This window comes from Ornithodoros turicata, chromosome 1 (assembly GCF_037126465.1).
Source record: "Ornithodoros turicata isolate Travis chromosome 1, ASM3712646v1, whole genome shotgun sequence".
NCBI classification, from domain to species: domain Eukaryota; kingdom Metazoa; phylum Arthropoda; class Arachnida; order Ixodida; family Argasidae; genus Ornithodoros; species Ornithodoros turicata.
In genome coordinates, this window is record NC_088201.1 from 61282724 (window position 1) to 61354812 (window position 72089).

At 45.8% G+C, this 72089-nt stretch overlaps 4 protein-coding genes and 1 long non-coding RNA gene across 6 annotated transcripts in view; 2 read left to right on the top strand and 3 right to left on the bottom strand.

Annotated features, from left to right (window-relative positions):
• Positions 1-3581, bottom strand: part of LOC135378289 (putative ATP-dependent RNA helicase TDRD12) — a 206405-nt gene extending 202824 nt beyond the window's left edge. Inside the window, exon 1 of the mRNA XM_064611282.1 lies at positions 3460-3581. The gene's annotated coding sequence lies outside the window, so the exon portion shown is untranslated. The remainder of the gene's footprint in view (positions 1-3459) is intronic.
• A 184-nt stretch (positions 3582-3765) lies between these two features.
• Positions 3766-6723, top strand: LOC135399307 (M-phase phosphoprotein 6-like). Of its 2 annotated transcripts, XM_064631168.1 has the most exons (6): positions 3766-3982; positions 4054-4154; positions 4637-4727; positions 4790-4869; positions 6206-6374; positions 6619-6723. In XM_064631168.1, the coding sequence occupies exons 1-5, from the start codon at positions 3929-3931 to the stop codon at positions 6342-6344; spliced, it is 465 nt and encodes a 154-aa protein (XP_064487238.1). In that variant the 5' UTR covers positions 3766-3928; the 3' UTR covers positions 6345-6374; positions 6619-6723. The 2 variants fall into 2 exon arrangements, with proteins under 2 accessions (XP_064487238.1, XP_064487229.1); XM_064631159.1 differs by lacking the exon at positions 6619-6723 and having other exon boundaries at positions 6206-6491.
• Positions 6724-15006: 8283 nt separating this feature from the next.
• Positions 15007-43762, bottom strand: LOC135378291 (transmembrane protein 64-like). Its single transcript, XM_064611283.1, has 3 exons — positions 42920-43762; positions 18137-18298; positions 15007-16607 (listed from the first exon to the last, which is right to left on the bottom strand). The coding sequence occupies exons 1-3, from the start codon at positions 43535-43537 to the stop codon at positions 16428-16430; spliced, it is 960 nt and encodes a 319-aa protein (XP_064467353.1). The 5' UTR covers positions 43538-43762; the 3' UTR covers positions 15007-16427.
• Positions 43763-64150: 20388 nt separating this feature from the next.
• LOC135378292 (uncharacterized) lies at positions 64151-66534 on the top strand. The gene is made up of 3 exons (XR_010418320.1): positions 64151-64603; positions 64826-64992; positions 65258-66534. It is a non-coding gene; the product is annotated as an uncharacterized LOC135378292 (long non-coding RNA).
• A 4065-nt stretch (positions 66535-70599) lies between these two features.
• Positions 70600-72089, bottom strand: part of LOC135378293 (nucleoporin SEH1-like) — a 15291-nt gene continuing 13801 nt past the window's right edge. The window contains exons 7-8 of the mRNA XM_064611284.1: positions 71343-71421; positions 70600-70893 (exon numbers count right to left, since the gene is read on the bottom strand). Coding sequence (XP_064467354.1) covers positions 70730-70893; positions 71343-71421 — 243 coding nt within the window. The 3' untranslated portion in view covers positions 70600-70729. The remainder of the gene's footprint in view (positions 70894-71342; positions 71422-72089) is intronic.

Sequence of the window (72089 nt, forward strand, 5' to 3'; positions counted from 1 at the left end):
GTTTTGAAAATGCTAGGTAGTTGGAGTAGATTTACACATATGGTGTGTCAGCCTATTTGTGTGGCGATATGCTGTACGCGCCGCATGGTAGGACTGCGGATAATTTCGACCACCTGAGCTCCTTTTGAAGTGTGTAGGAAATCTCAAGACACAGTGCAGGAAGCAACATTTCCCTCCCCACACTACTACTGTCGTCGGCCAGAATTGAACCCGTGATCTTGAGCTCAGCAAGCCAACAGGTTACAGACTGAGCTACCAAAGCCAGCATCCTCTGCGCTGATAGGCTGGATATCGTAGGTTCACTGCAATTGGCTCATCAATGCAGACACATCACAGTCACCATCGACTGAATCGCAAAGTTTGTTGAAGCAAAGGCAGTCACTTACCATTGACAGAACCACTAACAGAACTGCCTTATATGCTGCTGCTTCTTTTTGTGCAGCTGTGCAAAAGTTCTGGCCTTTATGATAAAGGAACGGGGAAGGGGGGAATAAGAATGTGCCTTGCCTTTGATGATGTCATATTCAGCTATGGAGCAAACGTACTTACAAGCAGGGAAGGGTAACGGTAATGGTAACGGAAACAGAAACGGTATATTACCGAAATTGGAGTTGGTAACGACAACGGAAACGCATACCATGGTCCTCCATTACCGGAAACAGAAACAGAAACGAAAATTATCGTCCGGTATTGAATTCGGGTAATGGCTATTCCTGTTGTGCGATGACATTTGAACGACTTTTCATTTTAGTTTAGTATTATGATGATTCCATCCCGGTAATGATCTAAATACTACACACGAGAGCATGGAAACAAAGCGCAACATTGGATCTGGAGGGTGCATCCCTCGCTTACCTCGTCCCAGTCCTCAAAACAACAACAACTTTATTTCAGGATGATGGGTGGGGAGCTTCATCGCCGGGGGCGATACTCTACCCCATTGCTGGAGGTGAAGCACCCAGCCCAGTCCTCATAAGTCCATGACATCAACACATGACTATACTCCACCATAGCACGAGGATGACAGCATACAATTTCTAGTTGTTTATTTTTTACTTTTTTTCATTTTACCGTGGCTATGACAGTATTATTTACTATTGAGTGTCCGCTTATGAATGCGACACTGGATGAAGGTCACGCCCATCTTGAGTTGCTGGACTCAAAGTGAGTGAAGACTGAAGACATGTCCCTACTTCTTTTTTTTTATCTTGCAAGATGTGCGCATCCCAACGACGTAAAATTACTTGTGCAGTGTGTACGTGTCACACCAAAGCAGCACTTGGGCAAAACAGGGGGCTGAATATAGTCCAATTGCCGGGAGTAGACATCTTTACTAGTTTGAACCGCACCGGCTTTCAACAAACATAACAAAATACAGTTAACGTTTCGGGTCCCATTCGGGTCCCATCATCAGAATGATGCTGTCCTGGTCGTCACCGGGTATTTACGTAGAAGAGGAGCGTAGCATTCTGGGAGGGGGCCTGGTTGTCGATTGATAGCTTCTTTTGTTTTCTTTATGTGCCATGACTCCAGTTGTCTCCTCACCCCCTATTTGTTCTTTTTCGCCAGAATGCATGGGTTGTCAAGGTCTAACACGTGTCCTGTTTTGCGCGCGTGTTCACACAGTTCTGTTGGGTTTGTTGCTGATTTCTCGATATCTTTCTTGTGTTCCTTCATTCTTGTTCGTGTTTTCCTTCCTGTTTCTCCGATGTACACGGCAGGGCAATCTTGACAAGATACCTTGTATACAACGCCTCGTTCTTCTTCCGGTGGTGAGCCCATTTAAGCCCACGACAACACTGAGGAACGTACTAAGCCACCCCAAGGACAGAACACCACCGGAAGAAGAACGAGGCGTTGTATACAAGGTATCTTGTCAAGATTGCCCTGCCGTGTACATCGGAGAAACAGGAAGGAAAACACGAACAAGAATGAAGGAACACAAGAAAGATATCGAGAAATCAGCAACAAACCCAACAGAACTGTGTGAACACATGCGCAAAACAGGACACGTGTTAGACCTTGACAACCCATGCATTCTGGCGAAAAAGAACAAATGGGGGGTGAGGAGACAACTGGAGTCATGGCACATAAAGAAAACAAAAGAAGCTATCAATTGACAACCAGGCCCCCTCCCAGAATGCTACGCTCCTCTTCTACGTAAATACCCGGTGACGACCAGGACAGCGTCATTCTGATGATGGGACCCGAATGGGACCCGAAACGTTAACTGTATTTTGTTATGTTTGTTGAAAGCCGGTGCGGTTCAAACTAGTAAAAAACAGGGGGCTGACAGAGCCGGACTGGCTGTCCTCCAACAGCTCTGTAACAGCCGTTCCGTTTACGGAAACAGTAACGGAAACGAAATTGAAAGGCTGGTATCAGAAACGGTTAACGGAAACGAAAATATAGCAGTAACGAAAATATGTCCATTACGCTTCCCTGCTTACAAGAAAGACAAACTATGCAGTTGTGAGTTTCGCAGTTCATTCGGTGTGATGTTTGGAGTTTGGATCCAGTTTCTTGGTTTATCTGATTGCCTACATGTGGTTATTTCATTTTCATTTATCTGCCACTCTCTACGAGGGAACCACACAAGCAGTGTATGGAAAGGCTCATCATGAAATCGCTCAAAGCAGAAGCCTCAGACCAGGAACAGCCAATATTACGAACAGTGCAATACAAACTGGCAGTACAACAAAACCTGTTTAAAATATTGGTGGTGGCCAATCACAGGTTAATTCCCTGATCTATCGTCACTACTGGATTTTCTACTTTTTGTCACGAGCCAGCGGCACAGTTGATTGACAGACAGGATTTGTGTCTTTAGGAATTAAATGAAGACACACACACATCTGGCATTAAAGAAACTATGCTTGGAAGGAATGATTCATTGATGTGATGATATGAGGTTTCCAGAACTTGTTCTGTGATGTGGGAAAAAACGATTTGATAAAACACGATCCAGTGATACAGTTGACTGACCTACAGGTTTTTCTCTTCTTAAAAATTAAAAGAAGACACGCACATCTGGCATTACAGAAACTATGCGTGGAAGAAATGATTCATTGATCTGACAGTACGATGGTTAGATAACTTGTTCTGGGGGGTGTGGGAAAAAAACAATTGGATAAAACGGCCGTCACCAATTAGATGAAACAGCGTGCGATGAAATGTCCCAGAACCTAAGCGCACATGTGCACATGACAATGCCGTTAAGAAGAGGCACATAATAAATGAGTTATGCACGTACACTGCATTTGTGTTCAGTGAGTGCGACCTGAAATGCGGGGTGTCAACATTTTGAGTTCCTCACAAGTCGAGCGTTCACAATTTAGCGTCTCTAATCGCGAGCCCCAACCCCACTTATTGCCTCGCGATACATCTCTCCCAAAATGGAATATTGAAGTAGTTCGATATGTCGGCTCTTCTGAGATAAAACAATGAAAATACAAGTACCTTTATATCGAATTGTCCTGACTCTTTCTTCGTTACATTGTCATTCGCGCCAACCTAACGTTTGCCTTTACATTTCCATGCTTTCTGCCATGCGCATTCCGAAAGTGGCGCCGCGTGGGGTAAGTGCCGCCGCGACTGGACTGGCAAGAAAGGAAAACGCAAATACATTAATTCCGTTCACTATTAATATTTGAGAAATCTTTTATGCTGACAGTTTTAAAGAATTTAATATTTTACGATAAAGATTAGAGACAGGAAGAAATGCTGTTTTACTGTCGCTACGTGCTACGTCACGTGTGGCGTCAATAAGAAACGTAAACAAACGTGCACATTGCATCTCATCACGCTCGTCCCCGTTTTGTGTGCTCCCAAATACCATTCATTTCGGTATTTTGCCATTATTATTATTATACCATTCCAGAGTTTGTAAACATATTTCCGTGCATTTCGCGTCTACAAGACCCCCAAAATGACACGAGAAGGCTCAAAAACTAAGCTTTCGAGGCATCTTCTGGATATGAAGGTAAATGCTCGCATTTTGCTCTCATCCACTCGCGTTCAAGCTGTGTCTAACACGATATCACGTTACTTTAGTTTATGCAAAAGAGCAAAGAAAAAGCCGAAAAGGATGCAGAAGCAGAAGAAGAGCAAGCATTATTTAGCAGCCAAATAACAGACAAAATGAAAAAGAGCGGGTATGTTGATTTGTGAGTTGCTTATATCCCCCATCGTTTTTTCAAACAGCACCAGGAAGTAACAGGCAGCGCTCGACATACATGTCCCAAAGAAAACCGAAACTATGTGTTTCGGGTTTCCATTGGTGTTGTAATGACTCTTGTGGATCTATTGATCTTTGTACAAATACCTTGCACACAATGATCAGAGTCTCAATCGAGACTACATAAACATTTCTGGAATGCAACACACCAGCCAGAACTTCGAAGGGAGAAAATGCCCAAACAATGTTAAAGTATTCCATGCAGAACATGACCAGACTTCATTTGACATCACCCTTTATCTTAGTAAATACTGCTACAAAATCTGATATAGTTGAGCAAGAAGGCAGCTTAGCGTAAAAACTCACGCCGAATATATCCCACAGATTTTGGTTAGACCCCTTGAACAACCATATAAATTTCACGTGGGAAAAGTGTAATAAAAATTGTACCTCTTTCAGAATAGAATATGTCTTTGAAGAAAGCTACGTACCATGCGTAGGACTTCTTCAAGGGAGAATGTCTTTTAAAGGACGCAACCCAGAAATTGAGGTAGACATCTGTATTCGTGATATATGCTGCTGGTGTTGATCACAATGCACTTTTATTTGCAGCGGCTCATGCGAGAAAATGAAATTAATGACCCGGCGTATTCCAAGATGGGCGGAATCACAGACGAGGAAATGGCATCGAGGTTTGTCCATGTTTATTTAGGATGCGACACTTTGGGGCAGAAGCTTGCAGCACTGTAACTGTGTACGAACTTACAAAGTGATTTTGAATTCAATTGAGTATGTGATCTGAACATGGGGGTTTCCATTCTGCTGAACAACCTTTGTGCATGCTCTTACAACTGTTTGTACATTTGTGCAACCTTATAGTTGACGAACTTAATTGCTGTGCGTTGTAGTATAGAACTGTGCTATAGTCATTTTAATACCAAAACAAATACACAACATGAATAGTAACGTAAAAGAACCAAATACATATGCAGCATGCATTCAGATGTACCATGTGTGTTGGGATTCAACCCAGTAAAACTCGTTCTTCCCCACGATTTTTTATTATCGTCACTTCGGGTGAAACCCGAAAAAAAAACCTGGGAATCAAACTCGCCAAAGTGAGAAGTGTTCTCAAATGTGAGATTCTTTTTTTTTTTTTTTTTTTTTCGTGCAGAAGTTTGTCATATGATATCGCCTAAACTTACCGTTTCACAGCTCTTGAAATAAAACATAATGTTTACCCCCCAGATATGGGAAAAACATACAACACGAAAACACAGGCATCTACATATGCAAAAAGAATCCTCATATGAAGCAGCACTCACTCTGTTACATACACTCCCTTGTGACATTTTTGGGATGACGCACGCAGCTCCGGAATGACTACAGTATATTCTGTTTAAAAGAGAGTCTGCTTCGGTTCAAAATATGAAGTTAGTACAGTAGAACCTTTATATAATGAACCTGGACATAGTAAAGACATGGTTATAGTGAAGTAAACCTGCAGTCCTAACCTGTTGAAACCCCAGCCATGAACTACTGATGTAGTGTAGGTACCGATACAGTGAATTTTTTTAGTGGTCCGCCCAACTGCACTATAAAGAGGTTCTACTGTGTTCGGTATTTTTGATTTGGAATTCTAACAGAGTACATAATTATTGGACGGCTGCCAGATTTCAATGTTTCATGCTCTTGGGCACTTTGAGGCTTGTGTTGTGTTTGTGTGTTCCAGCCTCAGAACAGTTACTTTACACAATTATTCACTTCAGTATTCGTACAGCCCATGTGCTATATATTGTTCCTATCGCTCAATATTAAACAGGGAGCAATAGCAAATTGCTGAGGAACAGAACCTGCACTAGGGAACATTTGTCACAGTGAGCGGCAACAACAACAAAAGGGGAAAAAAGATGACATGGTGTCCACCACAGCAGTGTGGGAGACGTCCTTGTAAAGCTTGGAACTGATCAGTTACTTCCTGGCAGCACAGCATGAAAAAGTTAAACCTCTGTTTGCATTCCTTTGCAGGTACTCCACACTTGTAGGCAGTATGGCTAAAAAGTTCCAAAAGAAACGACAACGACCTGAAATGACTCCCTCGAGTAAAAAGGATTCCCAACGGCCAGCAAAGACGAGGAAGTTCATGAAGCCATCTGATGACGCATAATTTCCATTGTGGAGTCCTAAACCTTGACATGTATGTCACACAGGCATACTAAGCACAAACATAGTATTTTTCATTAAGAACATGCGTGCAAACGGATGGATTAATAAAACTGTGTGCTTTCCAAAAAGGAATGCCTTCAGCTGCTGACATGAGAGAAATAATTTTAGAGAATGTGTTCATTATACAGTGGTAGCTATACAGAGCGCTAGAAGAGTCAAAGTAGCGCTGACGTATTATGGTTCATGTTCCATTTCAATATCGCTGCCATTTCTAGTGTTGGCGCGTGAGCGCAGCTGTCAAAGGACGACGCGCGCGCAAGAGAGAGGGGGTCGACACCCGAGACGAGCGAGACGGCCGTGGGAATCTACGGAATCTATCCGGGGCATTCTACATTACACATTTGGCAATGCCAGACGTCTTTCCTGATTAAAGTTTCGTTGTTGTTGTTGTTTTTTTTTTCTCCTCCTTTTCCGATTCTGTTTTTGTTATCCCGACATTTGACATTCCTTTGGTAGCTAAGTGCCACCATTCTACAAGTCGGCTTCACCTAACGCATGCGTGCACAAGGTGAAACCACCTTTACGGTACTGTCAGTGTGGTGTGCGGTAGATCCCTGCGCGGATGAGAATTTTGGCATCCGCATCCGACCCGCATCCGCGCACACGTTATCCGCATCCGATCCGCACCGCAGCATACACAACAATTTACATCCGCATCTGATCCGCTGAGCAAAATGCACCATCCGCATCCGATCCGCAAAATCCGCACGTTTCGAAGGACGCGTAAAGACCGCAGGAAGCATATGTTGGTATAATTTCGGATGCCTCCATGCTGTCACGGAAGGACTCACAAAGACAAGCAAAGGTAAACATGTCAACAAACGCGATATGGAGAGACTTCTGGAACGTGCGTGGAACGCTACCTCGTCGGTGGTCGCATGGTTCGAGACGCCAGAATGCTTTATCTTCCATCTTGGCCGTGCATGGTCAAAGCGAACCCGAGCATGCGCTCGCTGTCGGCGCGCGATACAAATGAATTGCTCGTGGAAAAATCACACCGCGCGGTATAGCCGCATCCGATCCGCACGCCGCAGAAAGTTCTAAATTTTCATCCGAATCCGCAAGTATCTTGCGGATATCCGCTTCCATCCGCGGATAGTGCAGGGCTCTAGTGTACAGCAGTGACGTAGCCAGAGGGGGGTTTCGGGGATTGAAACCCCCCTCAAAATCGTACCTTTCGTAATGTATTTGGGAAAGGGAAAACGATGATTAAATCCTCTCCCTTATAAACCCTCTCCCTTGTAAAGTTTCCATAGAACCCCTCCCGAAATATTTCTCTGGCTACGCTATGGTGTTCGACGAAGTGTGCATTTCTTCGTGGCTGTAGTTTGGTAACTGTAAGAGTTGTACTTTTTAGAAACCTCGCGAATATTGTGCATTTCCAACTCAGTGGAATAGCCACCCGACAGAGACTCGGGGAAGGCACGTTGGACGGGGGATACTTGACACCTCAGGGGGTCTTCGCGACCAGGATGCTCGCTGTCAATAAATCAGTAGAGTGGGCCAGGGAAGATGCACTGGCCAAAGTTGCATGGTGCACGGGATGACAGCTTGGTCCGTTACCCATAAATACCGAGTAGTGGGCGGACAATTAGGAGGTGCCTGGTTCGGTCTAACTAGGCCAACCATGAGTTGGAGATGTTTGGACCGGGCTTCTGGGATTGGTGTTTGCTGGCGGAGGTTGTGTCTCAAATGTCACCCTTTTAAGCGGAGGACACACGAAAACCTGTGTGTGGAAGCCGCAACGACTTGATGAAGACGAGGCGAAAGCCCCGTGACTTCAATCGCTATAGTATTGTCTTGTGTATAGTTATGTAAATAACTATACGTAAATAAAGCCCAGTTATTGTTCGAGAATACCGCCTGTCGGACGTCTCTTGGGAATATCTCCAATCTGTGAGCACATCAACGGACCACCTTCCAGCAACAACGGAAGAAACTTTACTGTAACGATCTGCGTTGGATCTGCCTAGACCTCGGCGGTTTTGACCCTCGCCCAGTCAAGTTTACTCACCGCCCGCCCAGTCGGCTCGCTCACTCACCGGCCGGAAGAGAGATTTTGTTTCATGCGGCCGACTGATGCCATGCCGGTGGGAAGTAGTAGCCTGCTGTAGGAATATGAAAGAGTTAGCGGGTGATTTTCGATCGTTAGTACGACACCGGCGTGAAGTCTGTCGCTAGCGTGTTACTAGTGACTAGCCAATTCCGCGAGAGGATTCTTTTATGGGGGCACATCCTTCAGAGATCGAATTGTCCTCCAGATCTTTGTGGCCGGGTCAAACGGTGAAAGATGTTTACAAAACGTACGCCAACGCTTCCGGTCTTCTTTCTTATGTTCCCGTGTTACTTTAGTTTTCATCCGGCGGTATGCTACAATGTCAAGAAGTTGCCCTGTTCGACGAGCCGTTCTTTCTGCTCAGCGACGTAATGCCCTAAGGTGGTTAATTGCTGGAGAATGACCGACGTGACCTGTTACCCTTTTAGAGAGGACCACCGCGTCCTGAATAGCGCAACGAATGGCTTGCTTGCGAGAGAGCCTCTGGGTACATACCTGTGTGCACAGATGTTCGGAGGCCGGCATGAAAGAGTCTCCAGTTCGTAAAAGAAATGAGCCCAGTAGTGGCTGAGATAAGAAGTCTATCGTGCGAAATATATAGAGGAAAGTGGTCACTATCTCGGGTGTCGACATCGGTAGCGCTGAGCACCACGAAAGATCCAATACATCGAGTGACGTTAGTGATTGCATAAGTTGGCTGTCGGTTGTTAAGTAGACACACATGAGCATTCTCCATTGCTTCCAACAACCTCTTTCCCCGTCCATCCGTCCTACGACTTCCCCAGACCATATGATGACCATTGAAGTCACCCAGCACGAGCGCTGGGGATTCCAGTGAATTGAATAGACGTTCGAGGTCAGTCCACGAAACCTGTACCGCGGGACGTAGATAGATACTGACGACTGTTAACAGCATGTGCCGAAGGCGGATCTTGCAGGTGACATAATCATAAGAGCGATGACAAACTGACCCTATGGGTGCAGCAACGAGGTCATTACGAACGTATAGCGCTGTTCTGCTCTCAGAGGATTGATGAGATCGATAGATTGTATATCCATTATAACGCGGTGTGCAGCATCGATGCCATGTTCGCATACAGCTATCAAAGGGAACTTGTACTGTTGTAGATGAGATTTAAAATCAGAGAACTTGTTACATATAGGCTGCGAGGATTCCACTGCATCGCTATGGCTTTTCTATACAATTCCATCATGCTGAAGTAAAGATAATGCCTCCAATGCCAGAAGCGCTTGAACCTCGAGCAGTTGCAACGCACTATAGGAAATGCAGTGACAATTGCCTTGACTGCCGCGAGTACCGCAGAGAAGAGTGTCAAAGAAGGCATAGCTTCGGTGGCTGATGGTGGTATTTGTCTCCTCGTGCCTGGTGGTTCTGTCACACTGGCGTAAGCGCGTGTAATCTGCCTTGATGAACCAGGGGGTCTTGGGTGTTCTGCAACCTTCGTTCGCCTTGTGCAGACCGAGGTGGGAGTGCAGGAAAGTCGTGTTCATTTGTACTAGACGTGTCGGTGGCACTACCACCCCTGGGAGCGTTCGACGGAAGTCGTAGTATCCGATCCTAGTGTCTTTTTGTGGCGGCTGTTTTCGCGGGACATAAAGAGAACGATGCAGGATGGCCGGATTTACAGTTAGCACACGTTGGCTCTCTCTTATTGTTACAGTCTGGTCTGCGGTGAGGCCCAGCGCATATGCCACACCACCTCGGCAATTTCGAGCAATATGGCCAAATCGTTGGCAGTTATAGCAATGCATGGGGCCTTCTATGTATTCGTGGACGATGAAGGTCCGAAATCAGAGGGCAATCCAGTGTGGAAGACGGATTGTGGGTTGAAAAGTCAGGATGACGCTGCGTAACGGGGTACACGTCACTGCCATCTTCTGTCATGGAATGCCGAACCTGTCGCCTTGCAGATATAACCCCTGCGTCTTTGAGGTAGATCACGAGATCGTCATTCGAGTACTCTTTAGGTATACAGCATAAACCTTGCCCATATTTCCTGCGTACGATTCAATTCTGACGTACGATTGAGGTATTGATGGTAAACACAGGGATTCCAGCTAAACACTTAGCTGACGAAAGGTTGCGGACAGCAGCTTCAATCTGGACGGAGACCAAGAGAGAACCATCTCGGGTGGAAACGGTAGTGTATAACCTGTTGTTGGGCTAGCAGGCGTATCTCACTAGCGACTGCATTGGGATTCACCTTCCAGAAGAAGTAGTCACTAGATGCTGGCCGAAATAGTACAGGCATACCACCGGCTCGGTTCTTCCTGTAGGTAACAGTGGTGAACGGGTCATGAAGAGAAGTGGCAGTGTTGGCATCGTTCATCTCATCCGTCTGTTGGGGAGCGGCCGGTACCGAAGTGTCCATGGCGTTACCAGGAACATGTGTGTCCTGTGTGTGTGAACATGATTGTCGACATCACCCGAGGAAGGGCTCTCTACCCGTTGTCGTTTGGCAGGGCTGGCGGGGACGTGTTGACCTATAGGAAGCGTCATACAGACATCGGACCTCCCGTCCATATTACGGCGGGAGGTCCCCTTTTCCCCATATTAACGTTCTCCAGTGCGCGTATTGGTGACTGAATTTGCACTTTTGCAAGTTGGTTTTGGGGATTTTTTGGATTTTACCCCAAGCGACGATGATGCGAGTTGAGGGGTAAAAATGGATTTAAAGGGCGATGTGCCCGAGCAACCTGTAACGCGCCACCAAGTTGCTGGCGTTCTCAGCCAGATTCGGATCCGTAAGCCTTGGGATTTGTAGAGTAGGCGAACACATTATCAATTGACCCGCTGAGGCCTTTGCAGGCTGTTGCCGCGCAGGCGCGTACCTGCGGCTATGGACAGCACAGTTCCGAATATACAGCTACAAACAACATTTGCTTAGCAAGATTCGTAAAAGCAATAGTGCAATCTCGTAACCTCGGACTTCTGGATAATTCGAAGTGACCCTTGGACCGCGCTGATGTTAGGCCGTAAGGTGGGGCAAGATGAGACATTTTTTGCTCGATGCGCCTGTCTCGGAGACGCGTCCATGCGCTTGAAACTTTACTCATAGATGGTTCTGCATGACCGCTTTTTTGCGGGTGAGTACTATCCGGAATGATGTTTGCGTTGAAGAGAAAAAATCGGACACCTCTGCCTGGAATGTAAGGACCCGTAAAAAGACACGATTTTCTGTAGCCCTTTTTCTTGTTATCTGTGCAGCAGCGTGTCGCAGGCTTATTCTGTCAATGTAAGTTCACATCCTATTTCTTTATTCATTCATCTAGATATATGCAAAATTCTTGGTTATCCGGTGTTTAACAGAAAAATTAATGCATCCGATGATATGCACAGGGCACGACGAGACAACTTAATGCAATTTAAATTTAATGCAATTTAGAAACTGATAAGTCAGCTATTAGGTGGCTTTATTCTTGTTCCTCAGAGATTTCTTTTTTGGATATTGCCTTGGATTTTCCAGCAAATTTTCCTGTTTCCTAGGATATTTCAAGCGACCAGCGACACATTAGACTGGCGGTGCCTTGTTTGCAGCGAAATAGCATCGGGTTCTGCGTGGCTTTATTGCACATCATGTGGGTAGTGGACTCAAGGGGGTTGTGTAAGGGCCCACGGGCTTTACTTTGTCTGCTTGGATTGCAAAAATTAACTTGTATAGTGCATTACCACGGCGTGTCTCATCTTGCCCCACGCGATGTCTTGTCTTGCCCCGAGGGTTGAGGCAAGATGAGACAATCTGCATTTTTTAAATTTCTTGTTCTGTACTTATTTTAGACCGGCTACATCCGTTCTGCATTTATAGATGAGATGCTCTAGACCCCTGGGAATGTGACTGTTTTTTTTTTTTTTTTGAAAACACGAAAAATAAAAATTTCATGCTCAATTGCAAATTTCTGTATCATGTTGCTCCACCTTGCCCTATACGTGTATTTGAATGGAGAGAAACGACCGATAATTCGAACGCATGAAAGTGTGCAACGGTTTATTCGAGTGCGATTTGCAGGCACCGCATGGCTGCACGCGTGTATCAGAGCCACGTTTACTTATCAGGTGTTCAGTTTACTTACCACTTATATCATGTCTTATACTCATAAAGGCGACACTCGTGCCGGAGGAAACAGGAAAAAGGAAAGGATCACCGCAATGGCGTGCGCAAACGCGACTGGCACGGACCCACCTGGTTTGCTGGTGGTCGGCAAGATCATTTGCGTTGACTACACAGCAAACAATAATATGTGGATGACGTCTGTTTCTTTTTTTTTTTTTTTGCGGGATTGGTTTGCAGGATTCGCAATTCGTATTCATGGAGTTCGCGATTGGGTTGGGTTCAACATTGCAAACGATGTCCAGAGAGTCGTGGCTAAAGAAATGAAGGCAAACGCGTATAACAGATTATTTTGCAAGAGTCGCTTCGGCATTTCGCCCGTTGATCTACGCGGCATAACCGCCACTACCTAGTACAGGCCATACATCAGAGGTCATGCTCCTCTTACACAAGTCACGCGGCTCAAGTCACCACTTCTTTTCTGGAGTATGGGGATCCCGAGGGTTAGGCTGACGGTTCCGAATCTCTCTGTGAAGAAATATGTGCCTATCGGTGTCCAGCGGCAGTTGACTGCCGACTTATTACATAACGCCCGAGACCGCGAGTGGTAGTATATACAGATGGCTCCACTACAACGACTGGATCGACAAGGGCCTTCGTCATACCCGCATGTGGCGTTGAAAGTAGAGTGCGTTTGTCCCATGCGACTTCGTCGACAGCAGCTGAACTGACGCTCTGCTCATGGGTATGGAATATATAGCGTCGGCTCACTCACGGACCATGTGGGTGATTATCTCGGATTCCAAGGCTGCTCTGCAGTCCCTTGTGTCTACCCTTGTGGAACTACCAGCGCTGTCAACCCTGTAGTGACTGATTTTATAAAACTACACGCAGAGGCGGTGGCTGCTGGACACGACATGTTCTTTCAATAGATCCCAGGACATTGTGGCATACCTGGCCATGATGCGGCTGACGCTGCGGCACGCAAAGCACATCAGAAGCGTGCGTCGCGACTCATCTATTACAGCAAGTCCGACCCTAGGGCCATGTTGAGTGCTTTGTGCCGCCAACTGGCTGAGGCACAATGGCTCTCTGGCGAGGCTCGCGCCACGTTGCTGCACCGCGTTGACCCGGAGCTTGCTTCTACTTTCCCGACATCGTTCCCTAGTCCGCTTGCGTCACTTTACCACCGGCTAAGCCTCAATGTGCCCTACAGCCGACGTCTTCTTCACAAGCCTGGAAAGGCAGATTCACCTAGCTGAGGCACCTGAGGGACTGTTGAGGACACTGAACACATCTTATTATCTTGTCCACGGTATCAGCAGCATAGCCTATATCTACAAGGTTCTTTAGCTCGGCTGGATGGCGGACCCTTCGATGTTGTTAAAGTGGGACTCCGCAACAAAACCACCACAAAGATTGTGACATAGCGCAGTAACCCTTGGGGTGTCAGGAACATACATACGAAATATCGCGTTCCCAAAGTGCGCAGATTTTATTCGAATGAATTATTACGAAGTGAGCGCTTCGCCTCTGTGAAGCAAGGGGGCGCTGAAAGCAACACTGCTAACGTCATCCGGCATGGAAGAATGCAAGCTTCGTATAGCGTTCGTAGCAGACGACAATGCTGGGTGACGTCACTGTATCTTCCTCTGGGCAAACCGCTGTGCGCTTTGCATTTTGGTTTCGGTTTGGTATTGTCATCATTTACGAATTAATTACTCGCACAAAATGAATGCGAATGTTGCATTCGGTATCAAGGGAGCGGTCCGTATTCGGTATGATGCTCACCTAATTTTTTTCGAATCCTTGCGAAGTCTCCCTTTAAGATTCTGGGCCCTTGGACACCCGACCATCAGTTCCACGCCATGCAGGCATTTGTGCGATTTTTTTTTTTTTTTTTGCGGACTCCAAGTTGGTGGACACTGTGTGACTGACATTGTGTGTGAACAATGTGTGTGAGTGACTGACTTCTGAGTGTCTTCGTCACTCATTGTTATCATTGTAGTTAGGCATTATTGTTTTTCTAATTGATTTGGAGTACCCGCCGGCTCTCGTAATGAGTGCCTATCTCTCCATTTTTTTCTTATCAACGCAAATCAACTCAACTCATATTATTTTCAGCACCCAGATGTTTTGACGCTTGCGTGTAAATACATATTTGGGAATGTGAATGAGCCTCTTATATTTGAACCCTGACCGCAAACGTGCGGCAAGGCCTAGCGAGCCATGGCGCGCCTCCGACGCAGCATGAATGCCCTCCCAACGCATCAGGCCCTCATTCGGGGCGATTCCATTTAGTTCGAACTCCGCTTTATTCGAACCAATCTCCGGTCCACTCCGAGTTTGAGTTAACGGGACTCCACTGTATTAGTTTGAGTTTCCTGTACGGCAGGTATGCTGAGCTCACATTCTGCAGTGTGACCATGTCAGACAGGCTTTCAATAATTCTTAGTGAGACAAAAACACACCTTATACGCCGATACTTTATTAGCAATGTAAATTAGGTACTAGGAATAGTACTCCACCAGTGCAAGGAGATGTTTGATAAGTGACATAATATTGCTGAAGAAGCACACTTCTTTGTAGCCTGAACCTGTAAGATGGCCTATAAGCTACAAACAATAATCCATAAATCGGTGGTATAATCATTGGCAACTTGTACAAAAATATGAAGAAGAGCTCTTCGTGGGATGCTTCAGGACAGATAGCTCACCAAGTCACAGTGTGACTAACATCCAGTCAGCATATTCAAAACCCACTCCATCCGTCGGGGCCTCACTGTGCAACAGATGATCAGTTTCGTACTAATACATTGCATGTGTCTGTCTTTGTCATGCGGTGCAGCTCAGCATTCTTGCTTTTTTTTTTTTTCTGGTGGCTTGCCATAATGTGCAATTGGATACCAGTTTGACAGAGGTATTTAATGGCACTCAATGTTGAGAGACCTGCTCACCGAACTGATTGTTTTAGGCATGGATTGTAAGTTTCACTGGTATAGTGTTAGTTTAATGGCGGTAACTTAGTCTCTTGATGAATATCCTTCTTTTCCCAGTAAACGTTGCGGTCTGCAACCAAAAGTCACGTCTTGGCACCGGAACCATGCACTCCCCTTTCATAGCAGCTGTGGTACTGGATTGAAGATATTTCTGAGACATGTAATCTACAACATACTCTAAAACATGAAGGTATGCACACGCACCAGGCATATATCCTGATTGTGCCGATGATGCTCAGCTTAGTGTCTAAATGCCCATGGCAGACACATCTCACTCATACACTAGTCTCTCCGGTTTTGGCACCGAAATTCCTGACATAAACACCCCACAGATATATCAACATGAGCTCTGTATGGCCGTACTTCCGTAAAGCCACCAGATGTAAATGCTGAAATGTGTTCACGTTGATTGCAATGCACACTTTAATGTCAAATTTGCATACTCTTAAGTGGTCATAACAGTACACTTAAAAACTTATTGTTATTCCAATTTAGGATATGGTGAGTTCGTGACTGTCCTGATGAACGCCACTGCAGAGTTTTTCTCCATATGCGCGACTTCTGCGTTCCGTACAAAATATAAGGCAGCTCTCAACGGTTCGTTAGCAACTCCCGTGTCCCTTAGCAACATAGACATTTGTACCACATATTGTTCAAGTGAGTTAAAATCCCCTTTAAATTATTCACTGTACACCACCGCTTCAAAGCCTACATGCACTGCAGTTCAACCTGCACACGCACATGAACATGCCAAATGTCTCACAATGTCATGTATGTGAATGCCTGGGAATCCAAGCTGGATCTGTGGTGCTAAGGTTCGTGAAGTCCACATCCACTTACCTAAGCCCAGAAAAAAAAAGTCACCCTATGTACGTGAAGAAATTACGCATTAGCTACAAATCAGGAGAGCCTATATCTTGATGCGCACTCTGGTATGGGAGCTACTGGAATCCATGGGAAGTCTGCTCGCAAGGCAGTGTCCAGAGCCAATTTAGGACACCCAGAAGACAGCACGGCGTCGCGGAGTTCACGACGTGCCTTCTGGACGATAAGCACCATCAGCAGAATGCTCAGCACAACCTAAAAAAAAAACACAAAAATAATCCAGGTTCCATAGGTACTCGTACCATGCGGAAAAGAACTCAGGCTGGTCGATGACATGCAGCAGTAAACTTGGCAAAGGTGGACCTAATTTATTGTCTCCTTCATTGGCATGTCAAAGGGGCACTAAAGTGCAAAAATTCCAAAGGCGCGGCAATGCAGAGCGGCCTCCCATTGGCCTCCTCAAACGATTTACCCCAATCATCGCGGGATGTCGTTTGAGGAGACCAACGGGAGGCCGCTCAGCACTGTCGCGCTTCTGGAAAAAGAGAGAAGAGGGAAGGTGCAAACTGGCGGTTTCATTCGCGCACAAATCACGAACGGTGCCACGGATGAATACCGCGCGTCCCTTTCGTATTGGGTTCAAGGTAACGGCATCTTTCATGCCGCGAGGATAACTTTGTTTTTTTTTTTGTTTTTTTTTTTTGCATTCTACAAGAGAAAAAAAGAGTAAAATCGAGTGTAATTGCAGAGCTCCTAGTCCCCTATACACTTCCCCCCCACAACAATTACTCACAATTACACACAATTACTCACAAGTACTCCCTATTTTAGTCCCCTAACCCCAAAATTTACTCCCCAGGACTGCAAATAGTCACTGAACTTCGCAAATGGTCTCCTGAATGCAATAGTCTACGTAAGTATGTGCTCTTCGTGAATTTGATGGAATAAGGCTAACTTTGCAATTTTCCACCCACACAGATGAAAAAATAGTTAGAGGTTCTTTCATGCGAAATTGAGCCATATGCATGTCGCAAGATTTTATATCGCTTGACATACGATTTAATTCGAAGTATTTTCATGCATGCACATGAATTGTGTATACCTGGCAGTCTCAGAACAGAGCGTGAAATGCAGTCCCCACTCTGTGACATTCATTTACTCCCGCACTCCCGCGCAAAAGGAGTAAAATTACTCATTTTCTCTTAGAGTGCAGAGCCCCCTTAAGGGCATTTTATACAACGTGTTATTTTATCGGTTTGAAAATACTGTTCTTCACAGAAACACCAAACGTTATTCTACAAGAGGAAATTACACAGATCTCATGGTCGGACTTTTTTTAATGCCGTGTTAGCCCCGCGAAGCAACTGTGGCTATGAGCGGCGTACAGACATGTACGGATGGAGCGAGGATAGCAGGGAAGAGCGGGGGGGGGGGGGTTAGTATGTGTCCTGGACCGACTTTCTGAGGAACTGTGCCGACATTTGTCTGGAAAGTCCGCCGGAAAACCCAGGAAAAACCTCAGACAGTACAGCCGGTGCGGGGATTTAAACCCGCGTCACCTACCAGTCTCGGCGTAGAAAGCGCTCATCCGAACCACTATGCCACGGGAGCTGGTCACGGTCGGACTATGCTCCTTGCTAATAATAATAATGATAATAAAAATTGGGGTTCTGCATCGCCGTTTTTGTCAAGTTCAACACAGTGCGACACGAATGAGAGCAGCAGATTGCTCATCCTTATAAAGCTCGTCATGGAGCAGTTTTTGCCTCGAAGTGCCTACTTACTTGGGCCACAATAACGGCGTATCCCGCAGTAGCTGTCCCTTCGTCGTCTAGGACATCTTCCATGGAACGAACTGTAGTACCCAGGTACACGTTGATGATCTGTGTAGGTACTAGGCCCAAAGCGGACGCAAACACGTACTTGCCGAGGCTCATGTGGCTCACCTGAAGGAAAAGAAAAGGAATTGCCTTGTTCAGACCTTCCACAAACACTCCAGAGCAACAGAGCAGGGGTGGGCAGTAATACTATTTTTTGTATTATAATAATAATACATAATACTAATACAGTTACTTATACTTTTGAAAACGCGTATTGTAATACGTGATACTTATACTCATAATAGGCTGGTAATATTCGGGAAATGCATGTTCCTTTAGAACTTGCCTTTAGAAAACACCATCGCATATGCAACATTTATTTCGGTACGTATATTTCCTGTGCTATTACTAGGGCCCGGATTTTTGGGCATTTGCCTGTAAATGTCTAGAAACGCCTAAATACCACATTTTCGGGGTTGCCTGCCTTTTTATCGACTCTATTAAATTGTACCCTTGTTTTAACATTTTTAAACGCCATAAGAGCCTTTTTTTAGAGGTGTAAGTGCGAGTGCGGCTTTCAGGTTCGTGCTGAGTGCTGCATTTTGCTTTTCGTTACTGCGTGTTTGCGCCTTTTGTTCCTTTTTTGCGTACATTTGAGCCAAAGATTTGTCCTCTCTGGGCCTTTCAAGATCTTAGAGGGCGGAAAACTAAAAGTATTATTCAACATAGCGTGGTTCCCGGCTGCCTCAGCATTCGTGTACCAGACGTCAAGGCTTGTATGGAACCGTAGCCTTTAAACGAGAAAGTTTTCCTTGATGGAGCATACTGAAACATCAAGAAAGCCAAAGAGCGTACCAGATTAACCCGCCTATTTTTGCATTTTGTTGTCTATTTTGGTATTTTGGTGGGCCTAAATGCTTGCCTATTTCCGACGTTTTTAGTGCCTCAATTTTCGGGTCCTATTACACCATAGGCGTCTACACACAATTTGACTTTAACAGCATTTTCACTAAGATGGAGTCTTCAAGTGCTCGCCTGTCCGGTCTAAGCACCTGGTTTGCAAAGGAAAGTCGTTCCGCCAGAGTAGAAGAACACACGTTACTGTTTAACCTTAAAAACACAAATTTCACTACGAACCACCACAAAAAATTTACTATTTAGGATCGTGCGCCTTTCTATGGTGGGAAGAATGAGGCCTTCCGCCTTCTTCAGACCTAAATATAACCACCATTGCGACTTCTTAGCTTCCAGGTAGAATAGTGACAAAGTCATAGTGGGGGAAAAATTGGTTTGAAGGCCCAGGTTGCCTTGTTATCCGTGCATGCCAGAGCCGAGTCATACAGGGGCAATGGTCAGTGCGAAGGCCAAGTGAGTATTACTGTCTTATAAGTAATACACTAACACCAATAATACACATTGTCGCGTGCTATAATGCTAATACAAATACTTTTTCAAGCTCGTATTCTACGAAATGAGTCGAATGAGTTAAATGAGTCGAAACTGAAAGAATGCGCAGCAGGAGCGCTAGAACAACGTGACATTCGCCTATCCGCGGTTTTGTGGTGGCCACCGATGATGACGATGATGTGCCACTGCTGCCACGCGCTACTGCGCTGGCTCGTCGGTTCTACTGGCACCGTCCTAGCGAGAGGCCACGACCATCTGCCCGCTGGGACATTCCATCATCGCCGGTCAGGACTCACGTAGAGGGACACCATCTCCTCTACAGATTATCTTGGTCGCAAGGAGGTTACCTGGCCAGCAGATCAGCGCCTACTCCAATCAGCTCCATCGCTCCAAGGCAGACGGCCATCCGACGCGAAATGCACTTTGTTCCCCCAGCGTTCGAAACACGCTTGTTTCGGTTGATTTGGACAGCAAAATTTGGTGATGGATTGGAATGTTTATGAAAGAAAAATATGGAGAGGTGAGTCCCGACTTACTTTGGCAAAGTTACCTGAAAAAGAAACGAGTTCCTCTGAAAGTTACCACGGCACAAAAGTACCGAGTTAAGTTACAAGTTATCAAAAAAAAAGGAACTTAGTTACAGTAACGAGTTACCTCGAACTCTGCATTAAAGTAACTTAGTTATCTCCGGAGAAGAAAAAGTCGAATAAATGTAACCCTCAAAAGCTTTACTTTGCATTTGCACTGGTCTGGCATACTTATGAACAGAGTTTCCTATGAGCCTTAACAGCACTGAGGGATTTAGCCTAGGCCATCCCTGGCTGCGTATGAGATGACAAAATTCGTTGAATTCTAGGAAATCGGCAATGTACTTGAAGCCATATGACCAGATTTGGTTATAAGTATAGCCAACTTAGGCTATAAGTAGGCTACTTTCGGTTTCACCTGGCTGTTTCGGTTTCACCGGAATTTGCTATTTGGCTATTTTTGACAATCCCGCTGTGTCGTACGGAGGAATAGGAGGAAACACAAGAGAAAAATATATGCACGGTTTTCGAGCACACCTTCATCTTATTCTCAAGCATTTCCAACAGTGATATACCGCACAGAGAAGGGTGAGGAGGGTCCGTTGCAAATGCTACATGTCAACGACTAACCGACTGCGCGCAGGTGAACCATCACGCATATATTCATTCCGAGCAATTCAGCGACTGTCTAGTAGTTTTTGTCTCTTTAGAATTTAGTGCCGTGTCCAGGATACGAACCTGGATCGTATGCAGAAACTCGTCTCAATTTCAGTTCTCGTAGATGTGGGTCTTACCGGTTGTACGGCGAGGACATGGTATGTAGTCCTATTGCACATAACATACGAGTACAATCCGATTGTCCGGGCTGATTGTCATGTTGCGTATTTCTTGGATTTCTCAAAAAGGCTCGGCACGGTTCCAGTTGCTTAGCTTAATTGTTAACCTGTGGCTAGTTTGACAGGATTATTTATGGTATTGATCTAGTTCTGTGTTCTATATTTTTACTAACCTTTGTATTCACTTTAGTGGTGCACCATTCGGAAGACCACACTCAGCTGTTTATGGGCACCAGCGCAAGAATAAATAACGGAGTTTTTTTTTTTTTTTTTTCTTGTTTGGAATGTCGAAAAAGGCACACTCCGCAAACATCTACGAAGGAGCAAAACTGCGTTTTCTAAAACTAAATTTCGCCACAAAGCCTGTTGAAACGCCAAATTTACACGACAGAAACGACCAGAGCCAGATGTTACCACGAAAAAAAAAAGCGAATTCATAGCAGAACAAGCGTGACTAAGCAGTGGCACAATGGTAACTTACCACTGGTATATATCACGCGGAGATATGAAGTCTCCCGCACAAGGCACGCTGGAGATTTTACATCTCCCTCCGCCCTCCTTCCAAGTCCATGGTTCCTGTCGTACTTTATACGTACACCTCTTGAGAACTGACCCATGAAAAAAATCCACTTTGCCCCACCACTGCTAAAAAAATACGGCAAGCTCCCCAAACTACGTTGGGACCAGGGGCGGATCTACAGCCTCACTTTTTTTTTTTTTTGGGGGGGGGGAGGGGTTCTTTCTTGTGGGGGGCGTCGGAGGGAAGAAATGGAAACCCAATGTTATGTTCAAACTGACTTGTCGGGGGGGGGGGGGGCGAGTGAGCCAAAAAACATTGTCTCATTCCCCTTTTCTGCACTTGAACTTTCAGAACATTTTCGTTTAATGGATTGTGTATACGCGTTTGTTCGACGGACGTTCTTTTATGAACCTCAGGAGTAACATATGTTCCCTATTATGTATTATACATCGCGCGCGAAAGGCTTTATTGGCTCCGAACGGCAGCCAGCAGCTGACGTGCCCCTATAACCTGATCGGATGCTGCGCAGCTGGCGGTGTCGCCTATCTCTAGTCACATTTACTGTGTGCAGCTTCGTGAACATATTCCCAATATCGTAAACCCTATACCACCGCTACAAGGACTTCCGACGAGGTTATTTCTCCTTCGCATTACATCGCAACGAAACGGTTTTTATTTATTTATTTTTTTTTGTGAATGAAACTACTTCGCAAAGTGTTTGAAAAAAAGAGAGAAAGAGAGAGAGAAAGAAACCCGTGTAAAGTCTGTTCCGAAAGAGGATTCATATTTACACGACGGCTGTAGCTTAGCAATAGCAAATTTACACAGACTAATACCCCAGTCAGACGGCATGCTCGAAGGACTTCGGGGAATTGTCATTTGCAAACAATGACCTCTGACGAAGGACCTTTCTAAGAAATGACCATCAACGACATTTGAGGAGCAGAAAGGAGCAATCTCGACAACAGTGTTATGCCATTGTACCCTCGCCACCCTCGCTACCTTCGCAGCTGAATGTAGGAAAACCTATAAAATGCGGATAATGGAGTGAAACTGTGTAAACGTATTTAGATCCTATTTAGAGAAGTGCATATGGCTTCTGCATCTTGATTTGTGGCGCACAGACCAACTTCAAATTTCCACAGCAGATAGGGAAAACGAAACCGAAAAAGGGAGCCGGTGAGGGCAGTCAGTTGAGGAGCACTCCTTTCCCGGCTGTCTGGCAGCCGCCCCCGAACAAAGGTCATTTCTCGCAATTGACATTTGAAATGCTGTCTGACTAGGGTATTAGACAAGTGGCGCAAAACGTTAGAACATCAATGGCAAGATTTGTCTAACACCTTTTCGTTTCTGAAAAATACCAGTTTCAAATATGCTATTCGCTTATCTTCCAGGGGGATTCTGAATGAGAACTTTATTATTAAAAAAATATATATTTGTTCTTGGGAATTATTTAGCTCGAACGCGATGTTATCAATTTCTCCTTTTTGTATCCAATACATGGGAAAAACGTTATTTCACGAAAGCGAAATCTACGCGCGGTCGGCTCGTTGTCAGTTGCAATAAATGAAGTACCGTATACTTTCGGAAGGTTAACAAGAAGTCGATATTGTACTTCCTCGACGTCGACGAATCAGACAAAAATCTAAAGAATCGATTGGCTGCATCTCAGAAATGGGGTAACAGTTTAGAGATAAAAATACCAGTTCCAATTTCTGTAACTTTCACAATTCATTTTGCCGTCATAATTTTATGGTAAACGTGTACCGGTTACTCATCTGTAGCGAGCCTCTAAGACACGGGCAACACAAACCACGGGACAAACGTTGCTCCTGTCTCGAGCCAAACGTGTCTCGTCGAGTCGTCGTCCCTTTCGTCCGTGTCGTCCTTACTTGTTCGCTGCCCAAGCTCAGGCTGTGTTCTCCATGGATGGTGTTCATACCAGGTGGCATGCCTTTATGCCATCCTCTCCGTACGTGTCTTGGGGGCTCCCAAGAAATGAAGAACGTGTACCAATATATAGGCCCAACTCACCGTAATGACTGGCTTGCGTGCAGTTTTGGTTTCATCTCATCTGCACAGAAAAACTCGGCGATGGATATTTAACGAACATGCTCGCTTTAAAAAAATCGAATGGCTTTCAACCAGGACTGTCTCCCATTCTGATGCTATCTCAGATTTGCCCGAAAGCTCCGAATTAAAGAGTTAATTAATTTTAGGTAGTTAGTCACCTAGTTTAGTTACACGCTCTCTTCGAGAGGATGCCCGCCGGGCCGTCTTTCGTAACATTTTTATTTTAAAAAGTCTGTAACGAATAAAACAAAAACACCCTGTATATTGGCATTACGGCCGAGGCTGGTACCTGTACGTGAATGCTCATTTTTGCCTGTAATGGTTTTCTTATCTGCTTTTCAACAGATCCGCTTTCAGAAGATGAATGCAGTGTTCGCTCAAGTAATGGTGACGTTGCATATACATTAGCTTCTACGCTACTCAAAAAGGCTCCTGTAGACAGAGACATGAGATAAGCAGCCAGTTCAAGGGTCTCTTCGGACTGGAAATAGAGATATATGAAAAAAGCTGCGAAGACACATCTCTAGTACCTCACAACTTTTTTCGACTGAGAACCTCGTCGGCCAGACCGATGTCCTGCGTCCAGCACTGAGTAGTGATGTATACTGTGCACTCCATTATAATTCTGTATAAATCTATGTATCTGTAGAAATTTACCACTCCGATCATCATCGTCATCTCTGATCATCGTCTTCATTCATATTAGACCCCCTAGCTATGGGGTAGCGTTCCACTCCCAGAGTGGAAAACCTCCCCATTTCATCGTCAAAATATAATTGTCGTCGTCGTCGCTGTTGTTATTGTACATGTATTAAGCACATCTACACGGAAGTACATAGTTGCATACTGTGTATACACAAACCTGCGGCATGGCCGATAGCATGGTTAAGCGTTATAGATCAGAATCCGCATAGCCGTTTTAGTCACACAAACCCGCCTGGTGCATGAATGATCTTACTCTGCTGCTATATGACGTGCTCCTTCGACATAAGCAGTTCCATCCCTTCCAAATGCCCCCCTGTCCCCAACTCCTTCCTGCTGTCCTCTCTCCATCTGTCCACCTCTGTACGCCGCTCATAGCCACAGTTGCTTCGTGGCGCTAACACTGAATCAACAAGAAAAAAGAAAAAAAAAACTGTAAACCAAATGTACGAGACCCCAAGTAAGAAAGGCGATGCAGAAAAAGCACTCCAGGCCTATCTGGTGACAGCCACAAAATGTATCTGGGTGACCCGCCGAGTGATCTGTTCGGTACATCGAGCATTCGGGCCGCTCGCGCCTCGAAGTCGCGCACCTACCTGACCGTATATATGGGGTTGGTATGCCATGCCGCATTCGGTGTAGTCAATACGTATAGCGCCGAATTATCGAGCGTTGCTCTATATGGGTTCCGGGAGGTCCGCGAGAAACCCACTGCATCGAATGTTCCTTTCGATGTTCACCAATCTGAGAAGCACATTGGATATACATGCGCGTATCCTGCCAAGAACAAAAGGAAAAATGCATTTATGCACATCATTCAACCTTCCATCGCCGTTATATGTGCGCCGTCCCTCGAACCGTTCCTTCTGCACTGCGTTCGCTATGCAAGACTTATATACATATAAAGGTACCTCATTCGGCCACGCTGTGAATGAATGGAATCTTTTCTGGTTGCTTTATGCTGCACCCATATATCGTTGCTCTCCACCAGCCAATGTGTTGATTGCCCTCACTTGTCTTCGTCTGTAACCACCAGTGCCCATCTTTGACCTCACCGCGTGATTCATAATGAACTTGTCCATTTCTTGGCTTATCGCCTTCATGACCGCATGTCGAGTACACAAGTCAACAATAGTTTGTTACGGGACGGCCAGCTACCTTACGTGAGCTATGGGTAGAGAGTGGGATGTCTCTGTATGCCGGGAAATCCTGTACTGAGTGTATTAGACACAGTGCTCTCTAACCGCAGTTGACCAACTTATCGTTCAGGGTGCTTCTAATAGCGAGTGAGTTATACGAAAATGCCGAGTAAGCTCTGATCTGTTCGCCAGGTAGACCGCTTTCCGAGACAGATAAGCCGAAAGTCATGTCGTTAGTTTAGCTAGTCATGAGTGTAGCTCTGGCAGTAGTTTTTTTTTTAACGGACTGTATTTTTTTCTGCATAAAGAAAGAAAGAAGGAAAGAAACCTGACTGATGGAACCTTACACGTAAAGCCGCTTCCACAGTTCTCCAGCGCACCTTTCAATCAATCAGTCACTTTAATTACTCCCAAAGGTTTATGGAGAGCAAACGAAACAACGGAAACAACAGGGAGAAATTATACACAACGCGCCAGTATAGAAGCACGTCAGCGCACATTCGCCTTACAAAATGATGCAGTGCAATGTACAAGCAGTTTACATAATCGCTACGGTCTTCCCATATCTTCTTGATGACCAGAAGCGCATCCATTGAGCCACACCCACGACAGCCGCAGCAGAAAAGAAAAATCATGGCGAGCGAACTGCAATTCAGACGAACTCATCTCATTCGTACTGCATGGGCGCCTTTCATCAAACCAACGTTCGTACTGAATATCCTCTCTTTCTGCCTATGACGCGCAGCGCATGTTCCACACCTAAAAGTCATAACGGCCGCCCTGCTCTATTGGATTACTTTCAATAACAGAGCGCTCGCTTTCCGCATAACGGTATCGCGGGAAGGACTCAGCTGGCATATTCGCAATACACGCATTCCCGGCTCGCCGAGCGGGTCTATATGACGCACGTCGCCGCGCAGCACCCGTGCCCTGCTGTATATGATAACGATGGGAGGCGCCTACCTTTGATGGTCGTGACGCGAATCTAATGGCCACGCTGCGAACGTGCATTCGACCGTGCGCGCTTTTTTCTTTTCTTTTTTTCTTGGCGCTTTGGGCGCGTGCGGAAGTGTTGTACGCACAGATAGAGGTACCGTAGGTTCGGAATGACGCGCCGTTGCCTCTTTTTACGCGCACGTCGGACGTGGTCAGTAGCACGAGACTGTGAGAACCGGGTGTTTTTTTGTTTTGTTTTTTGCCGGAAGTGAGACATCTTTTCTCTTCTGTGCAGGAAGGCATTGTGTTTATGCACAACGAGGATGGAAGCTGGAGGGAGATGTAGAGATAGCTGAGGACAAACTTAATTTGTGTTTCGCCTTGCGCTAGGTAGGGTAATTGGGGTAGATTTACACGGTGGGGTGTGTCCGACTAGTGCGGCAGGGTAGGACTGCGGATAATTTCGACAACCTAGGGTTCTTTTGCCTCGCGCTAGGTAGGCAAACTTTTTCAATTAGTGTGGCATATCCCATGCGTTGTTTTTTAAAGAAGAAATCTTCTCGGGCACAGCACCGCAAAGGGTACTGCCCCGACGACCGTTCTATCGATAGCGCGTTCAGAGACACTGCCCATCCGGGGGCGGAACGCGTTATCAAGGGGCCCTTCTCCAAATTATGAAGAACCAGCTCCATCTTTGCCTCCCTCTATCCCGTACGCGAAGTTGAATTAATGGAGACCATGAGCCGCTGAGAAGCTTGTTTTACTGGGCAGTGCGCGACGCTCGACATGTATGGCCTGGAAGCCTTTCAAAGAGGAATTTGATGCCATGGCAGAATTCTTGAAGTAAGCGTATAGTGTTATTTGATATTAATTAATACAAATGTGGTGTGCCGTGTGTAGTAATTTCGGCGCACGTTAAAGAACCCTCAGGTGGGCAAAATTAATCCACAGACCAGACCACTGTGGCGTCGCTCGTGATCGCAGTTGTCTCGCGACGTAAAGCCCCACATTATCATTATTAATTAATACTGGCACGAAATTACGATTTAAGTCATAGAACGTTAATGCGTTTCCAAATACCTGCGAATCATCATCTCGAATGATGGGTCCTTGGATAAAGAAATTGATTCCATCAGACTCAGCAAGGGCAGCTAGGCTCTGATGCGCCCACGCACCTCAGAACTCAATCAACGCAGATTCGCATATTCGCTGAGACCTTAAAGGGACACAACAGTGCGAAAATTTCTCCTCGCAGAATGAACGGCGCCGTTACTTTGACACCAACACAGACGGAATAACGGGATGCATCCGCTCCGTCGTTCGTGATTTATGAGCGAAAGAAAACAGCAATTGATGCTTTCCCTCTCCTTCTCTTTCTCAAAAAGGCCAGCAATGCGGAGAGGCCTCGGATTAGTCTCTTCAAGCGATCTCCAGCGATGATTGGACAATTCGTTTGAGGGAGACCAATGAGAGCCCGCTCCGCATTGCTGGCCTTCTTAAGGAGGAGAGGGAGAGGGAAATCGTAATATTTTTTTTTTCTTTTCTATCGATCATAAATCACGAAGGACGACGCAACGAATGAATCCCGTTCCTTTTGTGTTGGTCTCACGGTAACGGGCGTCGTTCATGGCACGAGGAGACATTTTTTGTACTCTAGTGCCCGTTTAACCGAGCTGTGCCTGTTCCACGTGAAGCACCCGAAAAACGTTCCAAAAGTGCTAACGACGCCTTCACCACGCGCTCCTCCGACGCCGCCTCTTCAGAGCTTCTTGAGCTACGAGGGCAATGGGAGGCGTCCCGAGGTCGGAGGGACGGGCTCGCCAGTGGGAGAACGGTAGCCTAATCAAAATCTATTATTCCAACACAGACCGGCGATTTAGTTAGGTCGCTGCACCGGGGCGTCGGCCGAAGGAGACGGCTAAATGTTGCGTAATGTGGGAACAAGTTAGGAAGAAGCAACTGGGCGTATAGTGGCGGTCCCAAGCGGGGCACAAAGAAGCAGACGAAACCGCGACTGGATTCTTTCTCAGTTTGCGTCGCTTGCAACATGAATGGATAAGATGGCATGGCCTAATGAAGGAGCAAACGCAGGCAAGCTGGTGAATAGGCTCCATACTGAGACAAAATTTGAGCGTGGGCAACACGAAGACGGACGACAGGACAACAGCTGTCGTCATGTCGACCGCATCCGTGCCGTGCATGTCTCGGTTCGAGCTTCCAAGTCGTCCTGAGGATGTTGGACTGCATTCATCGTAAGAATGTAACTCGATAATTTGACGATTGACGATTGCCAGACTGCGAAATTTGCGCGGGACACTTCAACGCATTGCAAGCGACTGTCGTCCGCATGAACAAATTTCCAAGTCGGAAAACTTTTCCTAACCGCTATGCCACGGGAGCAGGTGGCCGTGCCACTGATCGCTCAGTGTGGCTGCACAGCGCGTCTCACGTGATGTCGCCCATGTCGTCTGGATGAGGCCCATGCCGACCTACGGTCGGGTTTGCGGTTGCGCCGCACGCAAATCATGTAACGGTCACAGCCCAAGGACCGCCCTTCGTCTGCTGCAATGCTATCGCATTTTGTACGCGTTTGGCAGTGCACCAAAGAGTACAGTGATTTCTTTTTTATTATGATTATTAATTACTGGAAGGGAACTCCGAATCAAGGAAGAGACGTACATAGCTAGGAAAGAAACGTCTCTTCGTATGTCTTTTTGTTGTCGCGGGGTCTCCTTCCAACATGTACAACCAGCTAGCCTACATCTAATCTCTCCTTAAAGGTTATTAAAGACATATTGGCCTCCACCGTGCATGAGTGTATAATGGAGGCGCCGAATCCACACCTGGCGTGGCGTCACACTACACACTCTCGTTTGTTTAATTATCACGACGCCGGTTCAGTATAGGGAGGTCTAGAAGGATTACAAGAGATCTAGCAGATTGGGACCACTGATCTCTATGTATAAAGGCTGGATCGCGCATAGGAGAGGGGCTCGTGGGAGAGAGGTGCGGCACCCGGCCGTCATGTTCGAGGGCCCAATGGCGCAGGCTTCTCCCATAGGAAACAATGGAGAAGCGATTTAATTTGGAGCATTTGTTGCGTTTTAAACGCTCTTCACTGCTGATTAGCGCACATCTTTCTTAGGAATCAATGTGGTGATGTATTCCAAACGTGCTTCAGCGGTGTTCCTGTAGTTTTTAATGGTAATAGCCCTCTTTTTCTTCTCCGCTGCCTGTACTCCGAACGGAGAGCATATGCATGAAGGTGAATTCGGTGAATGTCAACCTATAAAATTAATTCTTTTTGCTCAGAAGGGTTCACACTGTTTGTTATTGTAAGGTAGTTCCGTTTGTTGTTCGGTTTTCGTGTGGTATTTGGTTTTCCTGTGGTGTTCTGTGGTTTTCGTTCGTTATTGTGTGGTTTGGTGTTGTATGGCTCTCGCTTGACTTTTTCCATTGTCGTATTATGTTCTACGAGTGTGTGTGTGTGTGTGTGTTCTACAATAAGACCTCGTTGCTTATTGTGAAGGGGCTCATTATATTATTCACTACATCACCACCAGCAATGGGGTGGAGTATCGCCCCTGGCGATGGCGAACTCCCCATTCCTCATCTTAAAATAACGTTGCTGTTACGAGTGTGTTGCAGTTGTTCAGCTGTCAGCGCACACTTCTCCACAGGTACCCCAGCAAATTCTAATGCGTTACAATTGTGTTACTTTTAGGAAGTGCTGAGGAAAATCAAATTTTGTAGGTACAGCATCACTCTAATGTCGTACAGTTTGCCCTCTACGATCGAAACAGGTCTCCTCAAGGTATCTGCTGCAGACCAACGAAGATTTAGATAGGGCCTAAATTTTCGCGACCCAGGTTCTGGACCCGCTTCTTCGGCACAGCGGGGCGACTGTGAGGGAACCTGTATAGCACAAGCGCATTGTTTATAGAAAATACATGGTTTTCAGATCTATAAGAGCAGCGAAACATAATTTCTTAGTACTTAATGCACCAGCGAATAGCAGTGCAAGCAAGTCGGAGTTGTCAGATGCATGCGATACGAATAAACACGATTTTTCCTCAAAATGAAGAGCTATGAAAAGTTATTCCCCTGTCTCTGTCCGTGTGTGAAGTGCACCCAAAACTGCAACAAGCTGGCATGGTATGCCCTCTAATTTAAAGGAAATGAGAAAATAAAAATAAAAAAACGCGGGCAGCCGCGCTCGAAGACGACAGGATGCGTTGGGCCCACCAATATGTCGGCTGGGGACCACGTTCTGGTGCACCCTATGCGCGACCCAGCCATATACTATAGAGATCGGTGATTGGAACGTCCTTACGGTAACAGTTTCGTAAACAGGGTACGCCAAGCACCTGATTCCTTTGCAGTGGCTGACAGCACGTTGTTGGTCTTGCATTTAAAAGTTTGGATTCTATACCTTATTTTTGAAATTATTCTTAAACTAGAAACTATTATAGAAATTATTTTTTTGTGTTCCCGAGCAAGACATTTACTAAAATGCGAAGTCCTTGAAGAATTCCTCGTGGATATCATCGCCGTTCAATTTAATAAAATTATGGTCAGTCTTACGTGACGGACCCTGTATATGCCTAAATAGCATAGATACAAAATGGCGCAAAATGACCGAGGCGTCTGTCTGCTAAGTATTTAACCCGGGATGAGGAAAGTAAGAAGAAAAGTATAAAGACTAGGGTAAGAGGATCGGAAACTAGACAATGGGTAAGTGAGATGCAAACGAAACCGTCACTCCGAATGGTACAGGGAACATAAAAAGGAAATATAATCGGTGGGAATTTTCCACAATTCTGCAGGGAGCGCGTTGCTGTTTGAGGCAAGGGATGCCAAGAACAAAAACCCATGTAGCGGAAATCATAGACAAAACATGTGGTATATGCGGGCAGGAAGAAGAGACCGCGGAGCATGTCGTATTGAAATGCAAGGGTATTCAGCCGGCGCAAGGCGATGTGGCCATATGGGAAGCACTGGATTTTCGAAACGATACAGACTAAGTAAATTTTTAGCAACACAAAACATTGGTGCGCTATGAATAATTCTAAAAGGAGTGAAAACCGGGCTGTTTGGTGGAACATGTTTAAAAGCGCTAACATGTTTTAAGCGCTTTCGAACAATTTTACCAAGATTCATACGCGCAGAGGCGCACGGCTATTCAAATTGTAATACTCAAATTTTAGGCTAGGTGGCGCAAGCTACCGCCCGGCCCGTTCCAAAGTGTAAAGCCGCAGGATTCATCCATCCATCCATGGCTATTGGTGTCAATGACAATTGAAAACTGCCCGCATGACAGGAGTATTAGCAACTTGTTCCTTGATACGAAGTTGCTGGCGCGCTCGGCCGGGTTCGAACCCGTAACCTATGAATCAAAGCTGGCTGCCGCGATAGAAAATACCACGCATAACGCGCAGGAGGGACACGGAGGCCAAATTTCACCGTATAACACGCGCATTATACGCTGGAAATGATGGCATTTACGTCACTCTGAGTACGTACACACTTCGTTCAGCTCCCTAACTACAAAAATATATCTTCAGCACTTTGTCCTTGAGGTCATGTACCATAACTTCTGTACGCAGTACGCACGAAGCCACATACTGAAAGGCCACATCTTTTGACGTCATCGTGTCACACATAGTGACAACGTGTTTACCAGCGTATAATCTTGTCATGACATATCAATAACTGCTGTGCTCTGCGATCATTGGTTGATTGTGGTGGAACGCTCCCACATTGTGACGCTTGTTTCTGCCGATTCATTATTATATTATCGTCTTAACAATAGACCTCTCCCTGTTTGTAAACAAATGATGTCATAGTGTTAGACAGCGCCTCCAATAGACCTCTATCCTAGAAACGTCATCATGACGTTGGTAGACAGACTGAAATCGAAACAAATCGGAAAGGGAAGGATGGGGGCACTTGTTTGCTGCCTCCTATTAAAATGAAAGTAGGACTGAAGGTCGCGTCCCTTTCAGGGACCATCGTAATCCCCTCAAGACCGTGGCTTTCGGGCGCCACCTTGTTCGCCCCTAGCTTCTAGCGTAGTTCAAGTCTACCAAATTGGTGGCGCTGTCAAACACTATGACATCATTTGTTTACAAACAGGGAGAGGTCTATTTGGTAGAGCGGAAGGGGGGATATGTTTATTAAGAAAAAAGTAAGGAAAGGTGGTAGAGATGAATTACGCTCGAAGCTAGGGGCGAGCAAGGTCGCACCTGAAAGCCACGGTCTTGGGGGGATTACGATGGTCCCTGAAAGGGACGCGACCTTCGGTCCTACTTTTCTTTCAATAAAAGGCAGCGAACAAGTGCCCATTCGTGGAACCCAGTCCACCTCTTCCGATTTGTTTCGGTTTCAGTCTGTTACCAACGTCATGATGACGTTTCTCGGGTAGAGGTCTGTTGCATACGGCTCCTCACTGGCTTTACTAAAGCCACTGTACACAGTGACCTCCACTGCCATAAACCTATACTGCCATCTTGCGCTCTTGAAACATTTTCGCAAAGGGCTATTGTATTGTAAGTAGTTCACGCCGGCACCCGTGTATGCCTGTAAGACATTACGCGATTTAAGATAGGGTTTCCGTCGGTGTAAAGGGGACTACCTCCAACAGTATAGTTCTCCTACTTGATGACAATACACACACTCCCATAAAACCTACGAGTACTACTTTTTTGTATGGTATTAGGTTTCAAAGCGTAAAAAAACTGATAGCATTGGTACCGGCTGGAAGCAGCATACGTACGCTATTCTGCACATGCTATGGTGTCACTGAAGTGTCCAACCATGAATTTGAAATGTCGCTTCACTAATTTGAGCTTCCGGAGGTCTCCAGGAATGGAACATCCGAAAAACTCCAAATATTCCAGGAGTTTAATACTCCGGTAAACATCCCTCCCCCCCCTCCCCCCCCGAAAGCTCCGAAAAGCCAGAATCCTAATTATACCAAAAGAAAAACGATAAAAATACACGAAGTGCCTGTTGATGAACCTACCTAGAGAATCTGCGAAAAATCTCGGCGTTTTTCAGTTACTGGCGAGTGTATTCCCGATACAATATTTAAAAGCTTCTCTACAGCGCCATTTCCGCTGTTTACCGTTCATACTGGCCTAATCTGATCTCATTTCACCCTCTCTTTTCTGCGCACTTTGTTTCAAGGAAGTGTAGTATGACTATTTGTCTCGTTTCTGCTTTCATCCGCTTCATGACAGTTTTATGGGACGATGCGGAAGTTAGTGCACGATAACAAACGTAGCCTCAAGCGAGGGGGGTACACAAGCTCGCGTGGCTCAGTGGCTAGCGCGCTGGCCATGTCACGTCGACACTGGGACGTACCCGGGTTCGAATCCCGGTGCCGGCTGTGCTGTCTGCGGGTTTTTCCCAGGGGTTTCTGAGACGCTTTCACACAATGTCGGCACAGTTCCCTTAGAAGTAGGCCCAAGACGCCCCCCCCCCCCCCCAAGAGCGGTAGTTGTGACGTTGCCCACCTGTGTGAGGCCGACGACGGCGAGCTCTTTCACGAGGACCATCCCACTTTGCTGGGCAGGCCGCTCACCAATGACACGCCACCACCACGTGTCCAGCTCATACAGTTCATTCACTCGACCATGTCAACCCTTCCAGAGGCCTTCGAAAAAGGCGAGACTAATGAAATAATGGTACAGGCGTCGCCACCCTTAACCGTAGTGTGGGAGCGCGTGGCCTGCTTGCATGCCAGCGCCGCCTTGTGTCGATGATGGGGCGTGCTAGGGTGGAGACTCTGGGGGCCCTGGTGCACAAGCGCCCCCGCCAGACACTTCAGCGATAAGAAAATCAGTATACGAGCAAAAATATCAGTGTTTCTTTGGCATATTTGCATTCACACGAACACGTTACCAAATCTTTCCTCAGCACCATGAAACAACAACAACAACAAAAATCTTTGATAACACATATCATAGTGAACAGAACGCTCAGAGCAAACATGGGTGAGCCTACAGTGCATATGTCTCAACTCATCTCAGAATATTGTGCCCCTCAAGCTCGCCCTTCCGCAAACCGGCATTTAGATAAAGTGTGGTAGATAACGCACACGCGCGGTTATTGTGCCTGTTTTGCGGGGGCGTAAGGTGGTATGTACTATACAGCAGGTGATCTATTTGTACCATGCCGATTACCCTGAGCTCAACCGATCGAGAGGGGGCGCTCCTGTACCATGGTCTTAGAGCCTCCACCCCAGCATCGACGCAAGGCGGCGCTGACATGCAAGCAGGCCACGCGCTCCCGCGCTACGGTTAGGGGTGGCGACGCCTGTACCGTGATGTTACACGTAAGGTTTGTCTGCGCAGTGTGGCGACATGTTGCACGTGCCGCAGGATTTGGCTGCAGGATGCGGCTAATTTCGACCACCTTGTGTTCTTTTGACGTGCGCCGGAAATCTCCGACACACGATGCTGGAAGCAATGTTTACCTCCCCGACATAGCTACCGCCCTCGGGCGGGATCGCTCCCGTGATCTTGAGCTCAGCAAGCCAGCATGTTACCGACTGAGCTACCCGGATCTATGCCGCCATGATCTAGGTTTTGCGAGGTTTGGTTTCGATTTTCGTTCGCTGCCATATGCAATTTAGAAGACTATTCACGATGAAAACATTCAAAAAACATTACTGCAATCACAGAGTATAAGGACTTAGAAACTCCAAATGAACGGTGGCGCTCCTTTGCGAGTGACGTCGTGTGAATAAACTATATATCAGCCATAGACGTGACGATGACCACAGCTGTGAGGCCAATAACGTCAAGCTGCTTCAAGCTAACGTCACCACCACCACCATGTGTTCACGCAGCAAAGGGAGTTAAGGAGGTACCGAGCAAGGGCTTCCTTTAGTTTCTTTTATGCCGCGAAGCAACTGTGGCCATGAGCGGCGTACAGACGTGGACAGACGAAGAGATGACAGCAAGAAGGAGTGGGGGACAGGGGGTAAGTATGCGTCCTGGGCCGACTTCAGGGTGAACTGTGCCGACATTCGTCTGGAAAGTCTGCCGGAAAACCCAGGTTCCTGGGTTTCCTGGGTTTTGAATCCGGATTCGAACCCACCACCTCCATGTCTTCAACACGACCTTGGCTACCACCAACCAGCGGATGCTTGGTGCCTCTTTTTGTTCAACGTGGCGTTGATTTGGCGATTTCAGGCGCGTGCCCTACCACGTTGAGTTCGACAGTGGGAACACACATACGCATCGTGCAAACCTTCGGAAAAAGTCATAGCAACCAACGTACGAGTACCGTTGTACAGGGTTCGACATGCCTCGCCAGGCTGGTTTCCGTTTTGACTTTTTTTCTCATTTTTTTGCGTAACAGACATACTCGTATGTGCTACGCAAACAAGATTGCCTCGCATTTTTAACCAGAGACTTTGAAATATTTCATTCTGCATTGGAAGACTGAATTTAAGAACTTGGACTGAAGTGGGAGAATTGGTTCGTGAAGGAGCGATAAATGCCACAAAATGAAAGAAAGGCAAATAATAATAACTAATAAAAATTCTTATGCATGTAGTACATGCAACTGATGTCAGTTCTATAGGGACTCCAATTATTATCACTGTAGAGCGCGGATTTTAATGCAAATGCATTTTTCTCCCTTTCGACATGGCGTCGTATCTGGGCGATGAAAAACACTTTTGGTCGTGCATGTTTGGGACCGATTTGAAGGGTTCTATGGTGCATATAAATACATGTTTCACACGTTATGGCATATTCCACACGAAGACACACGCGTAGTGCATATTTTGCCATATTTCCAGATGGCCAGGTGCTGGAGCTTTCTTCTTCTTTTTATGAAGGTCTTCCCGTCTTCAGGAAGATTTTTGGGTCTTCTTCCGCTAGAGTTTCTGTCGGAATAGAATATTTTCGATGTTTCGACGGGATGTGGTGTTCAGTTCCCACCCTGTCTGCTCGACTGCGCGAAATACTACCCGCAAATGTTCGAGATCTTTTCTTACAACGGCGCTCAAAGATTGCGCCTTTGCATGGCATCTGAGTGCGTTCGCTGCGCGTGCATTGCCGGTGAGCCGTACTTTGCCTTCTCCACTTTTTTACCGTTAGGAAGACTAGCGGCGTTCGCATTGCAATCTGCACTGCGGTGCAGTGCCAGAAGCAAAAGCATTCGGCTTCATGATTTATATCTGGCGCAAGCCGCCTTCGTTGCATGCTCCCGAATGATGGTGCATTTATTTTACCGTGTGATCGTTAATACAATGCTGAAATTTTGTCAAATGTTCATTAGGTGCATTGCCTTCGTATCAAAAACGGTGTGAACGTTGCATATATTCATAGTTGTTTTCACTGCATATTTCGAAGAATTTAGGTTTCTACATTCCATGCATATTTCGGGAGTTTTTAACGCATATTTATTCGCGCTTTAATTATCCGTAATATATCCCATATTGGAAACCCCGATTTGGAAATGTTTGAATTGAGACCCTCACCAAGCGTTGACACAACCACGTGACACAACGAAAAAGGGCAATAAACAGTGACCAGCTCCCATAGCACATGGCATATAGCATGGCATAGTAACCGCTTCCCACGCCGAGACCGGGAGGTGACGCGGGTTCGAATCCCCGCACCAGCTGTGGTGTCTGGGGTTTTCTTGGGTTTTACGGCAGTCTTCCCAGAGGAATGTCGCCACAATTTCCCGTGAAGTCGGCCCAGGACGCATACTAACCCCTCCCTGTCCCACACTCCTTCCTGCTGTCCTCTCACCATCTGTACGTCGCTCGTAGCCACAGCTACTTCGCGGCGCGAACACACACACAAAAAATAAATAAAAAATAAATACATAAACAGATGTTTTGTGGGGACCCTCATAATTTACGCAGCCACTTCTCTGGAATGTTCCAGATTCGGGGCATGCTCTGATCCAGTGTTGAGCGTAACTCGTTTGTAACTTTTAACTTTACTCGTTACTTTCCGTTTTTTACGTCCCTCCTTTACGTAACTACGTCGTAGCAACTTCGGGGTGAATTACAAGTTCCTTTTATTAAATTCTGGTGCACAAATAACGCAAAGCTGCGTCCTCCCTCTCTATCTCTACGACGGGGCGACGGGTGGGAGGGAAGAATATATTCCATTTAAAGTCGTGCGGATGCTCTCTATAATGAGACGGCAGACGACAGCCATGTGCGCGCCGCTTGAATAAGGTGCACAGCGCGCCGGGCTCCGAGCCCACTTGTTGTTGCGCGGTGAACGCTAATTATCTGTTTTGGTTATGTATTCAGAGACTCTGGTGGGGTTCATCATGGCGACGAGTAGCTTGCTTATAATTGCGGAGAGCATTGTGTAGCTAGAAGAAATGCTCTTGGCGCGGCTCTACGAAATATGCGATATAGAGGATGATTACTTACTCATCGAATTTAAAATCCTGATGAGTACTTTGTTCCACGTTAAAGAAAAACAAAAAACGATGATGTCAAAATCGTCGAACTCCAGCACCAGGAAGCACATCAAGGTGTACGACGACTTTCATCATATCGAAGACTGGTATATGATTTTGAAGCATCAAAAATATTACAGTGAATCCTCGTTAAGATGACCACTGCCGTTCCCGCGGATTTTGGTCATGCAGAGAATTGTCATATTAAAGAGAAACACACCGCTACGCACAACAAAAGCCGACGTAATTATGATTTATTTTCTGGAAGATTTGTTAACAATGACTACGTCAAACAATAGCACCATCAACTGCGGACACATTATCGACCTTTATCTGCTCAAAAAATAACGAGGCAACCGGAAGGGCTTCGCTTGCCTCCTTCGAGTAATGCCGCTCTTCATTCCGACTGCCAAATCACTCTTCTGCTTCGTTTCGGCCATCCTTACGTGAAAACAGCAGCACAGTGTGACCTGTTCCCCACCTTTTTAAGCACTTCGGTGGTTTGACAAGCGGTTCGTCAGCGATTTCAGGGGACGTCCCAAACCTCGACGCCCGTCACCCTCTGAGCGATTTCCGAGATAGCCTCTCCCGGGGGCTACTCTGAGGGTCATGTGACGTGGTCATAATAGCGGGAAGATAATGCCTGTGTTTGACCCTACTTGTGACAAAAATTTTGGTCACTGTCCGATAAACGGATTGTCATATTAACTAGGGGGATTTACATGCCGGCGTAACGGTTCCCGAGACAAACGGTCATAAAGCGAGTATGTCAGATTAACGAGGGTTCACTGTATATAACATCTTGTACCACCCATTGTGACATCACGATCTGAATTCATTATAAAATGGTCAAGAACTAAACAGCATACGAAGCGAGTAACTTGAAAGTAACTTAGGAACCTGAAGTTCATTTTCATAGCCCAGTAACAGCAACTTCGTCAATAACTTAACTTGTAACGGGTGCCTTTTGTCAAGTAACTTTCTGATCTCTGCTCGGATCTCTTTCAGTGGCGCTTGATAACATCAAATCAACGGCATTCTTTCACGGTCGTGAACTCGATGAATTTTGCTGCGTTCCCAGGTTGTTCCTCCGTTCGTTCTATGCCGCTAATCGAAGATCCCTCCCCATAGCTCGGCGCGATCATGATCGCGGCAGCCTTGCCAGTGCTTCGTGATCGTACTCATGATCGCGATCATCAGGCTTTGATAAGGCATTGCGATCATGATTGCGCCGAGCTATGTCCCTCCCTCGGCCCTCGAACCAATATTTTAAAAGTTAGCTAATTAGTGCTTTCATAATTTATTCATTGGGCGCAATGAAAAGAAATACTGGCGATTACGACACATGATGTCTTTTCCCTAAAAAGCCAGCAAATTGGTGGCAGGGTACAAGTTGCTTAGACACGTCGTCTTCCGCGAGGGACGTTAAATACGGGGTGCCGTGCGATGAGCTTTCATCGCACGTTGAAGAACCCTCATGTGGGCAAAAGCAATCCACAGACCGAGCGCTGTGGCGTCGCTCATAATGTCAGTTGTCTCTCGACGTAAACCACCAATAATAATAATAATAATTATTATTATTATTGTATGCCTGTATCTGTATTGTATGTATCAATGTGAAATCTTCCTGTTATGTTCCTGTTCCTGAATATGTTATGTTTTGCCTAGTCTGTATATGTATGTATATATGTGTAAGTACTGCAATGTCTACGTGCGCCAATACCAAGGCTTTGGCTGTTCTTGGGCACGTTAACAGAGTTTATTATTATTAAACTCGGTGCATATTAGTGGGAACGCACTGTATTTCAACACTGTGCTGTTAGTGTTTGGCTCGGTGTGATCCAACAAGAACGGCCAGTGGCCTGTCCGATAAGATACTAGGGAGTTCTCGTGCCGTAGATCTGCCAAACTCGCAGCTAAAGTGCGCTCCGAGCGCGAAGATAACACCCGCACGACGGGGGTCAAAAACGCGACGTAATCTAGAAGTACACAACCACTCGAGAGTTCAGCTCGCGTGCGCTGGTTGCAATGGGGCATAAACTGTCGTCTGCAAGCACACCAGTCGAGTAGCTTCTCCTGCGAGGAACTGCACAACTACGCACAATTCAAGCATTTGGCGTTTAACTGAGTACTCGCATTTGAAGGGTTCTGAAATCAGCCTCGATTGCGTAACAGCAAACATGCAACAGGATCCTGTAAACGGAAATCTAGAGTCGAGGGCAAACGGGATTTCAGTGGACCTCACAGAGGTCGAAGAGAGACAGTAGAGCGATAAGAAAGGGTATTTCCCTCACTTTCGACCATTGCAGACGACTGCGGTACACCGTTTGTTCCACGATCTATATATGGTTTACCCATCGGTCAATCCAAAATAAGAACCTCATTGACTGCAGATATTCTTGCTTCGATAATTTGCATCGATAAGCCAAAATAAACAAAACCATAATGCAGTTCATCATAGCGTTCTCCGTAAGTGAAAGTGTTACTGAGGTTCGTGCTGCGATTGGATTTAAAAGGACTGGAAGATGCGGCTTGTACTTTGCATATATGTAGTTTATACCAGGTAAGTTGACACGTTATCCTTTTGCGGAACATTGGCTCTGATGGCAGGAGTGCGGTTACAGATATTGATATTTTTTTATTCTTTGAAGATTTTCAGATCAGTGTCAGATGACATTATGTGTGATTGACAGTGTTTGTTGTGTTTTCTTGTACCATCCAAGTAGGCCTTGTGCTATTTGTGGGCAACCAATTAAAAATAAAGAAACGAGAATAAATAAGGGCGTATCGTGAATTCAAGACCGAAGCTTCCAGGGTATTCCCTTTCTTAAGAATTTCGAACGCCGATGTGTTCGTCGCTTTGTTTTTTTTTTTTTTTTTTAACGAGTATGGCTTCCACAGTTTTTGTGTAGCTTTCGCACGCATAAATGCGCCTTCCTGCGCCACCGGAAGTTCGTCATGTAAGCAGATAACGAATTACGTGTGCGAATGCCACTGGAGTTTATCTGCCACAGATAACTCCTGTGGCATTTAATAATAAACAAAAGCGACGGCAACATCGGCTTCCGTGTATCGGAACAGGGCAACATGGCGCTCTCATGGGAGTTTTGTGCTGGTACAGCTCCTGTCAAAGTTAATAATAACACTGCAAAAATGCGGTCTCGTTCCCGGGAACGCGATTACAGCAACCCTTTGGGCCATGAGGAAATTTTAATTAAACAAAATTATTCTGTTAGCTTAACGTAATGATTTTGTTCACTTAACATTCCCCCAGTGCCCCAAGGGTGGCAGTTATCACGCTCGGAAATGAGACCAAAATTTTCCAATGGTATTATTAACTTTGACGGGACCTGTACCGCTTGGAGCACTACCCATGAGCATCCATATGGAACATCATTTCGGTTTCTGCACCGATAGCTCCCCTAGCGGTACGCGAATACAACTCTCCTGAGGCCGCCACGTTGCCCTATTCTGGTGCACAGAAGCCGGTGTTTTCTCGCTTTGTTTATTATTTACTCTGAGTATGGCTTCCACGATTTTCCTGTAGCTTTCGCACGTATAAATGCGCCATCATGCGCCACAAGAAGTTCGTCAGGTAAGCAGACGACGAGTTACGTGTGCAAATGCCACTGGAGTTTATCTGCATACACCCTGTATAAATTTCACTGCCGGGAACAGAACCAAACCGATACCGCCCAGCTTAATAATAATTGGGGGTTTACGTCGCGAGACAACTGAGTCCGCCCAGCTTAATCGGCCGCATGCATCAGAGACTCCGAAATCTACTCCCCCCCCCCCCTCCCTTCGCCCTCCGGAATCCCAGACCTCTATTGGAACCTGCACCTGCACCACATCCAAGCTGTTCACATGCGCATCGTGACACCGTGCTCTGGGCACTCTGGGTCACCGAGGGCGAGCTCGTGCACTTCGGCGGCCTAGCACCTCGCGAGACCGGTCTTGGTGGCCCTATGAACTTCAGGCCGCCGGGGAGAGAGCACATCAGCCAAGGGCATTTCTATTTTTTTTTTCTTCTGCTTCTTCTTCTTCTGCTCATTTTGTTGCGCGGGCTCTTCGCTTCTATTTTTCGAAAACGTATCGTGCTTCAAACAAAGACGAGGAAATTTTGAAAGCCGTTAGAAGGGTCTCGTTTTTTGGCAACCTGTCCGGCATCGCTGCTACCTTTGCGTGCATAGTAGACGCAATAAAAAAGGAGCGTGAATTAAAGCATTCTACATGGGACGCTGCTTGTAATTTTAGTACTGAGACATAAATGTCATAAGCAAGAACGATGTCCGAAACAAAAGAGCCGATGGTACGAATGCACCAATGACACAGTGCATATCGCCTCTGTTACTTTTCTTGTTACGCAGTCAGAGCACATAGTATTCATTAGGCTCCTTCTTATAATGTTCGCTTTTGTAGTGTCAACAGCCATCTACCAGCTTTCTTGAGAAAAGTTGTATCCGCCTCCCCCAAAGAGGGAGAAAAAAAGAAAAAAACATCCAAAGGGTCATGACAACAAACATACGAGATTGTGGCAATGTACAGAGAACGGCCTATGATTACACTTTCAAGAGTTCATGAGATCAATGTGGGCTTAGTACGGTAGTATACCAGAGGCGAATATAGGGGGGGGGGGGATGTCCTGTCCCCTCCTCAATTTATGCCGTTACATTGAGTTTCAATTGACTTTAGGTGGTGTAGTAGGATGCTGTCCAAGGCAGGACCCCTCCCCCCCCCCCCCAAAAAAAAGAAGAATCCTGGATTCGCCTTTGGGTAGTATAGACGGATTCAAAGAGGGACAAGTTACCTTCCCTCGGAGCGTCAGGGTGGACGTCAGAATGGTAAACACCTTCTCTTTGCTAGACAGGAAAACACACAGCGCGAAAACAACAACCACGGCAGGAAACATAAGACACACACGGGCGCTCTGTGTGTTTTCCTGTCTAGCAATGAATTACCAACTAGCCCAACAAAGCATTTTGTTGAACCTTCTCTTTGCTACACATTTGTAGTGTGCACACCTAAAATTAACTGGAGGAAGTGACTAAATACCACATTGACACTGCTACTGAGTGACTTCCTCCAATTACATTGTACGGGTCATTCATGCATCTCTCCTATTGGTCAAAACAAAAGAAGCGAAAGAAATGTGGACTTACCGCGAACATAGCGTTTTGCAAACCGAATGGTATCGGCGTTAGTCTGGATATGATGACAACTTTAAACGCATGACCACTGTCCAGCAATGCAAGCGTAGACTTGACAAAGTCACTCGTTAATAGCCGTGCCATGATGAAGCCGAGAAAAAAGCGCTTCATCACAGTGTGGGCAACCGATATTCCCAAAGTAGCTGCACCCACAGTCACCAGAACCCCAAACAAGAGTCCGAAATGATAGCCGCACGCAAAATTGAGCAATATGTAGCCCCACGTAAGGGGAAACGCCACAAATGTGTACATTAAGATAAACATAACGCAGACGGTTTCTCGATCTTGCGACTCCAACCACACGAGGCAGTTCCGAACGTACAGCTTGCCCCAAAGGAGCGTGAGAATGATCAAGAGCAGGATACCGCAACACGGTATGTAGGAGACCGCAGTCCTAACACACGTCCCTGCGATGTGATGGCGCCGCTGTTTATGATATTGGTGGTTGTTTTTGGAGGATGTCACGTCACAGAAACTATCAACCGGAATGATGGTGACATCTCCCACGTTGCCGTTGTAGTCGGTGACACCGCGGAGAGATAGCAGCCGATCAAAACTTGACGAAACCATCGCGTACGGTAGATGGGCAAACGCTTGTATCCGTCTTGGAAACGACTGCTACCGAAGGACTTCTTGGCGCTTTCCATTTAGACGGGCTGCCCTGAATGCATAGTTGACAAACTTCAAATGCCGTGGCTGTGGAGAAAAAGCGCCGACTGCTCCTTCGCTAGCGGAAGGCGCAACATCAGCTGCTCGGAGAGGTCGACCGCGGTCGAACGAGTCCATCCCAAACAATCTCCGTCCCGCCCACGGCAGCGGTGGCGACCTCAAGCGAGGCGCATCGCTATGGACATCGCGGCCCTCAGTTTCAGTTTCGTTTCCGATCTGGCGGAACTTTTAGCAGCAATAAATAGTGCAGGTGTAAGGATTGGATATGGTATATCCAACGAAACAAAGGAGTGCAAGTAGAAAGCTCTGTTCATGAAGTTGCGGGTCTCGGAAATGAAACGGCGTGCAATGTGTGCTGCATTGCTACATCTGAGGATGAATACAGTATGTTGTCTCATCCCTTCGTGCTATCTCCGTTATTTATTTTTTTCGTGCTCAATGTGCGAGGTATGGATGGAACGATTAACGATATTATCGATATTTTTCCGGGGGGTTGTTACCGATATTTTTAAGATATAGATATTTTAAAAATATGGATATTTTATCGATGTGCGTATCGATACTTTTGACAAATATCGATATTTTATTAATGTAGATAGCGGCACAAATATATCGATATTTTATCGTTTTCTGCATCAGCGAGTCAACTTGGTTGAAGCTATGTGTGCGCGTGTCCAGCAAATGAAGTTCAATTACTTTCTTTTTTCAGGTATAGCCAACTAACGCGTCCCGTAAGCTCGCCCACCCAAAATCACACGCCCACACTCAGAGATACGCCGTGTTCAACGGGATCAACATTACAATAAAGTTTGCAATTACGGCACGTTAGACAGGGCTCATACGATATCATCTGTCACCTTCAGATGACTGTTTACAAGAACGTTTTAGCCAAGAGTAAATTTAAACGACCACGGAAGCGAAAATGAGCTGCACAGCGGTTTACCTCGTATTGTGGTGTGTACCAAAAAGAAAAAAAAAAGGGGCTCAATTCGACTGAGATTTGCGTATATTCGCTGAAATGCCGCCATAATCGCGATATAAAATTCTGCCACAGAGCGCTCTGAGCCCCTGGTGAGCACCGCCGCGCCGCCGTAGAAAACCACGGAAGTGACGCATATTGTTCGTCCTATTGGAGTTCCTGGCGTTCATTTCGCGTTGTTTTGCGATCGGAGCGATCGATGCTTTTTCGCAAAAAAAAAAAAAAAAAAAGAAGAAGAAGAAGAAAAGAATACAAAGGAACGAAAAGGAAAAGAAAAAAATGCACATGCTATGAAGAGTTTCCTGACTGTGCTACAGCGTGTTGCCGTCTTCCTTTCGGCAATGCGAGGGCACACGACACACGGACAGACAGCACAGACACAGCGTCTAACATCAACTGGCATTTATTACAAAGACAACCCTACCGAGGCTGGCCCCCAAATCCTTCCGTAGGTAGGTGACCTAGGTGATCTAGGTGTTGAGAGACTTGCTGCTCACATTGTTGGATGTCTCACCTTGCGTTCGGCCAGAGTATGTTTCGCAACCAACACGCTCTGCTAGTCTGTCGCTGTTTCCGTGGTCGAAATGGTTATTGGCGCTCGACTGGTAATCGAGAGATGCGAAGTTCAAATCCCGCCGATGTCTGGCTTTTTCAATGACTAATTGTTTCCGAAAGACAGGAAACTTATTCTCGCCGCGAATTCGTCTAGGCCTACTTGGAGACAGGTAAAACAGGACAAGCAGTGGGCGGCACATTTTGTTGACGAATGCTTCAAAACAGATCCGGAGGTGCTCATTAGCCTTGGCTTGTCAACGAAGTACAGCAGGCCGAAAGAAAGAGTGGTCCCTTCTGTATTTTCACGGAAACGGAATGCACAAATCTTCACCTCCACTTGGCGTTTCGGCGTAAGTCGGATTCCCGCTACAGATATTGCATCTCAACTCAGGCAAGGTGGTCCGGGCACCATCAGTAATTGTTATTGAAAAAATATATGTTGTAGCCTTGCTCAGATTGAGAAGGGAACAGCAAGTGTTTTTTCTCTAGTTTCCGTAGTTCCTGAGAAAAAAAATCCGGAAGAATATGGCAGGTCCGGCGCGCTTTCAGGCATAGCGATTTTTGCGTTCAATATCTGTCCAACGAACGCGTTCACGGCTTTGAATTTTTTTTAACGCACTGTCAGCTATGTTGGCTTCTAGTGCTTGGGTTCAGTTCCGGCGGGGATTTTGTTATTTTGCAGCTAAAAATACACAAAGTTGGGGGCGACGACGAAAATCGCTCATATTCTTGGGGCTATTGCGGCACTTGTGTAAATACCACTGAAATGAGAAAGGCATCTCTATGTAGCGGATACTGAGCTCAATAATTTGGTATCAAATTTAGGGGTGTATGCCAGGTTGCTGTCACGCATGGAGGCGTCTACAACACGTGACATTTGAAAAAATGCGTTTTTTGAGCGCTCATATCTAAAAAACCCCACCTCGAAAATTCTTCAAACTTCGTAGGCACATGCTTCCGTATATGGTAATGAACAGCGAGGAGAGTAACAGGATTAGCGCCACCCGCACTGGAGCCGTATCCGCATTGCGAGAGTGAGTGGTTCCTCTAGCTCAGAGTTGTACGTAACTCGTTACCCGGTAACCAGTTACTTTCTTTTGGTAACGAAATAACGACCTAGTTACTTTTCTACAAAGTGTAACTAATAACGTATTCAGTTACAAAAATCGGTAACTCGTTACTCACGTTACTCGTTCCTTTCCGTCGTTTACGCTAGGCTTCAACATGGACGACATGGTCAATTACCTACTATGTGGAAATTCCCGAAATTCCCTACGCTTCTAACACGAGGTGACCTGACCTGAATGTTCTGCTCCTGGGAGCCTCTGGTCGACAGCCATTCTTTTGTTGAGTCCTAAGGTGGCCTGCATGACGAATACCGCAACGCTTTCGGGTCGTGTCATTGATCATCAAAGCAGTCTTGGAAAAAGACTATGGATTTCTTTTGTGTGTGTGTGTGCTATCTCACAGCTGCACCCAATGGATATACTAGAGTAACTAAACTCGCGTAAACTCGGATCCTCAGATGGCATTGTCATTCTCTGCTGATTCGCCGTGTTGTTGTAGGGTGTGTTCACCTGACCTGGACGACAAGACCCCAGATTTATAATATGCAGCTGGAGGGTGTCCGCCCATTTGATCGAACGCCGTTTGGTCGAACGCCGTTTGATCGAAGGCGTTTGATCGAACGCCGCTTGGTCGAAAGCCGTTTGATCGAAAGCCAGTTGATCGACGCCGTTTGTTCGAAAGACATTTGTTCGAAGGGAATTCAAAGCTGCATGCACTGTGTTGTCCGCACCACTTTTTCTGTAACTTTTGACTCGAGCATACGGAGCAGGCAATCAGTGTCCTCTGCTTTTTTTTATTTCTTCCTTTCTTTTCTTTGCTTTTTGCAGTCGAAGAGGGGAGACCACTGGTTAGTTGCAGACGTTTGTCATTTACGAATCAGTAGGACACATATTGAAGAAAGCTGCCCCAGGTTGACAGCAGCCGATAGTCTATCCTTGTTCTAGGCACCATTCTTACTGCTGGCGACATATTGAAAGGGAACGGTCTGAAACGGGATAGTCATATGTGCAAAGCCACTCGAAGTCTGTGGGTGCTAAGAACGAAATTTCGCCATGGTACAACGAGAGATATTAAATTAACAGCATGTAAAACCTTAGTTCGACCTTAGAGTATGCATCTGCAGGCTCGAATCACTACACTTGCACGATATCCGAAGAAATAGAGAAAGTGCTAAGGTCTGCTGCCCCGTAATCTTGTCTAAGTTTCGAAGCATTTCTTCGGTTACATGTCTGTTGTAAGAACTAAATTTAGGTTCACCTGCACATAGGCGAAAAGTAAATAAACTGAAACTGCTCTTTCTCCTACACAGTGGTCAGTTGATTACAAATAATAATCCACTGTTAGAATTTGTTCACATTCGACGGGAATAAATCATCGAAAATGTCATTTACTTATTTTTTAATTCATTTGCCAAAATGTTTAATACTTGACATCTATTATTATTTGACAAAGGCTAGCAAAGGGCTGGGGGATTAACAAGTACAGCATGTTTAGTCACTATGTGTCAGAGCGGAAAAACCTATACGCTCCGCAAGTACGTTTCTGCGCAGAAGAAGAGGGCGAGGGTGTAAAATGACGTGCGCGGCGGCGTGCCGCGCTCCCATTCGCCAAGGCCCCTGTCGCCTCCACGTGCGAACCAGAGAAAGGTAAACATCAGGGAACCCGCCATACGTTTTGTGTGTTTTCCGCTTTGCTAAGTGATACGGTGTTAAACACCTGCTGCATTTATGACTGTACTTCGTCGCATTTGAATGTAGTGTCACTTATTTATTTCCAAAGCGCACACGGATTCGCTGACGGTGGGAGAACGCGATTAACTGTTGCTGCTGCTGTCGGGTTCAAACGGCATTCTACGACCGGGGGAGTGTTTGTGTGCGTGTGTGTTGTGCAGTGATTTACGTTGACTACAGAAAGTGTTCAAACACGGCGCACTCCCAAGGCTCTGCTTTCGTGACAGTGACGAAGAGCGCCGCGGCAGGTCACAGTTTAATGTGCTGTTTTGAGTGGTCTCATAGTAGTTCTAACGTCTAATAACAGTGGAACGAACCAGGAACAAGCATGATCATTGTCTGTTCGGGTGCAACTGCACCAGGCTCCAGTTGCTTCACAGTGGAAGACGGAAGTTCGTACGCGTGCTGAGGCACGGGTGTCGTCGTCCTGTCGTTCACGGTAGTTTAGACCATTGCAGCTGCCATGTGACTGAATTTTCCATGTCTACGAGGACACTCGCTGTTCCCCTAGACAGCTGCCAACTCCGTGAGACCGTAATTTGAACAAAATGGGGAAAATGTTTGCAGGGTGCTCGCACAAGCGAACTTAAACGAGAGCCGAATAGTTGAAACTTCAGCAAATATATTGCGTTAACCTTTCGTTTGTCTTTCGTCGGTAAACCAACATCATTCCCAACGAAAAGTGGGACATCTAATACAGAAACCAGAGCTGTTTTGGCCCTCCCAGGGGCACTCCGTGCATCGAATGTGCCTTTGTTTACCTTCTTGAAGCGCGCACATGGTTCCTTCGGCTAATCGGGAGCGTCCTAGAAACGTCACAGTGACGTGATGCGCACTAAACTCGCGGGCTTACGGAGCGTATTCGGTTGTCCTACGGGTTAACGGTGAACAACCCTGGCCCTTGTACTGCTTTTTGGACACTAAAAAGTGGGTTAGCATGAGGAATGTGTTTACGGGGAAGCAGATCACACAAAGTTAAATGTTCCTTAGGATAACTGCATTTAGAACTGCAGCTTTTTCTTTTCCTTGTCTTTTTTTGTGATTTTCGACACTCCAAGTGAACCAATTAAAAAAATCGATCAAACGACCGCTACCGTTTCGATCAAACGGCGTTCGATCAAATGGTTTTCGACCAAATGTCCTGCGTTCGATCAAACGGCTTTCGACCAAACGGCGTTCGATCAAATGTCCCGGAACCCAGCTGGAGCGTGTCATTAGCCTAGCAGCGTATCCCGGGAAGAAACCTTAGTCCCTGTATTTTCTCTCTCACCTCCACACTTGTGGGCTCCACTGAGGATCACTCGTTAGATTATAAGATGGTACAGATGATAATCACGTCAGTGTGGCCTGGGTTGGACGAGATATTCAGGAAGAAGGCAGCAAAAGGTGACGGGAATGTAGTATTTTAGTGTCTTGCCATTTTTTGTCTTACCAAAATGGCTCAGTACATCCGACACGTTTCTCTTGTTTACGAAATGTTCACAACATGACCAAACCTGACCGAACATAAACTATATCAATGGGCTCGTGTGCTTCCGATACCGCTGAAAAACCACAGACGTGTGTGTATGTATTTTTGTTAGCTGTAGCAGTCACCATACCGAGGATTATATGTTAAATGCACTGCGTTTCACTAATAGATGCCGTGCAGTGAGGAGGTAGCCCGATAACTTTGGCTGATTTGATGGTTTACAACGGGGGTGGGGGGATACGTTTATTTAAAAAAAACAAGAATGAAAAGTTTGGTCATGCAAAGAGTCAGCTTATATAAAGGTTTATAGACGTTGGTGTAGCGTTTATCACTCACATAAACGCACAATCGCGCAGACGTCGTGTAACCTCCTACCAGTGGTGAAAAAGTAAGGCAATAAAAGCAGCTGTTGATCTCGAATTTACAGAAAGAAAAACGGAAAATATGCCTCGTTGCTAATCCGGCGCATCCTATTTCCCATACCTGCATCAAACAAAGGGGGCTGTACTTGATGCAATCATGCCTTTCCCCAGCAATTTTTCGCTCTTGCCATAGAGGCTCAAATGTAAATAAATAGTGACTCATCTTTACCGGCATGGTATAGAGTGCTGGATGTAAACATCGAATTTTCATGCACGTACCGGGCAAGCAGTGACACATACACTCAATCTACATTTCTCTATAGTGTCCTTGTGAAACCGTCGTGCTGCTTTCGTCGTCCTGGGAGAATATTCGACTCCTTGGGTTCTCAAATAGCAGCACGAACAGCACGGGCGGCTGTCACAAGAAAAACTTGACTATCGACCAGTTAACTTCTCGCAGCGCTTCCATGGTCATTACACGCACGACAGTCGGACACTGACACTTTGGCATGCTCTAACTTTTATTGTGCAAGGCAAAAACCTTCAACTCTCTGTGCACTCAAATGTCATGTACGGAAGCATGTGCCTACGAAGTTTGAAGAATTTTCGAGGTGGTTTTTTTTAGATATGAGCGCTCAAAAACCGCATTTTTTCAAATGTCACGTGTTGTAGACGCCTCCATGCGTGACACCAACCTGGCCTAGACTCCCAAATTTGATATCAAATTATAGAGCTCAGTCTCCGCTACATGGAGATGCCTTTCTCGTTTCACTGGCATGTACACAAGTGCCGCAATAGCCGCAAGAATATGAGCGATTTTCGTCGTCGCCACGAGCTTTGCGTATTTTTAGTTGCAATATAACAAAATCCCCGCCGGAACCGAACCAAGCACTAGAAGCCAACATAGCTGACAGTGCGTGGAAAAAAATTCAAAGCCGTGAACGCGTTCGTTGGACAGATATTGAACGCAAAAATCGCTATGCCTGAAAGCGCGCCGGACCTGCCATATTCTTCCGGATTTTTTTCTTCTCGGGACTACGGAGACTAGAGAAAAAATACTTGCTGTCCCATTCTCAGTCTGAGTCAGGCTACAACATATATTTTTTCAATAAAAATCACTCATGGTGTCCGGACCACCTTGCCTGAGTTGAGAAGGAATCACCCATATATATATATATATATATATATATATATATATATATATGGGTGCACTCTTGCTTATCCGGTGTTTAACAGAAAAATTAATGCATCAGATTATATGCCCGGGGCAAGACGCGACAATTTAATGCAATTTAAATTTAATATAATTTAGAAACGGATAAGTCAACTATTGGTTGACTTTAAGCTTGTTCCTCAGGGTTTTTTTTTTTTTTTTTTTTTCATATCGTCTAGTGTAGAATTCCAATGGCAGAGTCGGAGCAAGTGGCACACTCCGCAGTGGAGCGGCTTGATCTGGCCTAGAGCAAGTGATCCGAATATGCGACTGGAACACTTGCGCCCCACTTGGAGTTTAGCCCTGGCCAATCTTCCTTGGTGGATGGCGGCCAGAGACGGAGGAAGAAGAAGATTGTACTCAAGTTCCAATACAACGCCATGTTTTGCAACATCAAGGTCCTCCTAATCTCCTAACGTTGCCCTGGTGATGTCTGGCTTATTGCTTTCTTCAAGAAACAAAATTGCTAACGTACGACGCGACATACTAGTCACGGCGAAGACGTGTCGGGAAGCGGCCATGTTACCGAAGCAGAGACAGGAAATAGGAAGCACGAGCGACAAGTGACACGTCACGTAGAGTTCCGGTTGAATCTGCCTATTTTGGCGGAGCAGTCTGGGTTGCTCCCTGGAGCGACCTTGGCTCGAATGCCGCTCCGAAGCTCCCATTGGAAGACTCCAGAACTGTTCCCAATCTGTCAATGGAACAGACTTGCTCTCGGCGGAGCAACAAAACTTGCTCTGGAAACGCTCCGAATCTGCCATTGGAATTCAACACTTTTCCAGCAAATTTTCCTGTTTCTTAGGATATTTCCAACAAAGCAGAAGCGCGTGCAAAAGAGAGCGACCAGCGATACATTAGACTGGCGATGCTTTGCTTGCAAAGGAGGGTGGAGCAAAATAGCCGGGTTCTGTGTGGTTTTATTGCACATCATGTGGGCGGTGGGCTCAAGAGGGTTGTGTAGGGGCCCATGGGCTTCACTTTGTCTGCTTGGATTGCAAAAACTAATTTGTATAGTTCATTACCACGGCGTGTCTCGTCTTGTCCCATGCAAAATCTCCTCTGGTTGGGGCAAGATGAGATACTCTGCATTTTTGAATTTCTTGTTCTATGTCTATTTTAGACCGGCTACGCCCGTTCTGCATTTACAGGTCAGAAGCTCTAGACCCCTGAGAATGTGCCTATGGCTAGTTTTTTTTAAAACGCGAAAAATAAAAATTACATGTTCAATTGCAAATTTCTGTCTCATCTTGCCCCGCCTTCCCCTAATCGTCAAAAAGATGCACGTCCGTACACCGTACTCACAAAATACTGGTGGCACCATAATTCTACGTCAAACTCGTAGTGTGACGTTCCTGCGAGGGATAGCTTCCAGAGAAAGGTAACGGAAGCGGTACACCTGACATATAGCGGGTAACGGTAACAGAAACGCATAGCGCACACTCAGAATTGTACCTGAAACAGAAACGGAAGCAAAAACAATTTACGCTAATGATTCTGGTACTGCAGGATCCGAGTTATTACAATCATTTACCGTATCATTTAGAAAAAAGAAATAAAGCTAAATGAAGCGAATTAAAATTACATAATTGAAGAACTAAAACAGACGAAGCAGTCTCCATATGCGTATGGTGACTTGCAAGTTGCAGGCGTGAGTAAGACTCGTGAAAACCATGTTCATATATTGTTCAATATATGATGTGATAAAATATCGATATTTGTCGATACAATATATTGTCACCTAATATACTCCGATATATTTCAGAATATATACGCAGAAGTTTTATCGCAGTCTCAAATTAAGCTTATCAAAAAAAAAAAAAGGGAAAGAAAAGGGGTACTGGAAACCGACACGGAAACGTAACGGAAACGAAAGCAACAATGGTGTAACGGAAATTGTAGCAGAAACAAATATGGGGCAGTAACGGAGGCAGTAATAAAGATTCCGTTACCTTTCTCTGGTAGCTTCCGCTCCATAAAAGGCAAAGGAGTAACATGATCAGTATCAGGAAAATGTAAGAGTTGTGCCGGAAAGCACGGATGGCAAAGCAACAGAAGTGCATTTGTTTATGAGAGCGGTGTCGCTTTAAAGAATAATCATGCTCCATATAAATCAGGAAATCAGATTATCCAGAATAATAAACGTCAGCCTAAGCTTTTCACCTAGTGTGTCATGTCCTGGAAGTCTAGACACAGCGTTGAAATGTCGTCCCATCCAGCAAACAGATTATATGGAGCTATGCTGACAAGAGGTAATGACCTTGAAGTGACAGCTATCGCCAACGTTCGAACTAAAATTTCTGCAACCGGCACTTATCAAGAGTCAAGATTCTTTAAAGGAGCAGTCTAGAGGCTCACAAGTTTGTTTCTGTTTTTGGTCAGTATGGAATGTTAGGCGGCCGAAAACAGTTTTCCCACAATTAGTGCAACCGTAGCGAAATTGGGACGCCAGCAATAGCTCCCCGAACCTCCCGTGCGCGAAACACCCTCCTTCGCCTTCACGATAGGCACGTGATGAGCGCCACCACGCGCGTCACTATGTGACGCAAATGGTGAGGACGCTCCTCATTGGACCTGGGATCACATGATCGAGGTGAGCAACATCGCGCAGGCCGGATCGTCTGCTACCGCTTCGGAGACGCTATGCGTTCTCCGGCTACGTGATGTCCGAAACGGAGGGTTTGAAGGCTGTCCACGACACAACCACGATTTTTTGGGACCGCAGACACCACGGGAAGAACGAGTGGTGCAGCCCGAAATTAACTGCGCTTGTACAGCGAAAACCCCGTGCTTCTCGACAGTGTGCAGCCTGTCCGACAGTTTTCACCGCGCAGTTGGTTCAGTGGCTAACAGGTGGCGCCACAATACCGCCGCCATCGCTTGCTTTCTGCTACTGTGAATTCTGAGATTGCACAGAAGCCACGGATATATTACTCTTGTGATCGTAATCTTATTTTCTCGGGCTGCATATATGCTTTGTTTCTTTTAGAAAACGTGATATAAATCATATAAAGAATAGAAAGGAATAAGAAACAGCTCGCAATGTTCGTAGCAGACGGTTTTTCCTACGAACGAATGAGGGGCTCTTTACCACCAACGTCACAGTAGAGTGGGTGTGGTCTGCAGTTGGAGCGCTTCGGCCTGTCATCGCGGCAGCGATTTTCCCAATTTATTGCACCGTGGTGAAACAACTTTGGACAGAAATATTTTGTGGGAATGCTTTTCACATACTGCTTTACAAGATGACAGCAGTTTTTGGCCATGTTAGATACCACTTTAATGCTCCTTTAAATATGTTTTGTGCTTCACTGACATGCAAAACTGGGGGCAGCCAGCAGAAAAAGTGTCCCAGCTTGCTTGATTACACATAATTTAACATAATAATTCGGGGCTTTACGTCGTGAGACAACTGTGATTCATAATTTAATATTACATATAAAATGGGGAAAAGTTTTCCCCGATGCTAGAAGGCCACACTGTATCACATAAATATCGATATCAATATTTTACCTATACTGTAATCAATTGGTGTTATTTTAATCCACTCTTATTGAATAAAATTCGTGATTTTTTTAGTCCACGCAAAAAAAAACGCGAAAAATAGTTCCACATGACAAAAAAAAAAAAAAAAAAACTGTATACCGGGGAGTCCCACAGCCGCTCGACTGAACTGAAGTGTATGCGTAAAAATCACTGGAACGCACACACAACTGCAACATTCCGAACCCTGTTATAATTTCTCTTAAAAATACATTGTTGGTTTCACCTACAAATATTGGTGAGTAGAGTTAAGCACCAGCCTGGTTGTATCAGGTGGTAGCGTGTCTTTTTACTGATTTCAAGCTTCGATTGTGTGCGGAAGAGTTTGGCTGCAGAGTATACAAATCACTTATACCCGTTCTCCTCCATGAAAGGGTCCAATTAGCTTTAAAGGAGCAATGAGGTGACATTTAATGTGGCCCGAAACCCTGCCTCATCTGTCAAGCTGTGTACCAGGAGTCGCCATGCAAAACATATTTCCGCACTACGGTGCACTATAGCTGCGTAATCGAATTTACAAAAACAGCCGGAGAAAGCAGCTGCGGACGGCCGACACGATCCTCGAGTGACGGGGATGGAGGTGGTGATGAATGTCCCTGCTTGCGGTATTTGGCGACGCCAGCCGCGTGACGGGGAGAAGGCCCCGAGCCCTTTTTTTTTCTCTTTTCAGGTCACGCGCCGCTTATACATGTTTGAGCTGTGCCGCTTTACGTCACGGATGACGTGCAGGGGGGTCACGTTACGTCAGACATCCTCTCGATCTCCGATGCGCTCTGCGCTCTGCTCCGATGCGCTCCGAGGAGAGGATTTTTGAAAAGTGGGCGGAACAGATATAACAGAGCGCTCACCGTTCTTTCGCAGGAGCTCATTTTATTCATTGCAAAACACACCGCAGTGAAAAACGAAAAAAAAAAAGGGTCACCTCAGTTTTCCTTTAAGTTAGTTTCACATGTAAATAGAGAGTGTTGGTAGTCTTCTACTAGTAGGTAGTATACAGGGTGTCCCAGCTAAATGCAAACACATTTAAAAAATATATATATATACTATCACTTTTTCCGAGATGAAATCAATTGCAATATAGCATATGTTGAAGGGCACTTCTTAGGAGGGCATTAGCAAACTCCTAAGGCAATGTCTTAATTAACTTTCAATAATTACCTTTTTAATTATAAAAGCTGAGAAATTGCCCCAATGAGAACATCTGGTCCCTTCGGTCACCTGATACCGGAGCCGTTTTCGGAACAAAAATCCGTTCGATAGATCGTCCAAGGTATATCTAAACTGGTTGCGAAAACAAGCGAAAATACCAAATCAGACCCATCGTCAAAGCTACCAGCATGAGGCGTGAGCGATCCTGGGTGTTGGTATAGCACAGGTACGATCGTAAAAAAAAAACAAACAAAAACTTTACAACATGGGCATGGCTTGTGTGTGTACTAATAGGTTATTCATAATTTCAATGTAGGAAAAACTTTCTGTTGCCCCACTCGTGCACATATACGAAATCATCTACCACCCGATTACATTTTCGTGTCCTGCTCCCTTTGCGCATGTATCACAGTGGGCGTGTTTATCCGTGCATCTCTGTATCTGTGCCGTGTGCCCGTGCATTGTAATACGGAGTTCGCACATTTTTTTGGTTAAACACGAAGCGACGTTCACATCTCGGAGCTGTATACCGAGATTTACACGTGTGAACAGATGAATACAATGCATCCCCTGTTGCTGGCCCCGCGAAAAAAAAATTCGTCATGGACGAGCGGCCATGATAGCGTGAGTGTTAGCAGGAATCAGCTGTGCACCGACGATATCATGTTTTGTTGCAATGTACATATAATGGCCACTCATTGAATAAATGCAGACACCCAATCACTACGTGTACGTATAGCTCTAGGTGAGAAATGGACCTTAAGTGAACCTTCCTAATTTCTGTGTGGGCATCACGATGCCCTTCTGTTTGGAGTTGTCAAAATCTGTGATAACTGTATGTATTTAGAATTGATATATTTAATTAAACCTGATATTATTTATTTCTCTGTGTTCTCGTCTGGTGTTGATGCCTGAGTGAGGAAAAGGGAATACAACGCAAACGAAGTGTGCGAATGTAAACGTGCCATATATATGGCTAATTATGCACTACTTATTATTCATACTGCTGACGTCATCTCTGACGTCATTTATTTACATTGGTCTGCGCAACGGATGGATGGCGCTGACCGTCTCTATGATGGCGTCATTCTGAAGACAGAGGGGCCTGTGGGAGTTGCGCTACCTGTTTAGATATACCTTGGATCGTCCGCAGAAAATTCGTGAAGGAACACCGTTTTTTTTTCCTCTTTATTTTGTTCATTGCGCATCTCTATTGACACGTCTTTCCTTCACCACCAATGTGAGAAGGAGAAAGAGCACACTATCGCCTCTTGCGTCCTGAAAAAAGATTAAAAGAAAACAGAAAATGCAACCCAACATAAGGGCAGTTCCGATAGAGTATCGGCCGATCGGTCAAATGTATCGGCCGATACATTTGTTCATAAGGCGGCACTGTGCTCCTTCACCCTCTCACATTGGGAGTGAAGGAAAGACGCGTCTCCGAAGATGCGCGATGAACAAAATAAAGAAAAAAAATGGTGTTCCTTCACGGATTTTTTGCGGACGATCTATCGAACGGATTTTTGTTCTGAAAACTGCTCCGGTATCAGGTGACCGATGGGACCAGATGTTCTCATTGGGACAACTTCGTAGCTTTTATAATTTGAAAGTTAATTATTGAAAGTTAATTAAGACATTGCCTCAGGAGTTTGCTAAAGCCATCCTCAGGAGTGCCCTTCAGCATATGCTATATTGCAATTGATTTGATCTCGGAAAAGTGATATATAGTATATTTAAAAAATATGTTCGCACTTAGCTGGGGCACCCTGTATATAGTGCTGTAGTTAGTACTCCCCCCGTTCTCATCCAGTCAAGGGAGGGTACGTTGTAATTCGGGCTGATGGTGAGCTAGGCGCGTGCTATACGGTTAGAGTGTGCAACCAATACCTTTAAATGGAGACTGCGCACCACAAACGCGTTTACAGTAACAGTGCGACAGAACAGAAAGTAACAGAAGTAACAGTGCGACACCAGTCTATACCGTATGATGTTCCAGTGGACACAATTTCTCATCCCCAAGTGGCAAAGATTATTAGAAAACGAATATTTTCCTTAGGGTGATTCGGCGCTCCGCCATGGAACGCCCTTCCAACAACACTGGGCTTCACCTCACCTTTATTCTTCACATGTGCCTTTCTGTATGTTCTCTTCTACCAGTGGAGAGTATACTTTACAACGAAATCGAGGAAGCAGATGACTCGTCGTCCATGTCACGCAAAGAAGTTACCAGGCGCGTGCACAAAACTACCTGTGACGTCACGCAGGGTCCAGGAGGCTTGAGAGAGGAGCCTTCAAGAGTTTCGGTTTCGATATAAGCTTCCCAGCTCTTTTGGCAACTAACGAGTCCCCGACCGCCAAACAAACTTTGTTTCTCATGAAAGAACTGATGTTCTGAGGCTGGAACAACATAAAGGGACAAATACATACAAGGCCTCAATTGACGCCTTGTATGTATTTGTCCCTTCTATGTTGTTCCAGCCTCAGAACATCAGTTCTTTCATGTTCATCAGTTGCCGCCCGTGCGTCGATCCCGTCGTATGAATGTGTGTGCGAGTGAGCAAAAATGTAAGAGTGAAAGGAGGATGAGTGAGAGAGAGTGGCTGGTTTGTCCCTTCAGATGACGCACCCTGAAAGTGGCTGGGAAGGCGTGTTAGCTTAGCTCAATTTGTAGAGCCCTGGACCGGCAATCCAGAAGATGTGGGTTCGAGTCCTACAGCTGGCTAACCTTTTCAGTGACTTTCATCTTTCATCGTTAATTTCTTTGTTTCTCATTTCTGAAGAATGTACCGAACTCATTTACACAGAGTATCCCTTTTGAGTTTGAAACCTGGAGTTTGACGATGAGGTAAGAGCTGAAACTGATTACCGAAAGAAGCTAATAGAGAGAAACGAAAAAGAATTCGGACCATTCATGAAAGAATTGATAGTGAGATAAAAAGAAAAGGCCAGAAGGCTGGAGCAGCACTGTGGAAATACGTCAGAAACCTAAAACAATATGAAGATAGCGCAGGCACCAGTCTATATCCTTTATAATGAGAACCACCAACTGCTCTATTCAGCGACAGACGTACATAGAACGATACCTCACGGCGTTTTTCCTCAACTAACAACGCGACCTAAAATCAAAGGCGAACAGGTCCTAGATCACCCGACAATGTAGCCAACACAAATGTAGTGAACACTACGACGTTTTTCTCTGTAGCAGCGGTTGCAAGGAGAATCAAAAGAGCAGCATCCAGAAAAGCAATAGGGCCGCATGACCTGCCAAATGAATTCTTTAAAGCTATGAAGCCGCAAGCACTCGAAGCATTAACGTATAGACCTCTACCCGAAAAATGTCATTATGCCGTTGGTAGACAGACTGAAACCGAAATAAATCGGAAGGGGAGGGCTGTGTTCCACGAGCGGGCACTTGTTCGCTGCCTCCTATTGAAAGAAAAGTAGGACCGAGGGTCGCATTCCTTTCAGGGATCATCGTAATCCCCTCAAGACCGTGGCTTTCGGGCGCGACCTTGTTCGCCTCTAACTTCGAGCGTAGTTCAACTCTACCAAATAGACGACTTCAGAAAATCCCAGAGAGCTTAGCGTCGCTTTGAACTGTGGGAACTTGGTTATCAGAAAGGAGAAGAAGGTCTCCAAACTGTTTCGATTTCTCCTCTCTCTATCGGCCCGCTGTCCACGATGTGTCAAGGTCAGCGAAAACGAAAGTGAAGGACTGTTCTCCCTTCCTCGTGACAATAATCTCCCAGGATGCAACGCGTGCGCAAGGAGCACTGGGATTACCTGAAATCGTCTATTGGTGGCGCTGTCGAACACTATGACGTCATTTGTTTACAAACAGGGAGAGGTCTATTGTAACAAGACATTACGCGCCAAGGTTACTCCAGAGAGTTGGAAACACACAGACATACCCAATTAATATACAAGGACAAAGGAAAGCCAAAGAAGGAACTCGGTCATACTGCCCAATAGCCCTACAGAGTAACATCTACAAACATTTCGCCGCACTCCTAGCGGAGATGTTATGAAGTGAATGCGACACAAAACTATCCGATACGCAGAACGGCTTCCGCAAGAACAGAAGGTCGAGGACAACACTCAAAACAAAGACCTCTACATGGCTTCCCTGGGACCTACAATGCCGCTCCGCACGACGCACAAATTACAAAATGCACGTGATGTATATATCAACGAAACGACAGATCTGATTCAAGCAATATATACACTCTGCACCAGCAAATATCACATTGGAAATTTCACATCAGGAAAAGTTAGACTAGAGGTTGGCTTACTGCAGGGTCGCCAGGGCCGGTGAGAGGGTGGAACCGGGGATGGAGTCCCGGGGCCCATGCTGTTTAGGGGCCAGCTCGACCCAAGGCCCGACGGTTGCCAGCACCGCAGGAGGCGTGAGGTGGGGGGGCCCTGGCAGGACTCATTCCTGGGGCCGCAATTTTTCTAGCCTGCCCAGCTGCCTGTCACCGACACTCTTCAACGTTTTTATCAAAGATCTCCTAGTCGCACTCGGTTCCACCAGGAAAGGGATGGAATTACACACCCAAAAAGCCGATGGGACCAAAGAAGATACGTCCATAACAATCACGGCCTTCGCAGACGGCATTACCTTCATTACAAACACTGCGGAGGACATGCAAGGTCGGTGGAAGGGAAGAAAGAAGGTGTTTGTGTTCGTACCGTTTTGTCCCCGTGTCTCTGGGTTTTCTCCCTGTCGATATGCAAGACCTCTTAAACATGTGCTCGGATATAGGACACGCCAAAGGGATTCGCTTCAGCCAGGAGAAATCGAACAGAACGAAATTCGATACATCACCTAATATTCCGCAATTCCACCCACAAAACTCTGAACTCGAGCCCACCGATTCGTATGTTTCGAGGGAGGAACAGGACGGACTACCTGCGGCACCATGAATTGAAGCTTATCTGGAAAATAAACCAAAACAAATAGCCCGTTATGCCTCCTGTGCGACGCAGGAGAAGAAGAGGACATCGAGCACATTCTACTAAGATGCCCTGCACTCTATATGCAACACCCTCACCGAGGCCGATCGCGTCCCTTCTGGGTTTCCATTCAACAACCAGCGAGATCATCCTGGAGACAAAACGCCTTCTATTGACTTGGGAGAAAGCCACGCGAAAGAAAACCAGAAGCGCCAAACGTCCCTGCCCTCCCTGCCACAGCAGCCCAACTGCAAATTCCAGACTCCGAAACCGGAACACATACAGCGACCGGAGACATACGAAGCCGGACACCAAGCCAAACGCATCCGATCGACTAAAAGACCAAAAAGCAGCGACACCCCACGGATCCCACGGATGATCTATAACGGCAGACTGATCCACAAACAAAAAGTAACCCGATAACTCGCATATTCCGCCATACGCTACTTGGGCCTCCGCACAACTTGGCTAAAAAGAGTCACACAAATAGACCGTACATAGCGCATATAGCGAGGATACAGTCAGTCAAACAACTAAGAACGAACGCGAGTGGAATCGGACTACAAAGAAAGAGATGGATGGCACCGAAGAAGAGATCTGGCACTCTACAGCAACAAAAAGGAAGATCATGCAAATATACATAGAAAACAAGGTGGCACCAGCTCCTGAGTTGTTTTTAAATAATGGAGACAGAGTCAGCGGGCTCCTGTTCCAGGCCCGCACGGGATCCTTACTAACGCGAAAAAGACTGTTCGAACTTTTCGGAAAAGTTACCGACGAGGAGGAAGATGTGGGGCACATGCTACTAAATCATGCCCAGCACTCCACTCATTAGACCTCTCCCTGTTTGTAAACAAATGACGTCATAGTGTTCGACAGCGCCACCAGTTTGGTAGAGTTGAACTACGCAAGGAGCTAGAGGCGAACAAGGTCGCGCCCCAAAGCCACGGTCTTGAGGGGATTACGATGATCCCTGAAAGGGACGCTTCTTTCAATAGGAGGCAGCGAACAAGTGCCCATTTGAACCCAGCCTTCCCCCCTTCCCCGTCTGGTTTGTTTCGGTCTGTCTACCAACGTCATGATGGCGTTTCTCGGGTAGAGGTTTATTTCATCACTTCCATTCTCGGATGCAGTGAAACAAGCAATGACACCATCATGGAAACGAAACAACACTTACTAACATGGGAAAATGCCACACGAACAAAAGCAAGGATAACAGCCAAGAAAACGTAACCACTACCACCACCACGTCCGCCCCTCAACAAGAAAGAAAAAGAAAAAGAAACCAAAACCACTGCCAAAACCAATATAACCGTACAGCAACTAACTACGATAGCGGCTACTATAGTGGCTAAGCCAACAGGTAAGCCAAGCCACCGAGCCAAGTCAAACCGATCGAAACTGATCTGGCGGCGGATCTGGGGAAGCTCAAGTGTTCAAGCTGCTCAAGCGCCTGCGACATCTAATAACGAATTGTGCTGTTGTGTGTGTTTTTTGTCCAAATCTTAGCCTGTGGTGTTTCCTCGCCTGCATGATTCCAAAAGCATTAGGCGAGACACTGAAACAATCTATCATCAGCAAGCCTGTCAGCGCCTCACCAACTTTCATGATCCTGCCGATCCTGCCCGAGTTAGATCTTCCTGCCCTGTTTTAAAAGGGTTCATGCGAAGCTGAACAGAACCTGAACCTCCCCACCCCCCTAAACAAGTCCAAACCACGACCTACTCTATAGAAACACGACCATGACACTCGCCGATCCCCCTATGGGTCCGCTGTCCGCGGCCCGAAGCGGGGAAAACCGGTTTCGCGCTCAACATGCTCGCTAGGGGCGCCACGTGCGCACCCCACGACACGAGCGAACGGGAGACGGCTGCTGTAATATCGGCAATGTTTATTAGCATTGGTTTGTGCGTATGTCTACGCGTTCTTTTCGTGTATCCTGATGCGAAAGACGTCTAATATGCACGCTTAACGCAAGTTAGTTCTACTTTATGCAAAAAATACATGAATTTTCGCACCTAGAGCCGCCTTGCTTCTGACAGTGCTTGTACAGGATATGTGGTATCCCGGGGGGCCCCATTTGACGAATATCCTTGGTAAAACATTCATCGCTTCACACTGTGCTTCAACCGATGATAATACGAAGTTGAACTGAGATGAGTGATTGTGTGTTTTGTGGCGCAAAAGCATCACGGCTATAAAGCGCCACAAACGATGTAGTAATTGATGTACGTGGCTGTATTGCCGTGCGCGATCGAGCTCCAAACTAGACTATATATAGATAGGTCGAATAGAATGTGATAGACCAGCTTCTGTGACTGATGATGACAAAGGTCGAAAGCAGTTGGAAGAAATGACTGAAAGCGATCTTCGCATGACGCCAGCCATGCATATCGAAGGAGCGAGTCGTTGCTGAAGCGTTACTCCTGCAACACGATAACGTTGAAACACACACATCGCACGTCACCGGCGAACTTCCTGTGATGTCGTACCGGACTCCCCATACTCTCGAGATTTTGCAAGCTGGAACTACCACTTATTCCGAATTCAAAGAGGGACCTTAACGCCATTCATTTCACCACGAATGATGAAGTGAAGCACCAAGTGAGGTCTTGGATCAAGGAACGTACGGCCGGAATTCTTCATTGACGGGATGAGAGAACTTGTTCAATGTTGGGAGAAATGTATAGCTGTATATTTTGACTACGTCAAAACGTAACTGTACGCTCTTGTAGACAATGAAACATACTTCGATCCCTTCGCTTCGATAACTTCGATAATACGTTTGATTATACTTTGATAATACGAAGTTGAACTGAGATGAGTGATTGTGTGTTTTGTGGCGCAAAAGCATCACGGCCATAAAGCGCCACAAACGATGTAGTAATTGATATACGCGGCTGTATTGCCATGCGCGATCGTGCTCCAAAGTTTAAGCGTGGACCCGTAGTTACTTGACTTTGCGAATGAGTATGTTAGCTGTCATTTCATTGTCACTACTGGACAGCATGCAGTTTTAGTTGGTTTTAATTCAAAGTTTTACAAAGAACACAGCACACATAACTGAACAGACACTTCTTTTTATTCCATTTAATTTTGTCTGCTGACTATTTGGCAGAAATCTCACCACATCTACTTTGCTTTTTCATTACAATCACGTTGCGCATACACTCGACACCTTCAGGACCTTTCGCGGTACGAAATACCCGGGTCCGACAATCCTCGCTTCGACTTGCAGAGTGGGACGGTGCAGTACACCATCACAAACCACTCAATGGACGACATGCGACTAACCAGAACTTCACACGGTAGAAACAGGCACCCAAGTCAGGAACGAAAACTACCGTATCAACACGTGGAGCGGCGTTTGCTGTGGGGGTTACTTGTGGCGCCGCGACCTTGCAGCGGCCACTAAGAGAAACATTTTCTCCGGCGCTGGAGAGAGGCGCAAGTGTCATGGTCGTGTTCTTATAGAGTAGGTCGTGGTCCAAACGCGACACCATCCCTGCGGTCCACGTATGCGCGGACGTCGTGTGTTGACATGCCTCCACAGAAGCGAAATCAAAGCGAAGGCTCGATTTACGAATGTTCGAGAGAAAATACTTGCGAGGTGGACACCCCTCGTGTATGTCGAAGTGATTCCGGAAAGGAAACGGCGGAGCCAACTCAATCTGACTCAACTTTCTCAGCTGTTCGCGCTTCAATGCCGAAGCGAAGCTCGAAGGAGTTTTGTTCCGTGCCGCAGTGTTCTTCTGCAAGGTGGAAAGATAAAACCATATCTTTCCATCACTTTCCACATGACGACGAAAGCTGTCAGAACGACCCACATCGTCGTACGAACCGCCGGAAAACGTGGATACAGAGGCTCCGAATTGGAAAGCCGGTTTCGAACACCATGCTCGTTTGCTCGAGGCACTTCGAACCACATGACTACATCCTGCCAGGTAAGGTGTTTCATAGACACGTTAGAAAACTTCGGCCGTTATGTGAGAAGTTTCTCAATTTCAGCCTCACCAAAAATATTTCCCGTGTTTCGTAGCGACGAAAAAGCGTTGTGACACCTGGGTCCGCTTGCACGAAACTCTCTGAGTGAAGCACTCAAAGAGTAAGTGCAAGCGGGCCCAGATTTTTTCTGCACCTCGCTGATGCACTCTTGTGGAAAATAGGCATACCAACGAAAACTAGACGTCTGAAAAGGAACGCAGTGCCGAGTGTAAACCTTCCCAAGACATCAACCTTTGATGCCCGTCGTGCTGAGAAAACTGCTACACTGAGTGCGGGAAGGCTTTTACGGAGGCAGCAAAGGGATGAGACTAAAAGCCAGAGCGACAACGTAAGTACCTAACGGCTTGTTCTTGACAAAGCTCATTGAAAACTGGCACTGGAGCTCACAGGCTTCTGGGTGAAATGTTACGCACGGAATCAAATAAGTTTAGTCTTCTGATGTTATTTTTTGCTTTTGTTCTCAGCACCGTAAGTATGGAATTTACGGGTGGACTGGCTGTTTATCATTATCGCAGTGAGGAATAGACAATACTGTGTACTCCAGCATATTCTGGCCAGCTTCACTGTATAATGGAAATTTTTGGGTATTGCAGGTGCAGTGTGCAGATTGTACACACACGCTTGAAAGCAGCACGGCACATAGTGAAGAGAAGGTGACTCAACATTCCACCATTGAAAATGAAATTGCAGAGTTGTTGGTTGACTTAGGAAGTTGAACACCCAATCAGGAAGATGACATGACAGAAGACAAGGGTATTCCAGTTACCTCGGGGGACGTTAGCGTGAAATCCATTTCAACGTTTGATGATACAAACATTGTGTCGTTTACTGGCCTCCTGTTTGTGGCTCTTCTGGATGCACCAGTATTGTGCTACGAACAAATTGTTTCACTCTCTGGGAAGCATCGCCTCACAACAGAAGAAAGAACTGTCCTCACTACGATGAAGTTAAAGCATAACATGTCAACCGCATTTCTAAGCAATCTCTTTGGCTGCTCTGTTGCCACATGGTCAAACATAATTACACAGACAGTGAAGGCTTTATTGAGAATCTTCTCATCAGTTGTAGTGCTCCCAAGTAAAGATGAAAAATTCTAATGAACATGCCAAAAACAGTTCAAAAAGTACCAGACTGTTTAAATAATTTTGAATTGTACAGTCTCAGCTAAAATGTCTATAACCTGTACAGCTAATGTGTACTCCTATTACAAGAAAGGTTTCACGTGTAAGTTCATGATAGGAGTCGCACTTGGTGGCATTGTTGCTCATGTCTCTAAAGGATACAGTGGAAAAGCATCAGAAAAAAAACGAAAGATTTTTTAACGCAGTTGCCTAGGCTGACCACCGTACTTGTTCCACTTGTATCGCCACTGGGGTGACAGGAGCAAGGACTGGCACGATGATTGCTTAGAAAATTGTAGTGTTTCAGTGAATTTGGTCATCCTACCTGCTTGCAGAGTAGTAAAGTGCACGATTGTAGTGTGCCATCTTTCACAACATGCAGGATGTCATCGATGCAGATGTTTGTATTTTCCAACATGTCCTCGGGAAAATTCTAGTCAGGTCAGCTGAAAGTACATGTTGAAGCAATGTCAACCTGTTAGCTTCTCTTGCTGAATGTGAAGAAAAAGCCCATTAGATACGTGCTGCGTTGAAAACGTTGTAGCTGTTCTTATGCTTCGATCGACGCCGTTTGTGACCAGTGCTCAGGATCTCGTGGATACGTGCCTCTTTTTGAGGCGATGTACTATAATTCCGAGTTTTTCTTTTATGTTTCATAGTAAGTCTATATCTACTAGGACGTAGTGTTTTTTTTCCTCCGAAATAAAATATGCTTACGTTTTGTGGTAAGCTGCATCACATTCTTAAGATGACTGCGGCTGCTGCTTGGGTGTGTTTCTGCAGCTTTTTTTTTTACATGTGAGGGGGTTCGATATTTTGAAACTGCTTAGTCTATGGAGAAAATCACTGCTTAACGCATTAATGTGAAGGTTGCTTTTGACTAACTACTTCTGCTATTTCCTCCTTATCCTGTCATTGCAAAGCTGCACAGAGCTGAAGTAACCAGTGTGAAGAGAATGTGTGTGAAGAACTGTGCTGCTCTTATGTTTATAATCAATAGGCGTTTCTTTGTCGAAGTGCATAGTGGGGGAGGAGAGATAGGCAAGTTCAATGTAAAAACCTACATTCAGAGGGGCAATCCCCCCCGCTACTGGAAGCTAATATATACAACTATAGTTGTGTTTAACCTAGGAACGGCATCTCAGGTTCATAGGTCAAGTTTATACTAATAGCATATCCTTATTACATAGAACTATGAAAACAGATGCTGTAGTAGCATAAATATGAGCAGAAAAATGTTTCATGCAATATTTCAAACCGTTAAATATAGAAAAGAGGATGCAGAGAAAATGGCATTCTTGTGTTGAAGATGACTATAGTCAACTACTACTAAATGGTCTGCAAACACAATGCAAAAAGCTTTTCTTTCATCTCAACTATGTTCCGTTCAGTGATTTCCCCAGAAATTCACTGCTGGGGGGGTGCCGAGCTTTCAAGGCATCCTACCAAGACATCCTGCCAGTGTTAAAGAGAGCTGTCTACACACAGTGGCAGCAGGAGTGGGACATGGAAGAAAATAACAAGCTACACGTCCCACAGCCACATGTTTCCCCCCCGCATCGGACTGAACACATCAACATATCCTCTGAAGTCCTTTACGTGAGATTGAGGATAGGGCACACATGGCTCACACATCACCACCTGCTCAGAGGTCAGGATCCACCAGCTTGCGCGCACTGCGGTGACAGCTTGACTGTCTTGCACGTACTGGCATCCTGCCCTTACTTCGAACGCCAACAGTATTTCACCGCATTCTACAGATACCATGTCCCACTCCACCCAGACCTTCTACTGGGTGACACTCCTCTTGTGCCATTTGATAATGTCATCCAATTTTTGACTATGTGTGGATTACTTAGTCAGATGTAGATGTTAAGCATTAAAGCACTTTTATCCATTATCACCGAACTCCTCATGTAAATATCTCTTCCTGGATCACCTCATCGCTCACACAGTAGATCGCTTTTAACTGCCATGCTCACTTGTTATCGTCATCCTCCTCTCTCTCTTATCCTGGACCATCTCATGGCTCATACCTGTAGATAGCTTTTAACTACCACACAAACTCTCTCTCCCATAATCACCATAGTTTCGGCACTCTATGGCCTTTATGCCATTAAACTCAATGTCTATCTCCCTCCCCTGTCATTTGTTGTGCCACCTGTTCGCTCAAGAGTGGTTCTCTCGCAAGGTGGCAGGGTGTGGCAGCTAAATCTGACATGTCGGAGAGGGAAGTTCAACGGCCTGTTTGTCAGCAATAACTGAGCTTGGCACTGCTAGACAATTTTTATATGTTGCAAAACGTTCAATGAAACAATGAACAAATAACACCCATAACACCCATGGAAGATCCGAATATAGACGATGTGCCGCTGCCTATTCGCCTCGAGATCGAACAGTGTCGCCACAGTGCGGCTGCTCCGTGAACTTCCCTTAGTGGGGATGCGCTGCTTGAGCCGGTGCTTGCGCTGTGGTCATCGTGGCCGAAAACGTGCTTGGAAGGCTCAGTTTCTGAACATTTGAGTTTTCCAAATCGCTTCAAAATGAGTGAAAATGACTTCGTGGAGAACTTTTTGAACTTGTCTACTTCCCAACACAAGCGTGCGTAGCAGGGAAGAAAACTACAGAACGTGCATATGTCCCAGTATGGGGGTTCCAGTCGGCCTTTGTCATTTTTGTCACTGCGGTTCTCTGTGTCAAACAAAATATACTGAGAGCTAAGGTCAATGTTCAATGTTGTAACAGGTTTTTTTCTCATAAGTATAACGATGTCTCACTTATTTATAGAATGGTTTCTGTGCTAGCAGTTCGATCTTACTTCTTAATGCCCAGTTATGATATTCTACGCGCGCTAAACACAAGCTGTATCGAATGTATGAATATATGGAATGCGAGGAATATATGTATGACATGGGTGTTTTTAAATGTGTGAGTTTCAAACTTTTATCTCATTTCATCTGACTGCATGACAGGCTTGACTTTTGTCTTTCACATACGATATATTGATATATACCTGCCACTGGAACCAAAAACTTATTTTGTATGTAGTTATTACATAACCGGTAGCATCCCACACAAAGTCAACACCATCCACACAGGTGCGATCGCCTCGTAACATACTTTCGCACCTTTTAACGAATGCCTGCACGGGAGACGAATCAAATCTCGAACCTCTCTCAGACTCGCACGACGTGAAACCACCGCTGTTATACGACACAAAAATTAGAGCGAAGGGCTTCAGTAGCTATTGGACTATTCTGTCCTGATGCGGTGTTGCACACTTGTACATTTGGGTTGCCAACACCAGTGTAGACAGGAATTTTGAGTAGTTTTTATTTTGTTAAATTCTTGTCAATCGAAGATAAAAAGGAAGAGGGAAAGACAGCTATATAGGTGACGAACAAATATTCGAGTGAGAACAGCAAAAGACCAAAACCAAATCTGGCTTGCAACAAAGGAATGACTTGGCGGTGTTTCCCTTCGAAAGCACGCAGGAGATTTTCTTTTCAGAACTTCGCGACTTCTTATACGTTTAGCAGTGCAGAATTTTTGTCAAGTTTCACACCTTTTGAGCGTTCTAAGCAGCGCATTTCAACACATCCGCAATATGTGAGGCACTGACAGCGGCATTTCATCCAGGAACACGGCGAAACCCGCGTAGAAAAGCCTGCGCCTGTCGCGCCGGATCGTGCCGTATCCCCACTAGAGCTCCGCCACAGCGCCACCTACAGTTCGATCTCGAGGCGAATACGCTGCGACTGTGCGCGCCGCAGCGAGGTGGGTTAAACCTGCATGAGCAAACAGCGTCAAAACTGCTGAGCGACACTTGCGCCGCTTCACAGGCCTGCGGATGATTGTGCATCTTTACGTCAGTCTTGCGATAAGAGTTTCAGGGGAAAAGCGACATTTCCAACGCTTTTGATTGCTCCCAGGACTGTAGCGGGCCTGGGATGTGTTTCATACTAAAATCTGTACTTTCAGGAGTTGCGTTTTGTCCACTCAAACCGGCCTTTGGCCCCACTGTGCGCCGTGACACCAATGGAAGCGTGCAGTGGCTTGAAGAATGCGCGAGGCACCTCTTCTGGCAGGTTCACCGGCGGGAGCTGGCGCAGGTTGCCACAGATGACGACGTTCATGCTTCCGAATGGATAATGAAAGTTGTTGGGGATGTCCCCCATGTGTGGGTGGGTGGTGGACCCAATACCTCAGTCTAAACAAAGATTTTCCTTCCTGCCGCCGGGTTGCATTTTTTAATGACACGCCAATTCCAAAGTTCAAAATTTTGCTGAAATTACTTTGGGTAAAACAAAATGTTACTAAATAATCTCTAAAATGAGGCTCCCTAAACTGAGTGGTTCCGTTCAATACATGAAGAAACATAGTGATAAGAATAATAATTACTGTAATCATGAACGATGGCCCGCCTGTGGATTAATTTTGTCCGTGTGAGGGTTCCCTTTAGTGTGCACTAAAATTTCAACACAGGGCACCCTGTGTTCTATGTGCTTAGCGGAAGGCATCATGCCTGAGCAAATTGCGCCATAACACCAAACTGCTAGCATCCTCGGCTGGGTTCAAACTTGCAACCTCGTGAAAGCACGTTGCCAGCTGATCCATCAAAGGTGGCACCATATAAAACACGGTGTTCGTTCCAAAAACACATGACAAGGGAATGAGGAAAATGGGAAATTCCCATAACCCCTTCGCATCACAAACACAATACAATATTCTTACAATACGCTACACACAGGTGGAATTTTGGAATTTCATGTGTTAAGGTCCTCACAAGCTGATTGAGAGACCATCACAGAGCATTCACAATGATCCAGACAAATGTTTAATAAAAGATGATTCGAGCAAATATAGAGGAATCACTTGGTTGACAAAATCACATCATGCAGAACAGTGCTTCCCCGACATTAAATATGTACATTAAAATGGATCCTAATGCCGTGGCACATGTGGAGGGTGTGTGACTTGAGACAGAGTGGAGAAACGCATTCCAGTTCCCACCACCTGCTTTTCTTCCGTTGCCAGCTTCTCTGGATGGAGTGTCATTCCCTCACCTTGGAGGGTGGCTATGCATTTCCAAATTCCCATGTAGTTTGCTGAACGGTACAATGTACCAGTAAGAAAAAGAAGAAAGAAGATCAATCACTGAACAAAACAAAAGTGAGTATTGCAGTGGTGATTCCCAACCTAGAAATTAATCCAGAATCGAGGGGGTTTGCAAAGCTGTTCAAAGTGTTTTGTGATCGAGGAGTACAGCAACTTTACCAACAAGAATGTTCTTGAAATTTCTGCACAAGCATTGTGTCAGTGAGTGCTCTTCACAAAAATTCGTGGGCTTATCAAAGAACAACGGCTTATGAAAATCAAGGAAAACGATGCTACAATTAGGGTCAGAATGTTGCGCAGAAGCCCCCTTAGACGAGGTGCGAAAAGCACCCGACAAAATATGTTAACCATGTATGTGTAAAATATACGCGTATTTCCTGAGTGCAGAGCATACCCTGCATGGAACAACTGGGGAAAACACATGGAACAAAGGATTTACCTTTCCACAATCTTACACAGCCGTCATCACCCGTTGATGCGAGTATAGTTCCAACGATGTTCCAACTTACTTGCCAAACCTTCAGGACAGAAAATCAGATGGAACAGTTCAAGTGGTAACAAAAATGCTTACAGCACACAAATAAGGTAATTTTCACACTGTCACTTGTAGCATTACTGCAAAACTTTCATGCCAGACCATTGTGCAGCAATACATGTGGCACCCTCATGATGTCACTTTGTTTCCCTCAATGTGTTACAATGAACAGAGTACCCATTTTCATACTGCTATATGTCATAATTTAATACTGCAAATGCATTCTGGGCAGGTTTCTGGGTACACCCAAAAAGTTCTCGTCAGATGGAGATACTGGCACGATAAATTGTGAAAACTCAAATGTAAAACTGCTTATGGTGCAAGTGTCTTCCGTGAGGTGATGAGTCTAAGGTTTACTGTTCAGAGACAAAGAATTACTTGACTAGCAAAGATCTGGACTAGCAAAGAGTGAAGGGATTTACATAAAGGGGGGAGGTTTTGTATCCAAAAAAAGACAAATACCAAAACGATGTATACAAAAATACACAAAATTCGTTCACTCACCACAAAGAATTAATTTGTTCTGATGCTATGTGGGCAGGAAGGTCATTCCAGTTTGACACTGTCAGCTGGTGCCGAGAGTAGAGGAATTTTTTGGTTCGCGTAGGTGGAGCAAGTACTTTGTGCGGGTGATCAAGTCTTGGAAATAAC

Coding starts and splice junctions, on each gene's coding strand:
- LOC135399307 (XM_064631168.1), top strand. CDS start 3,929: ATGACACGAGAAGGCTCAAAAACTAAGCTTTCGAGGCATCTTCTGGAT. Junction 3,983..4,053: donor GGCATCTTCTGGATATGAAG/GTAAATGCTCGC, acceptor ACGTTACTTTAG/TTTATGCAAAAGAGCAAAGA. Junction 4,155..4,636: donor GACAAAATGAAAAAGAGCGG/GTATGTTGATTT, acceptor TACCTCTTTCAG/AATAGAATATGTCTTTGAAG.
- LOC135378291 (XM_064611283.1), bottom strand. CDS start 43,537: ATGGTTTCGTCAAGTTTTGATCGGCTGCTATCTCTCCGCGGTGTCACC. Junction 18,299..42,919: donor TGCAAAACGCTATGTTCGCG/GTAAGTCCACAT, acceptor CTTTTCCTTCAG/GTGAGCCACATGAGCCTCGG. Junction 16,608..18,136: donor ACGCCGTTATTGTGGCCCAA/GTAAGTAGGCAC, acceptor TTTTTTTTTTAG/GTTGTGCTGAGCATTCTGCT.